The sequence below is a fragment of the Quercus lobata genome, chromosome 7 (genome assembly GCF_001633185.2).
Source record: "Quercus lobata isolate SW786 chromosome 7, ValleyOak3.0 Primary Assembly, whole genome shotgun sequence".
Taxonomy (NCBI): Eukaryota; Viridiplantae; Streptophyta; class Magnoliopsida; order Fagales; family Fagaceae; genus Quercus; species Quercus lobata.
The window spans coordinates 47,604,843-47,676,931 of NC_044910.1; the positions used below are offsets into that span (position 1 = coordinate 47,604,843).

General features: G+C 35.7%; 3 protein-coding genes, 1 long non-coding RNA gene and 1 pseudogene across 4 annotated transcripts; 4 read left to right on the forward strand and 1 right to left on the reverse strand.

The window, feature by feature from the left end:
• Positions 1-3,450: 3,450 nt before the first annotated feature.
• On the reverse strand, positions 3,451-7,266 carry LOC115952211 (heat shock protein 90-5, chloroplastic-like). The gene is made up of 7 exons (XM_031069291.1): positions 7,176-7,266; positions 5,552-5,600; positions 4,881-4,974; positions 4,684-4,767; positions 4,412-4,555; positions 4,007-4,123; positions 3,451-3,465 (listed from the first exon to the last, which is right to left on the reverse strand). The coding sequence occupies exons 2-7, from the start codon at positions 5,587-5,589 to the stop codon at positions 3,451-3,453; spliced, it is 492 nt and encodes a 163-aa protein (XP_030925151.1). The 5' UTR covers positions 5,590-5,600; positions 7,176-7,266.
• A 4,748-nt stretch (positions 7,267-12,014) lies between these two features.
• Positions 12,015-12,336, forward strand: LOC115952212. Its single transcript, XR_004083295.1, has 2 exons — positions 12,015-12,170; positions 12,272-12,336. It is a non-coding gene; the product is annotated as an uncharacterized LOC115952212 (long non-coding RNA).
• A 43-nt stretch (positions 12,337-12,379) lies between these two features.
• Positions 12,380-16,867, forward strand: LOC115952149 (mannose-P-dolichol utilization defect 1 protein homolog 2-like). The gene is made up of 6 exons (XM_031069225.1): positions 12,380-12,398; positions 12,699-12,860; positions 13,919-13,991; positions 14,096-14,162; positions 14,463-14,612; positions 16,844-16,867. The coding sequence occupies exons 1-6, from the start codon at positions 12,380-12,382 to the stop codon at positions 16,865-16,867; spliced, it is 495 nt and encodes a 164-aa protein (XP_030925085.1).
• Positions 16,868-19,351: 2,484 nt separating this feature from the next.
• Positions 19,352-23,329, forward strand: LOC115952150 (ruvB-like protein 1). The gene is made up of 7 exons (XM_031069227.1): positions 19,352-19,357; positions 19,877-19,942; positions 20,034-20,140; positions 22,416-22,515; positions 22,622-22,713; positions 22,795-22,864; positions 22,984-23,329. The coding sequence occupies exons 1-7, from the start codon at positions 19,352-19,354 to the stop codon at positions 23,071-23,073; spliced, it is 531 nt and encodes a 176-aa protein (XP_030925087.1). The 3' UTR covers positions 23,074-23,329.
• A 44,779-nt stretch (positions 23,330-68,108) lies between these two features.
• The window catches only part of LOC115954021, a 4,352-nt pseudogene continuing 371 nt past the window's right edge, over positions 68,109-72,089 (forward strand).

Below are 72,089 nucleotides of genomic sequence, written 5' to 3' on the forward strand. Positions count from 1 at the left end.
ATAACCAATTACATAATCCAATATGTGCGTCTTCTCTTCATTGCATCAGCTTAATGACATTTGTAACAATTGGTGGAGTTTTTGTTTTTTGGTTGCAACACAAGTTTGAACTCACTGTCTTGCACTAAACCAAGACTTCATGCTCAATCTTTTGCGCATGTTGCACATGCTTCAAACATCTTGGAAAAGGGACAATTTATTCTGTGTTTTTTTTTTTTTTTTTCGGTGTAAATCACAAACGTTTCCGTACATAATGAAGAATATAGCCAAATTCTACTTTATATATATATGACTAAATTTATATATAACCCATTGATTTAACCCAACTTAACCTGAGTCATGTGAGTTGGGTTGCATTGGAAAAAACCCTTCAATCCAACCCAATTTGGAAAAAACCCTTTGATTTAACATTCAAGAATTTTTTTCTTTTGTTTTACTTTATGTAAGGATGAGCAAGTATTCACGCAGGTGCTACAAATGGAAGTTCTAATGTGAAGTACTTCACGATGGACATTCCAATTGAGTTAAATGATGGGATGGAAATCCAAGTATCAAACAAAATGATGGGATGGTATTATGAAATCAACTCATTCCTACAACAATCCAAGAATTCAAAATAAAATAAAAATTGAGGGAAACGAAAATAAAAGCATGTGCGGTGCATTTGAGGGAAACGTGCTAGGCCCGTAGTCATAAGAATTGAGGGAAACGTGGTCATAAGAATTCAAACTAAATTAACCGAATACCTGCTCGGCCCGTAGTGTAGCCAGTGACGCCCGGTACGCAGCAAGGACATGTGTGGCATGCTCTGCGGTGCATTTTGGCCTGCTCCACCTACCAAACATGGGGTGTCGACAAATGCTCATTACTGAACCTTACATTTAACAAACTTTGCTTTTATATTTCACATCCATATACTAAGCATTGATAAGTTTCTTTTGTTTGTTAGTTTGGCATATTTTTAATTATATGAAAGAGACAAATAACGAGAACTCAATGAACGTACCTAATGGCAAGGGGCCCTGAGTGCACTGGCGGTAGAGGCGGCCTCACAACAGGGCATAATTGTGGGAACCTTGAATAGGCCCATATCTGCACCAACAAGAGTGCTCCTCCAATCTGCATCGCATCCTTCTTCGATGCACCACAAAGTTGCCTATACAGCCAGGCCAATGCTGCACTACCCCAGCTATACCGTCTCGCATTGCTGACTGGGTTGAGCAACTGCAGAGGCAGCAGTGAGACCCGGTCCGCAGACCTGTCCATGAACAAGAGGGCCCCCATCCGTACAAGTAGGTGGTAGCGGGCATGTTGCTGCACGACTTCGTCAGCAGCGTCCGCAGCTAAGGGATCGGCAAACTGTGCATCAAGCCAGGTGTATCTTATCCTCGCCCCAACAAGGGTAGACTTGTTTGAGTTTGGTATCGGGGGTGGAGGTTTATGGCCCAACAACTATTCGCTCAGCTGACTCCATTGGTAGTCTGTCTTCCCAGTGACAGGCAACCCATCTACCGGAAGCCCCAGCATCACCTCCATATCTTGCAAGGTGATACCCATTTCTCCATGGGATAAGTGGAACGTATGCATCTCCGGACGCCACTGCTCAACCAACGCCGTGATCAAGGCGTGATCGACCTCCATATCAGGAACCTTGAATAAACCAGTCAACCCTGCTGCATCTATGTGTTGCATGATACGTGGATCTAGCCCACCCTGTGGCAATACACATTTACGGCGTCGAACCTTTATCATGCCAGGCACCTCCTGCACACGGACGAGTATTGTGTTAGGAGATTAAACACGAGGTAATTATAAAACAAACATGTATTAATAATACTACTACATACCTCGTCAGCGGCGCACCTCCAAAGCGGACTTAACCGATGATTCGGCTGCTGGGCCAACTGGGTATCCACATCGGGTCCATGCCGCACTCTATCTAGTGCCTGCATATCTGACATGGCAGCAAATACATTGTTAGCAATTTTCTAACAAGTAAACCACAATTAATATAAAATAAAAGCATAGATTCAGTAAGACATTATATTTTGAGCACAAGATTTTCAACATCACTTCTTAAATAAATAAGAACTTGCCATAAAAAAAATTATTTCAAAACTATTTAAATCACTTCTTAAAGCTTAGGATAATTATTAATTAACTATTTATGAAAATATAAGTTATAACACCACTCGATTTGCCAAAACCCCTCATCAAAACCCTAAGCACATTTAAACTCATTAATGAGAAAATCATCATTGCAGCATATAAAAGACAACAAAATTCTCATCTTCATTAGTAACTTTACTACTTTCTTAAGTTTCAACAAAATAATCAAAATCCCACACAAAACGCAACCTAACATTAACCAACATCAGAAAATATTTCAGAGGGAGAGGACCGTACCTGTAATCAGCGGCGGCGGGAACCAACGACGACTGATGGAGACTCGAGGAAGAGTGGGGAAGCCTGATCGCAGAGCGAGAGAGACAGAGTGTGGAGAGAGAGTGATGGTAGAGAGCGAGGGAAAGAGAGTGTACAGGGAGACCGAGTGACTGAATAGCGTTGTGAGACGTTAGGGTCCTATTGATTCAAACCGCTGAAAAAAACTCGATTTCCAGTTTCCCGAGTTATGAACATCTACACAAACATTTTTTTATTGGGAAAAATTCGAAGGGTCAGACTAACTCGATCATACAAATATCGAGTTATTCATTAAAACTCGATTTCTCTATTGTCGAGTTACAAAAGAGGGGCAATTCCCTATTTAGTTTCAGAAAGAGGGCAAACGAATGTTTAATTTCCCAAAAAAGGATATTTGCCCATTTTCTCCCTGAAAGAGTCACAAATTGTTTTACAATATTTTTACAAACTATTGATGTGACAAATTTTTATTAGTTATAATATGGATCTACTACTAATATTACATTTATGTTTAACAATAATTATTTGAAAATTACTAAAGTCACATCCGTAATTTGTAAAAATATTGTAAAATAGTTTGCGTCTATAGCATTATTTGGAAATATCAAAGTTTGAACAATAACTTACTTTCCTAAAGGGTACGCTAATTGTCTAATTGATTAACCGTATAACATAAATTCTACAAACAACTTTTCTTCTTTCTAATTTTTTAGAATACAACAGATAACAAACTAAATCTTTGTTAAAATGTGTGGTTTACATATTTACATGCAAAGCCTTTCTTGTTAATAAATCACAGACCATAAGTTTAGCAAACCCAAAAGAAGGGAATCATAAAGAACCATGCCAAAATTTCATTTCCACTTGGCATAAAATTTTTGGTCACTCCATAACAACATTCTATTCAATGGAATCTGAACATTCCTCTCCTTCAAATGCAAATGCCTCGGCACTATCCGCTTCTCCAAACTAAACCCAAAATACTGCAGAAACTTCTTCAATTCGTCCACACTCCTTTCCATCTCACTACAAGAAACTTGACTGTTTTTAAAAACTGTCGAAAAAAATATTTTCAATGGTTGGAATGACCGTAGAGAACCATTATTAAAAACCGTGTCGAGAACATTTTTCTACAACCTATGCAACCGTTGAAAAAAGTATTACACATTTATCAACGGTTAATAACCATCAAAATATATACACATAAATGTAGATTAAAGTATGCTTATTACTTTTATCCACAAGCACCCAACCGTTGAAATAAGTATTTTCTTGTTAAAAAAAAAAAAAAAATTGGATGCACTCTTTCACATTAATCAAAATTTAATAACTTGAAATAAACTGTAAAAATCAATACTACTCAACTACTCAGCCTACTGCCCTTTACACTCTTGAATTTACATTGTTCATCTACCTTTCAAAATAGAAGATTCTTATAACCTTTAACTTCCATCTTGGGTGTTGTTTAAAAAACAAGTAGCTAATTGTTTTACAATTAGACAGACAAAAGTATGCAAAGATCTGAAATTTTCAATCTCCCAAATAACCTTCCTAACAGAGAGAATAATTTAAGGCGTCTCACCTCAATAGTCCTTGATTTTTCTTGCCATGTATAAATGGGGAAGGAAACAAATTGAGAGTAATTCTTTACCAAACCCTGAATTCTTGCTAGGTCTAAGAATTCATACTTGTCATGTCCCTGCAAGAAAAACAACAGATTAGGATGTTTTTAAACTTTTAGTCCCATATCCATAACAAGATAAGCTGCTAGCCTTCCAGCAACAGCCAAGATACCCTCCTCAATTCACTCCATAAAATCATGAATCATATGGAATAATAGCAACACAATCATTATGATAAAGACCAGAGAAGAAGCAATATCTTAAGAAGCTCCACTCAATTATTTTGTTTTCCATTGAAACAAGCAGAGTGTGACAGGAACATGCACAGTCTATCTCATTAAAAGAATAAAAGAAGAGTGGCATACCCTTAAATAGAGTGTGATCTGTGTTCCACGACATAGGAACTTTTCAGGGTCAGTTTCTTCCTCAATCATATACGAGCTACTGTTACCAACAGATTCCCAAACATATTGCTTATCTGATCTAGGGCTCTTTGTAGATACGACAACCTAATTAATGGTGTATGATGTACACAAATTAAGCACAATCAGTGGCCACCCAGGAAAAGCATTCACATTTAAAGCTTCAAAAGGAATTTAAAATTGCAACAAGACTTGAGTTTAATTATAAAAGTTACCTTCTCAGCAACAAGAAAGGCAGAATAGAACCCCACACCAAATTGACCAATCAAACCATTGTCTGCTCCAAGATCCATATATTCCTAGCAAATTTTAAGGCTGGAAATGTAAGCTTCAAAGCAGCATGGAACTTGAAAATAGCCACACAGGAAGAAATAAAATAATGCACCCTATGGATAAAAGAGTTTAAAAGTACCTTCAGAGCCTTTAAGAACTTTGAAGTACCATTCTGAGCAATAGTTCCAAGACAGTCAATGAGCTCTTCTTTGATCATTCCAATACTAGTATCTCTACAAATTCATAGGATCCCATCTCAAAAACACCAAAGATTATACTGTGACCCACAAGTGTGAGGGGACGCTCTAAGCCCATTTCATAATTAGTAAATGCAATCTCATATTAGAACCGTTACATTGAATGGTCGAAATAGCGTGAATGTGGGGGAAAATATGGTAAACTTCCTTTGACAAAATTTACCAAATGTAATTAGGTAGAATAATGGGCACAAACAACCGGTTACTTTTTAATATTCATCGTTCCTAATTATTTGGTCTATGTTCTTTAATACATACATACATACATACATATATATATCTATATACACACATACAGGGCACAAATAACTGGTTACTTTTAGTATTGATCGTTCCTAACTATTCGGTCTATGTGTATATATTTGTAGCACACTTTGTGAGAGACAGAGAGAGAGGGGGGGGGGGGGGGGGGGTATTGTAGCTCAAAAAGCTCTAAACCACTAACCCTTCCCTTCCCACAGGCCCACACCACCATGCCATTAAGAGTTTGACCACTTCTTTAATTCAGTATCATTTCAAAAGTTGAAGAAAAAACTATAATTTATTGACTTACAATTTCACCCAAAAGAAATCTGTGGGCAAGGAACACATCTACATCATACCTGCAAAGCCAGAAGTCTGATTAAAAAGCTCAAAAAGTTTTAACTAAGTTACAAGCACTTTAAAAGGTAATTAGTGAATTTTTATATATATCTCTACTGTTAGACCATGATTAATACCAATTATAGTCAGACCAAAGCAAGAAAACTATTGTGATTGTACCTACAAAAAACTAAGCCCTTCTAAATTTTATTGTCATTTTTTTCTCATTTATTTTAAAATCCTTTTTTTTTATATATTTATTTAGGGGTGGGTGAGAGGAGGTTAAAATGCAATCTAGAGGGATCAAACTTGCAAATTAAACATTTTCTAAATTATTTTAGTAGATATACATTCCCGCTTCTGGTAAACTCAATGCTGAAAGCCAACTATTTTGGGTTGCAACTGAAGTCAATGGGGTGGATTGTTGAACACACTCCAAAGGAAGAATCTTATGAAGTGAAATTTAAGCAACTGTCCAAAATAACTGTTGTACTGTTTTTGACAATTAATAAAAAGAATTTTTACTTATAATAAATAAAAAAAGGCCCTGATTTTGGATAATAACAGAAAGGCCTTGAGGCCTAAAAGTAGGTAATACTTTTTGGCATTTTTAGTTCACAGGTTGAAAGTTAATTTTTGATATTTATAAAGTAAGATAAATATCAATTGTAAGAAGGGACCTATGAAAAAGTAAGATCCCATTTTAAAAAACGAGATGAGTACCAAAATTTAAAATAGAACTAATAAGTAAAAGCCACAGTCATATGCACTGTCTTGACAGACTGCACATCAATCAAAACATCCACAATTTAAATACATTTATTTAATGAGCATGTTTTATTATAGTATCACATACCATAAAGCAAATTTGACAACTAATTACTAAATTGTGTTGATGGCAACGTCACAAAAGACATAAATTGAATATCCCCTACAACATGGTAGAGAATTCCAAAAGCATAAAATTCTTCAACAATAGCTTGGGGCAGTTTACCATGCCATTGACAATTGACTCTATGTTTTTATTTGATAAGTATAGCATTGATTATATATTACTTGGAAATGTAACAACTGAAATTGCAAGTTGAGGAGTTAATGCCAATGGTAAACTTTCTAATCACGTTAAATTTAATAGTACATTTTTTCAGCCATATTCTATATATTAAGCCATTCATGCTTTCTTTTTTTCTTTTTACAACATTAAAGTCATTCATCTTGTTCATTAGCTTCAATCCATCCATTATCATCTCCAGTTCTTTCAACCATTTAAAAAAAAAAAAAGAAGGATAAGAAGAAACAGAATTTGAGTAATAAGGTGCTAAGTGGCAAACTGACAGAGAACTGTTAAGGCTTTTCTCCTTGTTCTTGTTTTCTTATCCAAATTCTTTGGTTTTGGTATTGGTAAGACCATTTATAGAACTACCTATGCTAGAGTTGTTGATTGTGTTTAAATATATTGACAGCTACAACGCACATTCAAGAAATGAAAACTAAAACAAGCTAATACCCACTTAAATTCAACCACAACATCAAAACCCATTTCATGTGATGATGACAAAGAGACATAACACAAATTAAAAGGCAAATGAACTTACCAAGCACTTGTAATTTGAACTCACAAACGTTCTAGCTTTCAATCCCACAAATAGTGAAAAAACTGCTGGAACAATTACATTAATAAATTCAATCTCACCCGCTAAAAAACAATCAAAGTAGCATCATTACGTCAATGATGCAAGTGAGTACCATATATTGCACTGAGTGATTCAGCCAACAAAAAACAGAGTATCTAACATAAAAAATGCAAGTCAGTTTCATTCTCAATTCTCAGTACCATATATTGCACTTATGCACATATTCAATCTCAAGAACTATTTCATAAAAATTAACAAAATTCATTATTAAAGCACATTTGATGGGAACAAAAACAAGCCATAAAGCCCACCCCAATATCAACCAATCACTATAAATTAACAACAACAAAAAACTACTATGATCAGTAATTTGGCAGAAAATAAGTGAACGCTATAGAATTCCAATTAATAATAATAAGAATAATTGAAACTTAGTACTAGTTATGGAACAAAGAACAAAAATTAGAAGAAACTTACTTTATTAGCTTGACCATCCTTTGTAGCAGACTCTGAAACAAAACACAAAGCCATCTAAGAAAGATGCAAAAACCTATATATAGGCATATACATAGGAAGAGGGAGAGAGAAAGAGAGGGAACCTTGTGGGTTTGGGGAGAGAGAGGAGGTGAGAGAGAATTTAAATATTCACCCTCAAATTTTCCCAGGAACCAAACATTACAATTTATAAACAAAACATGAAAACGCACCGAATTTTCGTCCATTGAAGAATCGAGACAAATCAGGCAAATTAAATGATCTTCGTGTCACAATGGTGATTGAGCTTGAAACCCTAGAAAATTGGGGGAGATTAGATTAAATGATCTTCGTGTCACAGATTAGGTTCTAGAAGAACAAACTAGTGGGCCATAAATCATAAACTGGTGTAAACTCATCAGAATAATTAACTACAGTCACACACACAATTTTAGTTCTATTATGGAGCTTGGATGTCATTAGGAAATTTCATGACTACTCAATAGAACTTGAGTATGGTATTTGAATCAGTCCAATCTATGCACTCAAAATCTAATAAAATGCAGAATGGACTGATTCAAAATCATGTCACAACATCAATACGATTTTACAAGACAAAATTCACACTGTGATATTAATAAAAGATCCTGCCTGAAATCAATCATTTGAGAAAAATAATACAAAGAAACACAATTAAAACGCAACCTATTCCAGAAAAATCTTTGAGAGCCGCAATGCTTTCTCCTTTTCAGCAATCCTTTTCTCCTCGAGCTTATGACTCCAACTGACCCATGACAAAACTTCAGAAACACTTTCAGAATTTTTGTTCAATCTTTCTTCTCTTTTCCTGAACAAAAAGGTTAAAAAGAGGTGTAAAGAAACAAATTCACATGACATCAAACATGTTTTGGAAAAATGGCTTTTTAAAGTTCTGGAAGAATTGTCACACTGCCAACATAGAATGCAAAAAAAAGTAGAAGAGATAAATACGATGTAAATCACTATACCAAATAATCACCATTCAGCTAAACTAATTTAGACACAAAAATCCAAGGGAATGCTGGAAAAACAAGTAACTTAAATAATAACTAATACAGTGCAAAGTACAACGCAGCTACTGGCAAAACACAAGCACAACCAAGATAGTAGGAAAGTATGGTCAACATGTATTATGTAGGAAAGTATCATTTGTAATGCATGATTGTTTGGTGGCAACCAGTGTAAAGACTGAAAGGAGTTAGGAGTTAGGAAATGCACAAAAGAAAGAATAATGTTAAAAAATATAATCTTATTTACTTACGAAAATAAGTTTAGAATAGGAATGTAGAAAGCCTACAAATTTTATGTTAAGGGCCATCCTCTTGCATGGTCAGTTGGTCACATTTTGCTGATGCTCTTGAAGCTTGAATGTTTCTATAACTCTTTCTTTTTCACTTCAAATATATGGTTCCAACAAGTGTAAACTTTTATTTACCTACATGTTCTTACCTAGTTTGTATGCACTTGTAATGTTTAACTGTCATTTGAATCTTCTATATATATATATATATATAATTTTGAAGGTGATGGAATGAAAATATATGAACTCTTATCAGACATTGGCACAGAGAAATTGGGGTTTTCATAACCTTTTTAATTGTCTATACTCTTTGCAGTATGGAGTCTCGGATCGATGAGGTGCTAGAGATCTTGGACCCCAGTCCGCTTTAGAGGTCAGTGTTGACGTGACAACTATATCATCGATCAGAGGCCATTTGGAATAGCGAGGTGAAATTTCTAGTTCTAACAACTGCTTTAATTTTTATGTTGGCTTTGACTTTTTGTTAGCAAGTTCTTTCAAAGTTGTATTTCTAGTTCTAACAACCGCTATAATTTTTATTGATTTTATAGGACCCGGGCCCACTTATGTGCCGTGGTTGCACTAAGGAGATGGCAAACGTTCAAATGCAAGATAATCAGATAATTGACATTATCAAATTGCTAAGGCTGGAAGTATTGTTTAGAGCCCTTTCCAGAGAGATAGATCATTGCCTAATATCGACCCTAGTTAAGTGATGGCGGCCGAAGACTCATACGTTCCATCTTCCACGTGGTGAGATGTCAATCACCCTACAAGATGTGGAGGTGATTTTCGGACTTCCTATAGACGGTGAGGTCTTGGTTGGGCCTACTGCTATGGAGGATAGGGACTGGAGTCAAGTGTGTGGAGAGTTGCTTGGTTTTACTCTGCCAAATGACAATAAAACTTTGGTGGGGCAAAGAATTCTCATCAGCTGACTTGTTGAGGCCATTGCAGTGCCACTACCTTATGATACAACGGAGATTCAGATACACCAGTATGTCCGATGCTATATGTTAGCGCTAGTAGGGGATAAACTTTTCATGGACAAGTCAGGAGATAGGGTGCATCTGATGTTCCTGAACTTCATGTGCAACCTTCGTGATACGCGACAGTGTAGTTGGGGTAATGGTTGCCTAACCTGGTTGTACAGAGAGTTGTATCGGGCAAGCGAGAAAGGGGCATCGCAGATTGGTGGGGCATGCACCTTGGTCCAATATTGGGCATGGGCAAGCTTACCATTCTGTGCTCGAGGATAGAGCCCCTACCTAGATGTGATTATGGCCCATGGTCATATGCTCCACTTGCATTTAAGTAGGTTTTTTCCTAATATTTAGTGTGTTATGCAATGTACTCTTCTTAATAACTAAATTGTATTTTTCTTATGTTATTCGCTCGTAATTGTAGGTGGGTGCAGGTGCCAAGCCCGAAGAGTAGGCCATCCAGCATGGCCTTGGTCCACTATCGCGAGCAATTAGTGACAATTTTGTAGCCAGTCCAAGTAATAATATTCAAAAATTTTGTTTGGTTATAATAATTTTCCTAAAGAATATGATTGCTTCATCCTTTTACATATCTTTTGTTAAAATTTTTGTTTTTCCCTTTATCTATGTATTCTCCCTTGTTTCACATTTTAAGATGCTACGATAATTGTTGTTTATTTCTATTGTAGATTGTGTGGTAGCCATACGAGGCAGACTTCGGCCACCTTCCTGAGTTCTGCGTTGCAGGGAGAGATACATGGACAGTAAGGGTGCTGCTTGTGTGTTTTTGCATAGTAGAGAGACACCACCCGGACTGTGTCCTTCGACAGTTTGGGTTGGTACAGAAGCGGCCTGACGATGTTGTCTACGATGACAGACTGCATAAAATAGACTTACATGGGAAGGTGGAAAAGAATTGGAGGGAGGAGCATGGACCGTATATCATTTCATGGGAAATGAGATGACTACAAGTTTGTCATGCACCTCCTCAGATTGGTGAGATGCCCCGCGATCATGCCTCTTACCTCTGGTACTGTTCGAACACTCGAAAGTATGTCGACCGCAACAGCATTAAATTAGATATAATGGTAATGTGTTCTAATTAAATTTTATTGCGTATTTCATTTTACTTGAGTACATATATGAACGTAGAATCAATTTCTATGAATTTTTCAGCAAATCTAGTTTGAGTTAACTGACATCCAATTAAAGAGTTTCTGTTACATATAGTATTCTAATAAAACTATTAGTTTTTAGTTGAGTATTTAAGTAGATTAATGAGTACTATATTATCCATTCATTAATTGATACATAACTGTCTCAAATATGATTGTACTGGTTCTTTCTCTGTTTCAAATTCAAAGCCATTTAGCGCTGTTGGAGATGCTTCTTGAAGGCAGCCAAGCTCACAACCATGTCTGGCGTGTCCTAAATAATGTGGCTGGCCTTGGTGGTGGTCCTACAGCAAATGGGCAGGGAAACAATGGGCATGAGACTGAACCAACAGCTACTGCAACCCCAAGCACAAGCGCAGCACTCGTAAGTACATGGACCCGTGGTCAGCGTGCTATTACAAGCCCAAGCACAAGCACAACTAGGGGCCGTGGTCGGCCTGCTCCAGCAAGCCCAAGCACAAGTGCAGCCAGGGGCCGTGGTATGCCTGCTACAGTAAGCCCGAGCACAAGTGCAACCAGGGGCCGTGGTCGGCGTGCAACAACCCCTCGGGTTGTAACTAGTCCTCAGATGCCTACACCCGTCCAGCACTCATCTCCTCAGCCTGAGGTCCCTCCACCCATCCCAGATGCATCTCATCAGCCCGAGGTCCCTTCACCCAGCCCACTTTCACAGCCCAATTTTGATCTTAGTATTGATCAAAATTTGACCCCTCCTATACTCCCCGAGACACCCTTTTACCCACCCACTAGCTCTACTACACCCACTCCTAGCCTCTACATAGAGCATCATTACCCACCTACTGCATCCTCATCTGATCCTCTAGGACCTCTGGTTGGGATTGACACTCTACAGCCACATACTGATATACCAGACGAGCATCCCCCTCATCAGCCCTCACCCCCACGAGGTAGACCGCAGCGCACTAGAAGAGCACCTACTTGTGGGACAGGTGGACACAAAATAGGACACCGAGGTAGCTCTATGGTATAATAACATTAATTAGAATGTAATGATATATTTTGTAGTTCACTTTATTCTTATCATTATACTGAATATTGATTGCATGCATCTAATGGAATTTGCAGCATGATGATGAGCCTAAGGATGATGCCCCACAGCCTCCTCCCCCGCCCAAACATTACACGAGGGTTAAAAAATGCAAAATTAGTGAACCTTGAGTAAGTGCTAAAGTCATGGAATTGGACCATCATTGTATGATATCAATTTTCATCAATTGAATGACCAACAACTCATTTTATGGTTTAAAGTTAGCTCAACTGCTTAAGTCTCTTGTCATCAAATCCTAAGTCCCATGTTTTGAGACAATAGGTTCAAATCCTACTGAATTGATAATTTTTAATAATGAAAAGCAATTTGGAGAACTTATCAAAATTTTTTTTTTCAATTATTGCGGCATAGGAATTTAATGGATTGCTGATGTAACATGTTATAAGAAACGATTTTGGTTGATTGATTTGATGTCGGTAGTGATATGGTGGTTTTTGTTTTGAGATTTGCAGATATTGAAAATTTTGAAGAATGGAAGTGTGAGAGGCCTTAGTGTTGTGGCCTTTGAGCTTGAAGTAGTCGGCTACACCATTGCACTAGCGTATTGTCTCCACCAAGGGCTTCCCTTTTCAGCTTTTGGGGAGTTGGCGTTTCTTTTGGTCCAAGGTATGTCGGCGATTCCATGTTTGCTTTCTATCTAAAGCATTGTAGTAATGCAGGTGTTGAAAACAAAGTACAAAGTCATGCTTGTGAGTTGGGTGGGTGTAATGGGCTGTGCTTGCATCATGAGTGTGTGTAGAACTGTATGTGTTCTTGTCTGGCCCATAGACTTGATCCTGCATAGCTAATGACTTTGGCGCAAATGACGCTTCTTCCTCCTGCAAGAATGGTTGGAGGGTGAGGGCTTGCGTTTAATACCCGTTGTGAGTGTGTAACTTACCAATAAAAGGTTGAATTGACACCCTAGGAGTTATAACAAGTCACGCGTGATCAGTGGCTGCTGAATTTGGGTTTCTGTGGAGTCATGGTTATGGTGGGGGCCAACAATGGCTTACGTGTTTTGAACTGGGAACAATGTCACCCCGAGTCAGGTGACTCAATTTGTTGGTTGCCAGGGTTACGTAATGTTGGAATTGCATGTGATGTTGGTAAAATATGATTGCCAATGATTGGAGATGAGGCAGTTTAGGTGTGGTGGCAGACAGAATATTAGAGGGCTTGAATGCTTGATGCATGGTGGTTGAGGGTGGTCAATTATGATGGGCGGCAGTTTAAGGAATACGTTGGCTATGATACCATACTTGCTATTTCATCCTTTTAATGAAGTAGTCTCTTTCAATAAACTTCTCTTACCTATCATAAAAAAAAATGTTAATTCTATTACATTATTAGTATTAATAGTTTGTCCCTAATATATTACTCATAAAATATATTTTACCTTTTTGTGTCTTTAGTATCTTGTAGTTACATGCTATATCTTGCTGCCTTACGTTCTCTCCCAAAATTGTTTTATGCTAGTTCTATTGTCTTGTGGTGTGGAGTGGATGCATTAGAAACTGACCTAAGTTGACAAATTTAAGAAGTTATTTTGTTTGAATTCGGCAAAAACCTGGCTTCTGGTTTGCTCTATTGGACCCCTTCAATGAGATTACTATCGCAATAAGAAAAGCTGATATCAATTTTTAAAGGATCTAACAGCTTCCTCTTCTGCTTGTCTGTTGCAGCCATAATTTTAGTTGCCATAATCTACTATTATTCTCAACCTTTGGGTGCCTCAACATGGATCAGGGCATTAATGTATCCTTCTTGCTTTCAGTATAGTATTTTGGATTTGTCTTGAATTTGCATTCTGGAATACCAAAAATATGGTCAACCTCTTCCTTAATATGGTGGCTTTTCAGATATTGTGCCGTAGCACCTACCATCTTGGCTGGTCAAATTGATCCCATTCTCTTTGAAGCACTATATGTGAGTAGCATTCCCCCCCCCCCCCCCCCCCCTCCTACTCTGTACTTGAACATACAATGTCAGAGTTTCTTTCTGTTCTTTCTTTTCCCTTGCATTTTTCTGTCATTGTCTTTATAGGGTTATTGAGTTACATTAAAACATGCATTTCAATCTTCAGGCTTGTTTACACCTTTTTCTATCTATGAAGGAGAGGCAAGTTACTAATGCTTCTTTCATATTAGTCTGATGTGACCATAATCTCTTTGTGTTATTTTTATCTTTACTTCATAATTTCTTGATATGTTGCTGTTCTTGTCATAGGTTACTGAACTTTCCCCGGAAGAAGCTGAGAGTGTGACAGGTGGCTATGGTAAAAGTATTAGACATGTGATCATTGGATTAAAAACTGTGAAAGGAACCAAGCAAGTGGAGTTGGACCCAACCATTTATGATGCCTTGATCAAGGAGAAGGTAGGCTCCTTTTATTTATTTGCTGTTATTTTTACAATGATAGAAATATATTTGCTTTTTTGATATATTCATTTACTTTGTATAATCTCTTTGTGAAGTATTTTAAATTTACTCATCCTTCTTATCCATGGAGTGTGTGTGAGGCTGTTGTATGCAAAATTTTCAATGACTATGTTCATTTATTATTGCCACCTTGCAAAATGTTCTTCCATCAAAAGGAATACGATCCTTGTGGATTGGTGTTGTATTTAGCTAGTGGCAAATTAGTTGAATATCTAAGGCTTTATTGTTTTGTTGCTAGAGATTTGTGGTCTTTTACCTTTTCTTTATTTTGAGTGGGTGATACCTTCAAAGGTTAATGATTTGTTCCTTATGTTTGGAGGGCAAAGTAACGGATCAATATGGAATGCTACTCTACATATAACATGGGTGATTTGTAGAGAACAAAATGAAAGCAGTATGGGTGAATGTTTGCTTGCTTGCTTTTGGCTGCATCCTCATTTTTTGGTTTTATAAATAGATTTTCTAGAGAAGATGAATCTTAAAAGTGGTCTTTAGGTGAACCTTTGTACACATCTTCTGTATACTTTACGTCCCTTTTTTTCCTAATAAAAAATTCAGTATTACTAGTGTTGCAACATGTGCTTGAGTATGCCAGGTTGTTTGTTTTTGGGGCTAACTAGTCGCTAACCCGTGCGATGCACAGGAAAGCTATTGTGAACGAAGATTTAAACAATTCTTTGTTTTCTCATTTTTGATTTCACATTAGGATTCCTATCCTTGATATGAAACATTAAATTACGAAATGGAAAATATAAACCAAACTTAAATATTAAAATTAGGATTTCAATCCTTTACATCCTCAAATATCCAATAAATGCTAAAATATCAATTTCCAATAAATTGAAAGACAACTTTAAAGTACTTTTGTATCTTATTCCTTTGTTGTTCTTACATCATTTGAAGTACCACTAATATAAGCTTATCAATAAAACACATTGAGAAATGTATTACGACATTCAGAAGTTAGATATCAAATTTGTAATTTTGCTATATTAAAAAAATATGCACTTCTCAAGCTAAATTTTTTTGTCAGTTTCTATAACAGAGTCAAAAAGATTGTTGTCATGATACCCATTAATAAAGCATAAAACAGAGCAAAAACAAAAACCCCTTTTCACAATCATCAATCAATAATATTTTAAACTAATACAAATAATAATTCATAAAACATTCATTAAAAAACACATTTTATATTATTTACAATCCATATAAAATAATAGAATTTGTTAATGCAACTGGAATTGAATCTGATTCTTTTTTTTTTTTTTAAGATCAAAGATAGAAAGAATCAATTTCTCAATATGCAGCTCTTGATCCTTTATATATATATATATATATATATAAAACTTGATAAGTGCAACTCTTGATCTAGTTTATTGTTTAATGGGCAAAGACAAAGCAAATAGTTAAAAAAAATAATGCCTTTAGAAATATCTTAGAAATGTGAATCCTTCTACACACTACAGCTCTTAATCAAATTATTAGCAAGTAACCTTTTTTTTTTTTTTTTTTTAACAAAACTAAAGCATTCATAGATCCAAGATGGTATTTAACATCAAGAAAACTTCAAATTAAAAACTTCCCAAACTGAAATATAAGAATTGCTACACCCCATAACATAGCCAACAAAAAATAAACTCCAATCAACATTGAGATCAGATTTTTGATACAGTTTGTTAAGATATATGTATTGTGACATGTTGCTATTTTTGCTAATGATTATATAATAATCATGTAGTTAGACTTCAACATTTTTATATTGTTAGAATTTTATTTTTGCTATCTAAGTCTGATTATATAATAATTATTTTCAGGTAATGTTTTAGAATTCAATGCAGTGTAATATTGTATGAACATTATCAAGAACTTTAGCTTTCAGGAATAAAATAAGTGTATGACATGGTAAATGCTAGATGTTTGTCACATGACTCAAACATGAAGTCAATACTTTAACATGGCTATGATGTATTCAACATAGTGACCTTCAATGAACGGATATGTGATATATAACAGTGAACACAAACATGGGCATTGGATTGCAGCAAAATAGTGTTGTCCTTTTCAAGTGGGTTAAAGTGAAAGGTAGTTTAAGTTATGATCACAAAATATAGGAAGTCTTTTGATGGTCTTAAGGGTTACTGTTAATTATATGTTACTGCCTATTGCAGATACATGGACATCTTTGTTATTGAGGTTCTCTCTTTTTTTTTTGTTGGGGGGGGGGGGGGGGGGCGGTGGGGGGAGAGGGAGGAGGTGGATTTGGCAGAGGTGATTAAAGAACTGAAATATGTTTGATATTAATAATCAATTAATTGTTCTTTATATATAGGCTAACATATCTTCCTTTATCAGTGGTTACTTCTATATTCATCAAGGTATACAATAAGTTTTGACTGTTCAGCAATTAGCTCCTCTCATCTCATTTAGTTTCTACTTTTTTGGGCTTAAGAAACTTCAAGGTTAAAATGAGTCACAAGAGTCATAGCCATAAGAGTTCTTAAAATTTATTTTGGGGCGATAGTCTTCTTAATCTGAATTCTGAAATAGGAAAGTTTGTGAATATCTTAATATCTGACTTTTGTTCTATTTAAAAATATTTTGTTTTATTATCTTTCACAGTACAAGGTTTCATAACTTTTTGGGGGATGTGGCGTTTCTTTTTCTAATGGGTATTCTCTTTCTCTATCTTAGCTAAAAACTACCAAATTCTTGTATGGGTGTGCAGTGAATACCTTAATACTGAGAGTTGATTGGCTTACTGATTCAATTGCAGTAGGTTTTATTATACCACCTGAGAACTGCAACTCTTAATTAACTTATCACCAAGTAACCTTCTTTTTTTTTTTAACAAAACTAAAGCATTCATAGATCTAAGATGGTATTTAACATCAAGAAAACTTCAAATTAAAAAACTTCCCAAACTGAAATATAAGAATTGCTACATCCCATAACACAGCCAGCAAAAAATAAACTCCAATCAACATTGAGATCAGATTCATACACAGAGGAGATCTGCTACAATATTTGGCATTGTAATAAATACACAGAAAATTGTTTCAGCTGCAACAATATTGCCTTATTTTGCACAGACTACACGAACTAATTTGAGTCATATCACAACACTCAAGAGGCAGTAGGCAGTAACAAAATTTAAGAAGGGAATAAAAAACATCAAGCAATCAAGCAAAATGAATAGAGCAGAAAATAGATTGGGATTTAGAAATACCTGAACTGAAGCATTCAACTTTTGTCAGTATTTATATACTGTGAGGAAAGGAGTAAGGAAAATAGAGAGGCTGCCGTTAGAAGGTGGGGAAGGGGAAGGAACACATGAGAAACCAAAGGAGCATGAGGATTCTGCCGTTAGAAGGTGGGAAGGGGAACCAACACGTGAGAATATCAAGAGGTAGTAACTGTGGGTTTCTAAGGGTTTTCAATTTGGAAGGCTTGGGTTTGAGCTTTTAAGTTATAATTAAATTTAGAAGAAGTGGGCTGGTGGAATTAAATTTAAAAGAAATGAGCTTTATGGTGGAGATGGGTTGGAAATAATTTTAGTTTTATTAGTATTTTAAAATTGAAAAAATCTATTTTAAAATTGTAGGATAAATTTAGGAAATAGGATGAGAATGACATGGATGCTGACGTGGCTCAATGTGAGCATAGCTACATTAAATGCCACGCTTCAACTTTTAGTAATATATAGATTTCTATTTTATTTTTAATTTTAATTTTCTTTTAAACGTAGGACAGGCAACTCAATCTGATGTCATGTCACTTTGATTCCTGTTCTTCATTTTCCTGCTGTTTTTATTTATTTATTTTAAAACTTTTAACCTGGGGTTTGGTGTGCTCAAAAGGAGCATCTAATTAAAAAATTGATTATAGTTTGATCCTTTTTTGGTTTACCTGATACAATGTTGCAGGTGGCTGTTTGTGATGTTATATATATTGAAGCAAATAGTGGAGCAGTAAAGAGGGTGGGCAGAAGTGACGCTTTCGCTACAGAATTTGACCTTGAAGTAGAAGAGTATGTTCCACTTCCTAAAGGAGAGGTTCACAAAAAGAAGGAGATAGTTCAGGTCTGTTTTCATTTAGCTACTAGTTTTTTTGTGTATGTTGCATATTCTTAAATTCATAAGTGACATACTGATTTATAATAATAGTGTTGGACATTTCCTGACTATGTGTGTTCCATATGAGATCAGGATTCCAGATAGTTGCGCATTTCAATTTTTTGACTGTTAGTGTAGTTAGTAATTGCAGCATTTCTTTCATAAATGCCATATCGACATTGTGTGAAGCATATGCCATCAAAATATAAAGAATTTAAGCTGCATATTTGTTTGACCTATGAGGGAAATGCGTTACAGAAATTATCTGACGAGACGTAACTGACTCTTGAAGTTGCTTGAATTTCTCTTATGACTGCAGCCGACCCAAGGATGATATAGCTAGAATTTAATGCCTCTTAAATTGGTTGAACTTATCAGCTTGTGACTCTTGCTGGCTTAGTAAGTTGTTGAGCTTCTTATAGGATTTGTAACCATTAGGCCTGTTCTAAGTGGTAAAGTGGGGGGCGGAGTTGGGTGGTTCATACAATCATATTTTGCTCAGCCAAAGAAAAAAAGGGAAAGAGAAGAGAACTAGGAGAGAGAGAAAGAGTGAGACTGAGCTTAATGTATGTAAGCATTGCTTTTGGTTCATATATATATATTGTTGTGCTTCTGATAGAATTTTCTTTTTGTTTTCTTAGATTATGTTGATGTTGACTATTGGTACTGGAAGTTTATACTAATCAGAAGACTCATAAACTGATCTTTTTTGCGATGTAATGGGCTTCCTATTTTGATGTTCAGTTTTCTGTTTGCTTATCCAATCTCTAACAGGATGTAACACTACCTGATCTGGTCATGGTCAGCAAGTCATACGAAGTTTCTTAAAAATTTCTGCAATTATTTTGGGAAATCCTTTTCTTAAGTTGTTATTATTTTTCTTAACAGTTCTCTGATTAAGTTGAAAATTCCAAGACATTGACACAGTCCATTCTTCTTTTCACCAATAATACATAAAAAAAAATCATTCTATACTTTGTCTTTATCCCACTATGATGCATTAAAGATGAGATGGTGTATATTTGTTCCCAAATTTATGTTTTTGTCTAGCTTTAGAGGTAACTTTTTTTTAAAATTTTTTCATGACAGGTTGTTAACCGGTACATTGATGAAGGTGTAGCAGAACTTGTCCCTGGAGTTCTATTCATTGATGAGGTTCTTTTCTCTATTATGTCTGTCCATGTTTTAAATGTTTCATGGTTGCTCTTTATTATTTATTTATTTGTGTATCTATCATTTTTTGCAGGTACATATGCTGGATATGGAATGCTTTTTATACTTGAATCGTGTTTTAGAGAGCTCACTGTCTCCAATAGTAATCTTTGCCACAAACAGAGGGTTTTGCAATGTGAGGTATGAAATTCTTGTGCACCTTAAAAATTTTGGAGTGCTTCTTCCTTGACCATCTTTTTAACCTTGATAAGCAACTTGTTACATATGAAGGTCACTGTTGCCAGTTGACAAGTCATAAATCTTAAAGTGGAAATTGAATGCTTTTGTAATTGATTAATAGATATGCATGATATACTTCTCTTAATGTGTTATTATTATGGTCGGTCTTATCATCATTCAGGCCTTAACCAATAAATTTGCCATCTGTATTGCATTGTTAAGGCATCAGCCTTGATTCTTAAGCCGTACAAATGAGTGCATCACAAACTTCTTTTGAGCACTATTTTTCCTTTTTGGCTTATAACTGGAGCAACTTGGAGATGTTTTCTTTGGCTTGCAAGGTGGTCAGGGGATAAGAAAGTGAAGCTGTGCTAATGCCAAAGTAACAAAGAGTTTAACAACTAGGTATTGTATGTGTTTTGTGGGACATGGGTTTGTGAAATATTTTAAACCATGCTGCCCACTGCTAGAGGATCCATACCTAGGAACTTTGTCAATCTGATATGTAGAGCTTTTATATTGTTTATTCATTTCATTTGATCTGCTAATGTAAACACAAAGTTAAAAAAAAATATGGTCTTCATGGCTTCTGTAGTCTGTCCATGATTAACTAGGCCTTTTCCTGGGATGATGCCATGGTGGTTCCACATTTCTTAATGTAGTAAAATGTCAAATATTTGGATTGATCGGTGATCTTAAAGCTGCATTTGGTGGGGTAGGATATGGTTTGCACCTCAATTGCTAATGGTGGATTAGTTGAAAAAACGTAAGTGACCTTTAACGAGAACATTTTGGTAAATGGTTATGGCATTTTAGGTTGAAGGAAATGCTTCTATGGAGATGTGGTAGCCATGGAATATGGAGAGGAGTGGGGAGGTTGGTGCACAAAGTCTGTTCGAGGAACTCATGGTTGTGGCTTATGGAAAAGCATAAGCATGGGTGGGAAGGGTTTCTACAGTATATATACCTGCTTTGATATAGGGGAGGGTAGCTGTGTTTGGTTTTGACATTACAAGTGGTTTGGTGACCAACAATTGAGGATGATTTTTCCGGATTTATATGATTGTTCATTAGTTAGAGATGCCTTTATTGGCTCCTTGCCGGGGAGACAGAAGGGAACATAGGGGTGTCATATTTGAGCGTGACTATTGATTGGGAGATAGAGGCAGTAACCTCCTTCTTGAATCTCCTTTATTCCAATATCCCTCATCGAGAGAGTAGAGATAGATTGATTTGGCAATTGAAAGGGAATGTAGATTTTGATGTGCGTTCTGTTTGTGATGCCTTAAGGGGTCCCTGTTCTAAGAGTTTTCCTGGGAAAAGTATTTCATGTGTCAAGGCCCCAGGAAAATTTCCTTCTTTTTTTGGACGGTAGCATAGGGGAGGATCCTTGCGATAATCTCATTAAGAGAGTATTCATGCTATTAGGGTGGTGTTGTAAGCACCATAGTGGGGAGATTGTGGAGCATCTTTTGTTACACTGTAATGTTGCATTCAAGCTGTGGATTTTGTTTGGATGGTGGAATTGAATAGGTGAGCGTTTTTCACATATTTGTAATCTGACTCTATTATGTTTGATGTGGACTCTATCGTAGGAGTGTAACCTTGAGTATTTGGGAATTTCAAGGACACATTTGATAGAATTGTTTTTTTTAGTTTATTTTATTGGTTTGATTGGTATCGTGCAAGGGGTTTTACTAATTGTAACTCCATTCTTAAGTTTTTAGAATCATTATACTTATGTACATAACATCTTGTAATTCTTTAGACTCCTTTGTGTACTTTTCCATGTGCATGAAGTAGTCTCATTAAATAGAATTCTAATTTACTTATCAAAAATATTATTGGGTTTTTTTAGCAATCTTATTGAGCAATTGTGTGTTGGGCTAAGTGGACAAGTTCTATTGTAGATGGGCTCGGTGGTGGGGGTTTACCTACTTCGATGAAAATGGTGGTTAAATTGATTTTGTGCAAGTGGTGGAGGTTGGTGGCATGTGTGACAGCGGTTGCTTTTATATATATATATATATATATATATATATATATTAATTCTTGTATGTGATGCTTTAATTACTTTGATCTTTTGTGTTTTTAGTGGTCTACAAACAATAATGTTTTTGTCATCTGGGCCTTACCTCATAGTTGTCTAGGAACCTTGACTTAAGTTACTTTGATGTTTTAAATTCTGAACATGAATCTTATAAAAATTTCTGAATATGAATCTGTTTTCATGCAGAGGGACTGATATGAACCGTCCTCATGGCATACCTGTCGACTTGTTGGACCGGTTGGTTATTATCCGAACACAAACTTATGATGTTGCTGACATGATAAAGGTTCAACCCAAATTTTGTGTTCTCTCACTGCCTACAATTTCTCTTCAAATCCTAACCATATTACCATTGTCCACATACTGATATTTGTGGTCTTTGTTACTGTCAGATTTTGGCTCTCCGTGCAAATGTGGAGGACCTAGTAATAGATGACGAAAGTTTGGCTTACCTGGGTGACATTGGTCTACAAGCATCCTCAAGGTTTGGCTTAATCTTTAGATTTGCTGTTTCTGAGTCCCATCCCTCAAAATATATTTAGTGACGCTTCTGTCATCTTTTCAGGCATGCAGTTCAGCTGTTATCGCCCTCCAGTATTATGGCAAAAATGAATGGCCGTGACAATATCTGCAAGGTAATAATATGATTTGGATTAATCTGTAATCAATGTGATTGAAGATGATTTAAAATATTGCAGAATTCTTCTTCCATCAACTACATTAGTAATTTTGTTTCAATTTATATGATTTATAGGCGGATATTGAGGAAGTGAAAGCTCTCTCTATGGATGCAAAGTCTTCAGCAAGACTTCTTCAAGCGCAGCAGGAAAAATACATTTCATGAAAATTCTAAACAATTTTCCCTGAATGTCAAAGATAGTCTGAATTTGGAAGTAGCATTATTTAGGTTCGGTTAGCTTCTCTGTCGTGAGTTTTGAAAGAGCAGGAGGTTTTGGTCAAAGACTTTGGCTTCGTTGATAATTAATGTGTGTAAAGGCGAAATGTTTCAGAAGTGTTCCAAGCTACGGGAAATTTGTATTTGTCACATGAGTAGTGTCATGGTTATGCTGTCAGCAGCGATGCAAGTGGTGAAACTCTAGTTGTTGGACCATTCTGTTAATGAATGCATTGGTGTATGGAACTAAGCTTTCAAATACACTTCATATTTACCCTAGAAAATTACTAACCAAGTTATGTGATGATCACTAATTCTTTACTTTATTTAACAATTTTTATGCGAATTTGTCTGAGCTTTATTTACAGCAAGGAAGTAGCCATTACTTTATATTTTCTTCCTGACTCCTGTGCTTCTGGCCATTATATTTCGTCTCTATCATAGATTTGAGATGCTTAACTGGGGTAGTATGATCCTCACATAATTTTTTATGGATGTCTAATGCAATAAAATTACAACTCATCATTCTACCATCATTTCGCACCCCAGTTGGTATACACGTGTGAGGACCCACATACATGGTAACCATCCATAGTCAATGGAGATCGGGCTTCATAACTGCGCAGACATACCACTTGCATGACTCATGCACGCATTTCGCACAAAGTTTTTTCATCGTCGACCTAATAACGGTAAAATGTTTGTTTTCCTTGAGGGAACTAATTGTTAATATGCGCTTCACCTCCTCTTTATTGGCAAAAGTTAATCCTTTGCACAAATTCATCCCCTTTCTCCAAGGAGACACAAATGGCATATCAATATGTGAAAGATCAACCATATTTTCCCAAGTATTTGCAAAAAATGACAATGCAAGAGGTGCGTAGGCAGGGATTGTATTCGTAATATTTTGGACACTAATAACATTGTCTGCATAAGGTTCACTACCATCCAATGTCTCATCATCATCAATGTCCTTCTCAAAGTCCCCAATGTCTCTACCAATCGTGTCTTCATACTCATCTCTATCCACAAAATCTTCACTGCTAATGGTAATATTCTCATCAACATAGTCGCCATCATCATTGTTAATGGCAGTAGTCTCATCAACATAGTTGTCGTCGTCATCATCATTATCATCATTAGCAGCATGAACATCACCATCGGCATGAACATCATCATTCTCTACATGTGTAGAATACTCATATTGAGCATCCGGAACCGTAACCTGTAAGCTTGTGGTTGTTTGTTGGATATCCTCTTCCCAAACTGCACGTGGCTCCAACTATATGTACAACTCAATGTTAGTTACTTCAGCTATTCTCTCCAACTTGTCAAACATGATCTTTACATGTTTGTTTGTTTCTGTCACCATATACTTGTAATTAATTCGGTGTTTCAAGATTTCGTTTGGTATACGATAAGTAATTTGTATGTTGTGTATAGCAAGATTCTCACACAACTCTTCCATGACAATCTTCTTCAATTCGTCAAGGGTCTTCTACCTACGATCAATTTGGATATAATAGGTCTTTATACCCGGCCCTTCAAATGGCAATCCCTTGTTCGCATTGACATTCTTAAGCGGACCACCGTGGTATAAGATTATATCAATTTCAGGCATTGTGAACTTGTTCAAGTCAAGTTACTATGTTAGTTAGTTAAATCACATAGTCGTAAAGTGGGGGAAAAAAAGTAATGCGATCTTAAGGCTGAACATATTCAAGCCAGAATTTTCATAGGTAATTACTAGTTTTATAGCCATTATGTAACTTGTGGTACCCATGGTCCTAAGTTTGGCTTCAGAAGCAAATTTGAAACATATCCAGTGGAGCAACCCTGAAAAATAAAAGGTAAGGAAAATATATATATTTAGAGAATAGATAGAACGAGAGGAGACTTTATGAAGATGATGTAGCATTAACAAACCATATAAATTAACAAGACCAAAGTATTCCATATCCTTAAGGCTTAAATGTCATTACCAAATTCCAAATTGTTTCCAAAATGACCAATTCTTATACTTTTTTTTTATTTTAATAATGATCAATTCCTTATACAGTCATGTATTGTAGGTCACTACATTTTAAGAATTACTTTCAGGAGTATGATTATGATACCCATTCATTCCATTCAATCACTACCCATTTCATACCCAAAATAATGATGAATAAAGTCAAAAAAACTTGTAAGATCATGATAAAAATAAAAGCCTAGAAATGATGAATAAAATTTTCATAACAAAATGGGCAAATAAATGCTCAAAAAATTAACACTAACAAAACATACTTCTATAACTCACATAAATTAACTAAGTTATGTCAACTATGTACAAAATAATTAGTCAAACTCTTTAACCCACACCCATAGACAACTAATACCCAACTACAATGACAATCAAATTATGCAAACCCTTACTGAGATATCAATTTGTTGAGAGGGAAGAACAGTGAGAGAGACAGTGTGATGAGTGAGAGTGAGAGTGAGAGGCAATGTGGTGTAGGAGTTATGGGTGAGTGAGAGTTAGTGAGGGTAAGAGTTAGTGAGGCTGAGAGACTTAGTGAGGATGCTTTGTTTTTGGGTGAGAAGGCTATGTAGAGCGTTAGCACTTGTGTTATACGGGCTAAGTGTTAAGAGTGTTATGTTTTTATAATTTTCCCCAGTGGAACTCGAGTGTATAAGACTCGAGTTACTTGTATTTTTAACCAAATTTATTTTGTGCACGTGAAGTCCTGTATCTTTATTTTGTTGATCTTATTTTGAGGATCTCAAGTCTTTAAGACTCGAGATCCTTGTATTTTTAACCAAATTTATTTTGTGCACGTGAAGTTGTCTATTTTTATTTTGTGGATCTCAAGACTTTAAGACTTGAGATCCATAAAATAAATATAACTGACTTCATGTGCACAAAATAAATTTGGTTAAAAATACAAGGATCTCGAGTCTTAAATACTCGAGATCCAGGTGGCAATTTTGTCCACCTCACCCAATAGAAAATAATGGAAAGCAAGTGTTTTATGGTCAAGTTTTAAAGTGGATCTCGATTTTCTAAAACTCGAGATGCTATTTTCCTTTATTCTTTCAAACGTTGCCTAACTTACTACATAGAAAAGCTGAACAATGTTAGTCTGCCCATTCCCTCGAAAGGAAAGGACTTTGTGTTTTGTGGTTGTCCTTCTATTTTGAGGAGGATAAGGAAGATGATTGGTGGGGCCATACTCAAAACAATGGTCAGTGCAAATTTGAATACGTTATTTATTTATTTATTTATTTTATTTATTATTTTTTAATGGAGATAAGAGTTATCATATTCTCATACAACAGAAACTTTTTTTAAGTCAAATTTTCATGTTCTAAAAGAATGTAAAAAGTTGTAGATACAACTCATTAAAAAAAAAAAAAAAAAATTGTAGATACAAATACAATTCTTAGAAGTTATATGTTGTAACTTAACTTAACTGGTTAAGCATGATAGTTAAAATACGCTACAATATTGATTTGGGGGTCGAAATCAGCAATTTAATAGAATACTAATTTGAATAAAATAGAATACTGATTTGGATAAAATAGAATACTGCTTTGGAGTGAAAGTGAACAATGTACAAAAATACTAATTTGATTAACATAAGATACTGATTTGGATAAAATAGTAGACTGATTTGGAGTGGGAGTCAACACACTACTACAATACTAATTTGATTAAAATACTTGGCTGCTATAAATTATGGAATTCCTTGACTAATTTAAACCGAAGACAGCATTTTTATAAAGAGAGCAAAAGAAGTATCGCGCGTTCAACCCCACCAAGTGATTGATCAAAAGGTTTGTCAACTCCCTCCTCTCTGTGTTTTTGTAATCAACTAGCTGATATTCCGTGCACATTATCAACTAGCCGATATTCCGCGCAATGTGCAGTGCATTTTGATAAATTTGTAAGAAATTATTTATGATCTATTGATTTCATGAATGCTATTATTGTTAGTCACACTTAATTTATGAGGTTTTTTACTAAAACTAAATTCAAACTAAATACATTAGGAGGAAAATTCTTCTAATTTATGCAACCAAGAAACGTTACCAAATCATAGTTCATAATGTCACCTATAAACTTGTTGGATCCTAGGTGTCTTTCTTGTATTATTTATATTTTATATATCAATTAGTTATTAAAACTTCTAGAATTTCATGATACAACAACAGAAAAAATAATGTCATAGTGATACAATAATATCACAATTTAACCTCCAAATTTTAATTGAACTAAAAGTAGCCAAAAATAGATCCTTATCAAGTATACTCATCATACAGAAAACCAAAAAAATAAATTGGCACATAATATGAAAAAACAAGACTAAATAAATTACAATGCTACATAAATAAAAACGTGTACATAAAATCTAAACAAAATATTTAAGACGAATGTAATATTTTGAAAATTAACATACCTCATAGAAGGAAAAACAAAGATATTGTGAGAATATTATGGAAGTTTAATTTTTAAGTCCAATGGAAATGAGGATTTATATTGGACAAATGTGGAGACAAATAGTATTTATCCAATTCATTGAATCCGACTCTTGCAATTCTATATTGAAGTTAGTCTTATATAGAAAATTGAAAAGTTTTTTTTTTTTTTTTTTTTACTTTTCTCATGACTTTTTAGATCCATCCTATCAATTCAAAGCATGTAAAGTTATAAATGTATACTAATTCTTTGAATTTTATTAATACATTTGTAAGGTTGAATTTAATCAACCATGTGTTGGCTTTATTCCGTGACATATTTACTTGTAATACAGCACTTAGAAACCTTGTATTTAGGTGGGAATCATGTAAAGGTAGTGAGTGAGATAGAGTGAAGTTTGCTCAAGAGTGTGCAAGAAAATAGAGACTCGCGGCTTGGCCTCGCGGGTGACTCGCGGCTGCAAGCCGCCAAACGCAGCACACGTGCCAAGCATGCTAGAAGGTGAACAGTCATGCTAGTTGGAGCACTACAAGACAAAACAAGACAACTGGCCATACGGTTATCTCGCGACTTAGTCAAACCGCGAGGTCAAGCTGCGAGCCACTCCTGTTTTGTAAAACCTGACGTTTCACATTCCTCTCCCACTCCAGTATAAATACCCCTTTTACCCACGATTGTAAGAGAGCTTCCAGAGAGAATTTTGAGAGAGAAACCCTAGAGAAAAACAAGATTGATTCACCCACAATCTATACATTAGAGTCTCTTCAAATTCCTCAACTCTCTTCCTCTCCATTATCAAATCCTTGAGAGGCATTATACCAAACCTGGTTCTCACCATTTTCATTATTGTGAGAGAGCTGTTTGGATTTCTGGGAAGCAGTTAGGAAGGAACCAATCTTCATTGGTTGATGCTACGGTCTAGTAGCGGAATCCGGGAAGCTAGAAAAGAAAAAGGTTCGGCGCAACCTCGTTGAAGCAAGAAGCTTGGAGGGCTTAGGTGCACTGGGTAGATTAGGCTTGGAGGGTCTATTGCTGTCCATGTATCCCAACTATATTTTCTAGTGGATTGTTTATCGCTTGAAGGGCGGCGGAGAGGTTTTACGCTGAGGGCTTCGGTTTCCTCTTCGATAACACTTCGCGTGTTGTCTTTGTGTTTGCATCTTCCTTCCTCTCTATCTTTGCCTTTTTATTATCTGCTGTAGATTGTGTTTTAATTTGGCTTAGATAGTTTTTACCAATTCCGTATTATAGCTTATGTTAAGTTTCCGCACACTAGTTGTTTGAGATAATGCTTGAATTGGTTAAGTTGTAATTTGGGGGTCTAAACATTCAAGGGTGTTTATACACGTTTTTGAACTTTTATTTGGTATCAGAGCGGGTACACTTGTTGTACTTTAAATACCTAAGTGTGATCCTTGACCCCTTGTGTTTTTTTGCCATGGATTGTGCTTTGTATGACTCTTTGCATGATTTGGTTGGTGATAAATGTAACATGCCACATGTTTGTTAAAATGCCTCTATGAGTGTTAATCCTCATAAGTGTGATGACATGTTATTTGAATCTATGGGTGTTGTTGACAAACTCTTGAAGAAAAATGCTAAGAAGTTTCAAAAGAATTTGAGCAAGTTATTTTATGAAAATGATGATTTGATTGCTAAGCTCAATGAATCCAACAAATTGGTTGAGAAATATAAAAAACTTGCTGAAATTTCTCTTGAAAAGCTGAAAGAGTTTGAACGTTTGAATATAGACTTGGATGCTAAACTCGTTTTGTCTAACAAACTTGTTGATGATCTTAAATGTGAAAATGAATCTCTTAAGATGCATGCCAAGTGTTTGATTGCTGAACCTATTGTTTAAAAGGATGAAAATATTTGTTGCAATCATGTTGTGGTACCCAATTTTGTGCCTAGTGTGTGTTCTACCTTAAAGGACAAATCGATGTACATTCCTCCACATAAAAGAAATCAAAAGGTGGAGAGAAAGGCTGTTAAGTCAAAGCCTTTGTTTAGGTCTCAACCTAAGGTTTTGAATGGATCTAAGTTTGTTCCAACTTGCCACCATTGCGGTGTGATTGGTCATATAAGACCTCAATGTCATAAGTTGAAGAGGGAACAAAACCATGTTGCTAGATCTCTTCCCAAAAAGCCTGGTGGACCTAAACACATTGTCTGTCACCATTGTGGTGCCTTTGGTCATCTAAGACCTCAATGCTCTAAGTTTCATGCTTTTAAAAGAATCAAAAGAAAAGAAAAACTTGAGCTTTTTGGAAGTTGTGATAAAAAGAGTAAACCGGTTTTGAGTGAAAATAGCATGTTGTTAAAGAAAATGTTTAATGCTCTTAACTCCTTGGCTATGTGCATCTCCGGTTCTCATTCTTCCAACCCTTGTCTCACTTCTCTTAAGACACTCATTCCAAACAATCATTCTGTTTGGATGAGGAAGGGTTCCTATGGTTGAGCTTTTGCTCTTTTGGTCCTTGATCTAATTCTTTCGATTTTTGTAGGACCCTCCATGCATTAAATGTCATATCTTCATGCATTTTGTGCATCTTGCATTTATTTGTATGCATTGTTTCATTTTTTATCTTACTTTTATGTTTCTGTTTTGTGTGAGTAAAAATCCAAAACCACATAAAAAGTGAAAAATTCAAAAATTTTGATCATATATGTTTGAGCACATATCACATGTGAGTTTGGCCTTGTCCCTTTGTACAAATGGCTTTGTGCATTTACGAGCTTAGCTTGTTATTTTTGCACTTATATCTTTGTGGGAAAAATCTTGACATCTTTGTGTGATTGTTGTAAATCAATTTTCAAGCTTGTCATGAATGATTTGTCCGTAGTCATGTTGGTTTTAATACATGCGTAGACTTGTGTTTATATCTCTTCCCATTCTTTTATTTTTATTGCTTAAAGAGCTCAATAAATGTAAATCTCAAAATGAAAAGAGATAATGAGCTGTAAAAGCCGTCGCATATACTAGTATTTGATTAGGAAAAAGGGAAAGCGACTTATATGAAATTGTATGATGCCCAAAAAGCCATAGGCTTGTTCATCAAATTGAAATATCACAAATTTCAAGCATCGATCTCAAAATGAGATGTTTTGATTCAAAATGATCAAATGTTAAGAATTGTAAAGAAGCCAAATGAAAAGCTTTATTGTATGTAATCATTTTCTTGTGGGAAGTCATATATGTTCATTTCTATAATTGAGATAGACCACTTGACTTAGTGCTAGTTGTGTATGACTTGATTGAATTGATCATTGAAACTTCATTCTAGACTAAGGACTATTCCACATTTGATACACACACACAACACATATGTCTAATATTCAATGAATGTCTTATTCATTTGTTAGATTGTACTTGTCTAAATTTGATGTGTGTGTGCTCAATCATATATGATTCAATCCAAAAAGATTTTTGATTATTTTATATGTTTTTGGAAGTGATTTTTATCACTCTTTGTGTTCATGTTTAGGGTTAACTTTGTTTTTCATTGTTTAAACATGTTCTATATTGAAAAACAGGTGTCAGAGTTTTTCGCGGCTCAACTGGCGACTCGCCAGTCACGAGTTCATCCAGAAGCTTTTGGCGACTCACTCGCGGCTTGCTCGCGACTCACTTGCAACTCGCAAAAATTTTCGCGACCGAAACTCGCGACTTGCGAAAATTTTCGCGACTGAACCTCGCGACTCGCCCAATCGCGAATTACCCTGAAACAGCTTTTTAAAGGGCTTCTTGTGGGAAACTTGTTTCAAACCTCTCCCATCCTCTCTAAAACCCCTCTTTCAATATTTTTACATCAAAACCCAACCAATTTGAATAATTTTTCATTCCATTAACATTTCTAAGGTATTTATAAACTCTTTTCGTTAATTTTGATCCTTAGATTATGTTTTGGAGAGTTTTATGATCTTGGTTGAGATTTTTATCATAGGGGTTGGGAAAACTTAATTTTTGTCAAATTTCTTCATGGGTTTGGTTTCTTTTGCTGATTTGCATTGGATGTTGGCCCCTTGTGGCAGATAGAACATGTATTTAGGGTGGATTTCATGATGTTCATGCATTGTTTCACATTATTGTTCATAGTGTGCATGCTAGGTGTTTGATAAAATGCCTCTTAAACATTTTCTCGCCTGTTTGGACTCCGATAAGTACCAAACTTTGGGGTTTCTCATGTTTCCTCATTAGGAACATGTTTGATTCGTTGGTTGTGTATTTTGCACACTTTGCCCCACATGTGCATTTTTCATACATTGGTCATGCATTGCACTTAGCCACCTCTTGCACACACCCTTGCTATCCTTGTCATGCATTGATCTAGACCTTACTTCTTTATCCTAGCATGTCATGTCTACCTTATGCTCTGTAGCATTCTATTTTGTCTTAGGTTTGAGCTTCATTTTCTCATTCACCTCGCTCCCTTCATGCATCATTATCATTGCTCGTTCCTTCATCTCTTGCCCTCGTTTCTCCTTGGCCCTTTGTCTATTCCTGACAAAAAGGGGGGAGAGTATACTCTAGAGAGTATATCGGAGTGGTTTGTCATTTTTATATGACTCTTATGCATATCCTTAGGAGGAGAAATTCTATTTCTCATGCACATTTGTAGGGGGAGAGATTTTTCCATTGTAAAGATGCATATACCAAGGGGGAGAAGACATTGTGTTAACTTGAAAACTTTGTTCTGTTTGTTTTCTTGTTGGCTTTATGGTGCTTTGAGTTATGCTTTGTTGTTCTCATTGCATCATGTTTGTGCTTTGGACTTGCATATATCCCTATGCTATTGTGCTTCTTTGAATGCATGTTCGTATAATCATTTACTTTGCTATGTGATCATTATAGTCATTTCTATATGACTGTTTTGGTGTATGATCAAGTTGCTTACATGTTTCACATCATGTTTACTTGATCACGATTTACTTGTTACATTATACTTGTCCTTTTATTACTTGCTTTACCTTGAGGGTCTAATGTGTTTTATGCAAGTGTTTCAGGTTACAAGTATATATGTTCCTAGTGCATCACAGCTTCTCATCATTTTGAAGAGGAGAAACTTTAAGCACTTTTAGTTTATATTATTTAAGTTTTTATTCAATATAATGTGTTTTGTACCCATGTTACTTTTGTAAGCTTTTAGGGTTTGATATCATTTGTAGGCTTTATGGTTTGTACCATGCTTTATGCAGCCTTTTATGCTTTGTTCAAATCAGTACTTCTATCTAAATGTCTTGCATTTTCTTTTAAGTACTGTCACTCTTGTGCCCTTGTAGGATTGTTCCTAGATGCATATACTTAGTGTATTGTGCATTGGTTAAGTGTAGAACATGCAAGTGACTTGCATTGAGCTTGTTTACTTTTGTAAGGTTGAATTTATTCAACCATCTAATTGGCTTTATTCCGTGCCAAATTTGCTTGTAATTCAGCATTTAGTAACCATGTATTTAGGTGGGTTTGATGTAAGGGTAGTGAGTGAGATAGAGTGAAGATTGCTCAAGAGTGTGCAAGAAAACAGAGACTCGCGGGTGACTCGCGGCTTCAAGCCGCCAGACACAGCACACGTGCCAAGCATGCTGGAAGGTGAACAGTCATGCAAGCTAGAGTACTACAGGACAAAACAGGACAACTGGCCATACGGTTATCTCGCGACTGGATCTCGCGACTTAGTCAAGCCGCGAGGTCAAGCCGCGAGCCACCCCTGTTTTGTAAAACCTGACGTTTCACATTCCTTTCCCACTCCAGTATAAATACCCCTTTTACCCTCGATTGTAAGAGAGTTTCTAGAGAGAATTTTGAGAGAGAAACCCTAAAGAAAAATAAGATTGATTCACCCACAATCTATACATTAGAGTCTCTTCAAATTCCTCAACTCTCTTCCTCTCCATTGTCAAATCCTTGAGAGGCATTATACCAAACCTGGTTCTCACCATCATCATCACTGTGAGACAGCTGTTTGGATTTCTGGGAAGCAGTTAGGAAGGAACCAATCTTCATTGGTTGATGCTACGGTCTAGTAGCGGAATCCGGGAAGCTAGAAAAGAAAAAGGTTCGGCGCAACCTCGTTGGAGCAAAAAGCTTGAAGTGCTTAGGTGCACTGGGTAGATTAGGCTTGGAGGGTCTATTGCTGTCCATGTATCACAACTGTATTTTCTAGTGGATTGTTTACCGCTTGGAGGGCGGTGGAGAGATTTTACACCGAGAGCTTCGGTTTCCTCTTCGATAACACATCGCGTGTTGTCTTTGTGTTTGCATCTTCCTTCCTCTCTATCTTTGCCTTTTTATTATCTGCTGTGGATTGTGTTTTGTTTCGGCTTAGATAGTTTTTACCAATTTCATATTATAGCATATGTTAAGTTTCCGCACACTAGTTATTTGACATATTGCTTGAATTGGTTAAGTTGTAATTTGAGGGTCTAAACGTTCAAAGGTGTTTATACACGTTTTTGAACTGTCATTTGGTATCAGAGTGGGTACACTGTTATTGGTTTCATTACCATTGTGTGATCCTTGACTCCTTTTTGAGATGGATCGGTCTCAATCCCTAAATGCACCTCCATATTTTGATGGTAGTAATTATGCTTTTTGGAAGGTTCGCATGAGAGTTTTTCTGTGTTCTATTGATGAATCTGTTTGGGATGCTGTTGAGATTGGTTGGACCAGACCTGAGGCAGCCAAATCCACATGGGATAAGGCAACACTTGCTGCATCTAATGCTAACAGTAAAGCACTCAATGCTATTTTCTGTGGTGTGTCTCCAGATGAATTTCACAGGATTTCTCATATTACCATTGCCAAAGAAGCATGGGAGATTTTGGAAACCACCTATGAAGGCACGAAGAAAGTGAAAGACACCAAGTTGCAAATGCTGACCACTCGGTTTGAGGAGATCAAAATGAGTGAGGATGAGTCTTTTGACTCTTTCTATGGGAAGCTAAATGAGGTGATTGTCAGTAAGTTCAACTTGGGGGAGAAAACGGAGGATTCAAAAATTGTAAGGAAGATCCTTCGATCATTGCCGGAAAGTTTTCGTGCTAAAGTGACAGCGATTGAAGAGAGCAAGGACCTTGATAACATCAAAGTACAGGAGCTGGTTGGGTCTCTGCAGACTTATGAGATGTCGCTGCCCAATCAATGGAAGAGTAAATCTCTTGCTCTAAAGACCATTAATGAGAAGGTGGAAGATCAAGACTCATCGGGAGAAGATATGATTGACAAAGATGCTGCATACCTTGTCAAAAATTTCAGAAAGTTCTTGAAATTCAAAAATAATGGCAAATTTGATGATAAAAGAAAATTCCAAAGTTCTGGAAGGGAGAAAAGGGAATTCAAAAAGAAAGATGGAAAAGAATCCCAACCCACACAAGGTGTCACTTGCTTCGAATGTAACGGGCATGGACACTTTAAGAAGGAATGTCCGAATTATTTGAAATCGAAAGGTAAAGTGTATGCTACGACTTTGAGTGACTCAGATTCGTCTGACTCAGAATCTGAAGAGAGCTGTGATGGAGAGGGGAACTATTCGGCTTTTATGACTATTGCTCATGTTGAGTCTTCAGATGAGTTGAATCTGCTTGTACGAGACCTTGGAGAACATAGTGATGATGAATCACTAGGAATTGTTGAAGAATCAGATGCTGAAGAAGATGAAAGCACAACAAATCTTCAAGAGAATTATAACTCACTCTTGGAGAAGTCGGGTGAGTACACAAGGGTGGCCAAGGCTGCTATGAGAAAAATGAAGAAGACTGAGGAGGACTACAAAAGTCTCCTAATCCGATATAGGGAGGCCAAATGTGAGATAGAAACACTGAATGGTGAGCTGTCCGAAACTTACACAAAAGTGAGATTTCTTGAGAATGAGGTTGTGCAAGCAAATGCTAAAATAGAGAGGGTCACCACCAAGAAGCTAGATGATGTTATCTCATCTCAAAAGAGCTTTTCAGACAAATCCGGATTGGGATATACCGGAGGAAGTAGTTCATCTGGAAATGTCACTAAAGAAGTGAAGTTTGTAAAGGCCAAAGATCCAGTTGTAGCTGACCTTACTGATGAGAAGCTCAAGATGGAGGAGAAGAAGAATGTGGTGAATCAACGGATGCTGAATCCCCGTAATCAATCTGTGGGCAGGTCTGAATCTCGTGCCAAGTCACGCCCACGACCACAAAGAGGTCCTAGAGCAACTTATGTGTGTCATTATTGCGGACTTCAAGGGCATACTCGACCAAATTGCCAAAAGCTGAGAGCAAAGAATAGTGCAACTCCTCAAAGGTCAGGAGGACCTAGAAATGATAGAAGAAATTGGGCAGGTGATCAATCTAGAGATCAGAATGGTGATCCCGGAATGGTGAACGTAATGAAGATGATTAGAGCATTCACCAACTGCTTGAAAAGCTTCTCACGAAGGTTTGAAAGCCTTAACTCCCGTACCCAATCCTATAAGGAAATCACCCCAAACGCAAGTGACGTGTGGGTGAAAAAGGGTACTCACGCATAAGCATTACAACATGTCCATGCATTAATACTTCCTATGCTTTGTGACAATGTTTGTTTGTTTTGCTTGCTGTTTTTGCTGTTGGTTGTTTGCATGTCTACTTGTGCATTTTTTTATTTTGTTTTATCAATCTTTTTGTTTTTAGTGTCAAAAATCCAAAAATCACATAAAAATTAGAAAATCAAAAAGCTTGATTGACTTTGTTGAGCTTTTGTCTCAAAACTTGTTTTGCCTTGTACCTTTGTGCTAATGGCTTTGTGCATTTTCGAGCATTGCTTGTTTCTTTGCACTCATATCTCTGTGGGAGAAATCTTGAAATCTATGTGATTGTTGTAAATAGATCTTCAAACTTGTCATGAATGATTAGTGAATGGTTTTGTTGATCTTGAGACTTGCATAGACTTGTGTCTATATATCTTCCCACTCTTTATTTTTGTTTCGCTAAAAAGAGCTCACCAAATGTAAATCTCAAAATGAAAAGAGATATTGAGCTGCAAAAGTCTGTCGCACATTCTAGTATTCGACTAGGAAAAAGGGTAAGCGACTTTATATTAAAGAAAATGTTTATTTAAAAAGCCAAAGGCGTGTTCATTAAAGTGAAATGTCAAATATCACTCTCACAATGAGAGATGATCGCCTCAAAAGATCAAAAAGATCAAATGTTATGATTAAAAGTGGAGTCAAATGTAAAGCTTCAAGTTATGTTATTAAGTTTTGTGGGAGGTCATATATACATATTTCTATAATTGAGATGGGTCACATGATCTAGTGCTAATTGTGTATGTCTTGGTTGAATTGATCATTGAAACTTCACATTAGACTAAGGACTATCTCATTATTGATATCCACACACAACACACAAGTTTATGTTCAATAAATATCATATTCATTTGTATGATTGTACTTGATGAAATGTGTTTTCACATGCTCAATCTTTGTTAATTCAAGCACAAAAAGATTTTTTGAGTATTTTAGGTGTTTTTGGAAAGTATTTTGTTTGAAAAATCTGAAAATTTCAAAAATCCAGTTTTGCCCTGTTTTAGCAGCTCAATCGCGGGTATGTCAAGTCGCGAGCCTCAGTCGCGTCTTCGCGGGTCATTTTTGGTGACTTGTTCGTGAGTGAAAGGTCCAGTCGTGAGGGTTACTCAGAGATTTTCGCGGCTCAGCTCGCGACTCACTTGCGGGTAGACCTTCCAGTCGCGAAAAACACTTAGAAAAATTTTTCAAATTTTTGTCCTTGAGTGTTTTGGCGGCTTGAACTGGCGACTATGTGGCGACTTAATCAAGTCGCAAAAAACGCGTGTTTGGTAGATATAGGAGCAATTTTTAAATCTTTTTCAATTTTCCCTCGAACATTTGTGACTGTTCATCTTCTCTCTAAACTATCTCCTTCCCAAACACTCCGTGAATCCATTTTCAAATCTCATTGGTGCTTCATTTCTTATCCAAATTATCAAGAAAAGGTATGGGTTTTGTTTTCTCAATCTCATTTTCCCTATTTTATGAATATTTCTATTACCATTTGGATTGTTATTGTGTTTGAAACATTTCTCTCTTTGTGTGATGGGTATGGCCTGTTATGTTTTCTATTGTTCTCATCTATTTTCATGTTGAGTGATCACAATGTGCTTTTTCATTGTTTAGTTATTTGCCTGTTGTTGAGTCTGAAAATTTTTTATTAAATGGGTTTGGTGTTTATTTGACTTGCTCATTTCACTTGCTTGAGTGTTGATGTTGGATTTCGGTTTTGGGTTACTGAGTTTTTATGATAACATAATGTGTGTCTCTCGACCATGTGCTCTAGTTTGGATGCTTTGTGACTCCATTTTGAAATATTTTCCCATGTTTATATCTCTTGTGGAATGTTTTATGATATCTGGTCTTAATGTTTGAATGTTATATCTGTTTGCATCTCATGGTCATGGTAACCTGTCTCATTGACAGTTTTGTTAGTTGTTTTGTCTCTCTATGCCTTTGTGCACTATCACCATTTTGCTGCACCTGTCATTTTGTACTCCTTTACATTGTTGGAAGTTTGGTTGAGTCTGCACTATCTTCAGTTTGTATTTATGTATTGAAATTTTTTATTAGCACTGAATCTTGTTGACATTTATCTTGTGTGGTACTGTTGTTTGGTTCTTTGCTGTGGGCCCGTTCTCTTGCAGATGTCTCGTCGATCTTCCAGGGTTAAAGACATTGTTGCTAACGATCCAGCAATACCAGTTGCTAAAAGGACTCGACTATCATCTCAGGCATCTCAAGACCCCAATGAGGATAGGTTCAGAACTCCGCTTACCTCACACGTCTACTCAAACATTTTTGACAAGTCAACTACTATAGTGGAACGGGTGGTAGAGTTTAACACCTTAGGGACCACTTTTATCCCTCGAATCTTTGAGAAACGAGATTGGGCAAACTTGTTCGGGAACTTTGATGATCCAATGGATGAGTTGGTCAAAGAATACTTCTCCAATGCAACTGATCTTGGAGTTCAACTCATCTTCTGGGTCAGAGGAACAAAGTTTGGCATTTCTCCAGACTCCATCGCAGATCTTCTCGGCATCACCAGACCTCAGAATGTGGATCTAACTCCTTATGATGAACGAACTCCAGAGGTTGAAGAAATTCTACAAATCCTAGGATCCGATCATGAAGTATCCAGTGTAGGAACATCCATCAGTACCGCAAAGTTTGCACCAGAGCTGACCACACTAAAGTTGATCATGTTCACCAATCCCTACCCACTGTCTAACACTACATTCATCAATCTTAGGAGAGCTCTATTCCTTTGTGATCTTATTACAGGAGCCCCCATTAATATATGTGCTCACATCTACTACACCTTGAGGAAGACCGCGTGTCGAATTGCAGCTCGAGGAATTATTCCATTTTGCAGTCTCATCATGAAGCTTATTCTTCGTGAAGGCATTATTCCTCCTGCAGATAGAAAAATGTTGACCCGTCAGCGTCCTATTTCCATGTTCACTCTTCAAGCTAGCAGAAGTCACTCCTCTAAAACACCAAGGAGTGCTCACATCTCTCCGGTTACTCCATCTGCCCCTGAATCAGAGACACCTACACATACCACATCTACATCGCGTGCTGTTCCTGAAGTTTCACAAGCTAGTATTCCACAAGCACAGACTGCTCCTCATACTGATAGAGTGGGTAGTTTACTTGAGCATATTCAGAAACGCATTGATGAGCTTGTGGCACTTCTCTACTCCACAAACAACCATGTCCAAATGCATCTCAAGACTATGGAGAATCAGCTAGATGCTATTCAACAAAAGTTGGACGAGAGCCTTTAGCTATTCGTGACAAAAAGGGGGAGAGCATTCAGTAAGGGGGAGAGCATTCAGTAAGGGGGAGAAAGTTCAAAGGGAAGTGTGCATAGTGATAGGGGGAGTACACACATACTTTTGTCATACTTTTGTTTTAAGTCTTATCCTCTAAACTTATAGGTTTAGGTTTATGTTTGTTGGATTTTTAGTGTTTTTATGGGTTTGATACACTGTGGTTTTGGTGTATAGTTGTTTTTAACTCTTAACCTATACTCTTGATTTAAATTTTAATATATTTTGATGATGTTATTCAGGATGTTTTGTGTTTATACCCATGTGCTTTTTTAAGCTTTTAGGGTTAATGTTTTATGCATAGTTTGTAGGCTTTATGGTATGTACCTTGCTTAATGCAGCCTTTATGCTATGTTGAAATTAGTACTTTAATCTAAATGTCTTGCATTTTGATTTATGTACTATCACTCTTGTGCCCTTGTAGGATTGTTCCTAGATGCATATACCTTGTGTAGCTTGTTCCTAGATGCATATACCTTGTGTATTATGCATTGGTTGAGTGTTGAGCATACAAGTATCTTGCCTTGTGCTTGTTAACTTGTATGTCCTTGTGTTCATTCCAAGTGTGAATGAGCACTGTGATCACTACCTTGTGGTGTTCACTTGGTTGATCAAGCCATGGTTTGTTTCTTAACTCCATCTTTGCATGATCACATATTGCCTGTCTCATATGCATTTCACGATTTTCTGCTTAACAATGATCAATGTGTATTGTTGTGTTTCAAGAGTCTTATGTTCATATGATTCAAGTGCTTCACAGCTTCTAGAGTTAGGTGTGAGTGAGTTTTGTTCAACTGTTCCCAACTCACATGTTAAGTCTAGAGTCTGTTTTAGGGTTTTGTCACGGAATAGCTAAAGGGGGAGATTGTAAGGTTGAATTTATTCAACCATCTAATTAGCTTTATTCCGTGCCAAATTTGCTTGTAATTCAGCATTTAGTAACCCTGTATTTAGGTGGGTTTGATGTAAGGGTAGTGAGTGAGATAGAGTGAAGATTGCTCAAGAGTGTGCAAGAAAACAGAGACTCGTGGCTGGGTCTCACGGGTGACTCGCGGCTTCAAGCCGCCAGACACAGCACACGTGCCAAGCATGCTGGAAGGTGAACAGTCATGCAAGCTAGAGCACTACAGGACAAAACAGGACAACTAGCCATACGGTTATCTCGTGACTGGATCTCGCGACTTAGTCAAGCCGCGAGCCACCCCTATTTTGTAAAACCTGACGTTTCACATTCCTCTCCCACTCCAGTATAAATACCCCTTTTACCCTCGATTGTAAGAGAGCTTCTAGAAAGAATTTTGAGAGAGAAACCCTAAAGAAAAACAAGATTGATTCACCCATAATCTATACATTAGAGTCTCTTCAAATTCCTCAACTCTCTTCCTCTCCATTGTCAAATCCTTGAGAGGCATTATACCAAACCTGGTTCTCACCATCATCATCACTGTGAGACAGCTGTTTGGATTTCTGGGAAGCAATTAGGAAGGAACCAATCTTCATTGGTTGATGCTACGGTCTAGTAGCGGAATCCGAGAAGCTAGAAAAGAAAAAGGTTCGGCGCAACCTCGTTGGAGCAAGAAGTTTGGAGGGCTTAGATGCACTGGGTAGATTAGGCTTGGAGGGTCTATTGCTGTCCATGTATCACAACTGTATTTTCTAGTGGATTGTTTACCGCTTAGAGGGCGGCGGAGAGGTTTTACGCCGAAGGCTTCAGTTTCCTCTTCGATAACACATCGCGTGTTGTCTTTGTGTTTGCATCTTCCTTCCTCTCTATCTTTGCCTTTTTATTATCTGCTGTGGATTGTGTTTTGTTTCGGCTTAGATAGTTTTTACCAATTTCATATTATAGCATATGTTAAGTTTCTGCACACTAGTTGTTTGACATATTGCTTGAATTGGTTAAGTTGTAATTTGGGGGTCTAAACGTTCAAAGGTGTTTATACACGTTTTTGAACTGTCAACTTGTTTGTTCAAGTGTTCATTCCAAGTGTGAATGACCATTATGGTCACTACCTTGTAGTGATTGTTTTGTTGATCTAGCCATGGTTTGTTTCTTAACTCCATCTTTGCTTGATCACATATTGCCTGTTTCATATGCATTTCATACTTTTCTGCATACAATGATCATGGTGTATTATTGTGTTTCAGGAGATTTATGGTCATATGATTCAAGAGTTTCACAGTTTCTAGATTTAGGTGTGAGTGAGTTTTGCCGTTGTTCCCAAACTCGCGTTTAAGTCTAGAGTCTATTTTAGGGTGTTTTGTCACGGAATAGCCAAAGGGGGAGATTGTAAGGTTGAATTTAATCAATCATGTGTTGGCTTTATTCCGTGACATATTTGCTTGTAATACAGCACTTAGAAACCTTGTATTTAGGTGGGAATCATGTAATGGTAGTGAGTGAGATAGAGTGAAGTTTGCTCAAAAGTGTGCAAGAAAACAGAGACTCGCGGCTTGGCCACGGGGGTGACTCGCGGCTGCAAGCCACCAAACGCAGCACACGTGCCAAGCATGCTAGAAGGTGAACAGTCATACTAGTTGGAGCACTACAGGACAAAACAGGACAACTGGCCATACGGTTGTCTCGCGACTGAATCTCGCGACTTAGTCAAGCCGCGAGGTTAAGCCGCAAGCCACCCCTGTTTTGTAAAACCTGACATTTCACATTCCTCTCCCATTCCAGTATAAATACCCCTTTTACCCACGATTGTAAGAGAGTTTCCAAAGAGAATTTTAAGAGAGAAACCCTAAAGAAAAACAAGATTAATTCACCCATAATCTATACATTAGAGTCTCTTCAAATTCCTCAACTCTCTTCCTCTCCATTGTCAAATCCTTGAGAGGCATTATACCAAACCTGGTTCTCACCATTTTCATTACTGTGAGAGAGCTATTTGTATTTCTGGGAAGCAGTTAGGAAGGAACCAATCTTCATTGGTTGATGCTACGGTCTAGTAGCGGAATCCGGGAAACTAGAAAAGAAAAAGGTTTGGCGCAACCTCGTTAGAGCAAGAAACTTAGAGGGCTTAGGTGCACTGGGTAGATTAGGCTTGGAGGGTTTATTGTTGTCCATGTATCCCAACTATATTTTCTAGTGGATTGTTTACCACTTGGAGGGCGACGGAGAGGTTTTATGTCGAGGGCTTCGGTTTCCTCTTCGATAACACATCGCGTGTTGTCTTTGTGTTTGCATATTCCTTCCTCTCTATCTTTGCCTTTTTATTATCTGCTATGGATTGTGTTTTAATTTGGCTTAGATAGTTTTTACCAATTCCATATTATAGCTTATGTTAAGTTTCCGCACACTAGTTATTTGACATAATGCTTGAATTGGTTAAGTTGTAATTTGGGGGTCTAAACGTTCAAGGGTGTTTATACACGTTTTTGAACTTTCAACATTGAAATAAATGCATTTGTCATTATTTAATAGTTTGACATAAATGCTAAATTTAGATAAGATGGAAACCAAAATAAAAAAAATGTCACACAATATGCCACTTGACAGAACTTCATGCTTTTCCACATGAGGTCTCTTCTTGTATATAGATATTGATAGATTGATTGATTGATTTCAAAAGCCAAGTCTATCAGATTATGTTCTTAGACGCCCTTAGATCCCCCCCCCCCCTTTTTTGGCTGACCCTATCTAACTCGCTGTGTGGACTTACAAGCGGGGGTACTGGTTCTAGCCCCACAAATATATTATACATACATAAATATAATTTGTATGCACAATCATGTATTTTTTTTTTAATTTTTAATTTTTAATTTTTAATTTCGTGTTTTTGTATTTTTAGAATTTTTTCTTGACTTTTCCGTTCAATGTATAGAATAATAATAATATAGGGTCCTGGGTACCCTTAAGGCAATTATTAAAATAAATTTTTTAAAAATTTGATATCACTTTTATGTGAAAAATGAAAAACTATCAAAACAATTAATTGTTTTTTTCTTTTTTCATAAAAAACTTCTAAGTCCTAAATTTATAAACAACTATAAAGAATCTTAATTGTGATGAATAGATTAGTGGCTATAGTGCAAACATGATTAACACTTCTCCTTAGACCATCACAAATGGTCATCCAAGCTTCAATTTTTTCCTAAAGATGAGTTATTGCTCTCTCTCTCTCTCTCTCTCCCTCTCTCTCTCTCTCTCTCTATTTTTTTTTTCGTATTCTTCAATTCAATTAAATTCAACAGTGTTTCTTTTTGGCTGAATAGACCCTAGTGTTTCATTTGAAAATGCACTTAATTATATACATATATATATATATATATAGTACACTATAGTACTGTATGCACATTCGTGAATCGTATTTCTGGCTTGATTTTGAGTTTTTTTCTTCAATATATTCATATATCCTGCCTTTCATATATTCCTGATCTTTATGTTTACATTGTGGAGCCTATAGCTCGGTTATATAATTTTGCATTAGCCATATTGGATCGATATTGTTATGTTTGAGAATTGGTAATTTGATATTAACATGATATGCAGGAACTTGGTGGTATTCCTAATTGGATATGGATATTGAGAGTGAGTCCAGCTCTTGTTCAAAAAACAGCACTGAAAGAGAAAGAGCTAGCAATTTGTTTAATTGCAACATTTGCTGGCAATTAGCTAAAGACCCCATTGTCACACAGTGTGGCCTCCTATATTGCTGGCCTTGTCTATACAGATGGCTACATTTTCACACGAAATTCCGGGGATGCCCAGTTTGTGAGGCTATCATTGAGGAATACAAGTTAGTTCCTCTATATGGAATTGGATCAGAGGGAAAAGAAGCAAAAGATTTGGACCCAAATTCTCAAAAGTCCATTCCCAAACGCCCAGCTGGCCCAAGACCCGAGACTGCCACGTCTCCTCCTGCACCCAGGCGTAGGCCCAGGCCCATGCTCAGAGCAGCTTTTGCAGTTACTGCGCAATTAGTTCTTATATTGTGTTTTCTCATTTTAGTTTTTCCTATTCTGCAAAGGTGGTAGAGATGTAGTGAAATTTTAAACTCGTACCATAGGACAGGGTTGGGATGAGTTTATACTTTTTAGACCCACTCACCCCACATTGATAGGATTATAATTGTAATTTTTTCATAACTTAAATTCTATTATTTAAACAAATATATCAATTTTAACTTACTTTATCTGTGGAAATTATTTTTGAAGAACTAGATAATTTTTATTTTGTTATGTATTAGGAGTTTGAATTATTTTCTTATGTGTTATACTATGAGATTTTTGTTTTTATTGTGATATTGTTTTGTTAAACACTTAGATAATATTATTTAGTTTTTGGTGAAATTAGTCTGATTTGATAAGATAAATTTAATTGTGATTTCAAATAAATTTTTATAATGAAAAACAGATTTTTATTAAAAAAATTTGTAATAATTGTGGGGTAAATTAATAAGAAACAGAGTTTTAAGGGGTGGGGTGGGGCTTTGTAGGGCCTTAAGGGGCAAAGATGGGGCAAGAAAAAACCATGCGAGAAAGATGTGAAGACCCCATCCTTCGATCCCGCCTTGCCCCATTGTCGTCTTTAATTTGGATTGCTTTGAATGTAGACACTAGTATCTTTAAATTGTGGGCTAGTTCCATGACAAATTTCTATGTAATTTTTAATCAATTGATTTGTATTTTAATTCTTGAATGAGTTGTATTTTTGTATTGGGTTCAAGTTGTAGTTAAAAAGAGAATGCTTTTCAACTTTGTCAAGTGAAAGTGTTAGAACCTATGGGAAATTTGTTACCTGCTATGCCAGCCTTTTACCCATCTATTCGAGTTTCATTTTATTCAAAATTTGACTCCCAAAAATTCTGAATTGAAGTGTTAAATAGTCAAGAAAAACCCTAGCGTATATACCCATTTTTTTTCTGCTTTCTCCCTCTTTTTAAGCCTTACACTTTGAGCGATTGAATCCTTCACACACAAAACATACTTCAAAGATTTTGTGTTGTTTAAGACAAGGGAACCATTGGAGCCACAACAATTCAGCCAAGGAGACTTGGAAATTGTAATTGGATAATTGGAGCTCAATTGTAGATTTGACAACTAGATTGAAGAAAGGACTCGGTGAAATTGGTTGATAGCGATAGCTTGGAGGGCTTAAGTATATAGATAGCACTAGACTTGGATGGTTTGCTGTAGAGAGATCCGTTTTTCAACTCGTTCTTGGATTTTCTCTTTGATGACACATTCGATATTATCCTCATTATTGTGTTTTTAATTTCTTGGAGTAGTCCTTCAACTTACTAATAACTTATACTTTGGTGCAAATTGTTAGATAAGTCTAAAATTGAATAAGTTGTAACTTACAATTTGGGGTGTAAATCAATATCTAGGCTGGATTAGGTTTATCTCACAATTTGAATTAAAGCATGGTGGACTTAGTTTTGTGGATTAAATTCCTTCGTGTGATCCTTAACCTCTTATTTGTCATGGATAAAGTTTTATGTGCTTTTTTGCATATTGTGATTCTATTGACTCTATTTATGATTATTCTCATGCTTGTGATGATGTTTTACATGATTTTATGGGTGATTTTAAAATTTTTGATAACAAGCTCCTTAAGTGTATGTTTGGATGAAGAATTAATTAAATACTAAGAAGTTTAAAATGATGGGATTTACATCCCCATCATTTTTAAAATTCTTTGTTTGGCTATAGAGGAATTCCCCAAAAATCTATCCCAAAACTTAGCCCCAAAAAAAAAAAAAAAAAAAAAAAAAAAAAAAAAAAAAAAATCTGACCATAGTGAATAAAGACCGTTGCAAACCTCTTCTATTTGATCCACCAAAAACTTCAGTATTGGTTTGGATTCCTTTTAGCATTATTATTAAGAAATAAACTAGAACTCTTTAGTCTCTCATCATACTCTTTAAGCCAAAAGAGCAGGTTTGCTTTGTTGGTATCAAATAAAGGGAGTAATTATTTGGTACCCTAGAAGTATAGTGATGTGATGCTCATTCTTTTTATATTTATTGTAGATTCCACTATAAATTTATTCAAAAAACTCTACTATAAATATGAGAAGAAAAAGCATAATGTCACTATATTTTAGGAGTACCTAATAATTTTTTCAATAAAAGTGAAAAACCAGTTGTTTTGTCTTTTAGGCAAAATGTACAAAAGAAACTTTGTCCACCTTAAATCTACTCTTTCTGAAAAATTCTTTCAATTAGATTGATGTAGCTCCAAAAAATATCTCCATTTTTATGAAGATCTTTGCATTAGCACCAGAACTCCTTTTGTTGGAGGTTTGAGAAATGCAAAGGATATAGTTTTTGTCATTATCATTTTTTCTATAATCTATGACAAGTAACAACGTAGAAGAAGTGTTGAGAAGGAACCAATGACCACATCATGGGTCCGTTTGGATATCGTTTATTTTGCTAAAAACTAAAAACTGAAAATATTGTAGCAAAATAATTTTTAAATGTGTAAATAGTACCATGAGACGTTTTTTTTTTTTTTTTTTTTTTGAATAAAGTACTTGTGGGTCCTGTGAACAATGCATGAGACCCACTGAACAATGCATATTGTCTCCGAAAAGGCTGAAATGCGTTCATCCAAAAAAAAAGAAAAAAGAAAAGGAAAACAAAAACGCAAACGCAACAAACGAAACGCAATCCAAATGCACAATATCTTTGTCATTGTGATCTCAATGTCTTCTTTGCTAATGTGGATAATGTCGCTAGGGTTTGCCTGGCTACTGTCCAGGATCTAACATATTTGATGGTGTTATATGTGGTGTGGTTGGAATTGGGATCCTCTCAATGTTGAGTGTCGAATAAAGGCTTAGGGTTTTAAAATTAAGCAAAAATATATACCCTAATATTAGTAAAATGATCAAAATACCTCAAAAATCTTTAAAAAGACTAAAATATGTCTACGACACCAAAAAAAAAATGACCAAAAATGAAAATTTAGGAATTTGAACATTCCTCTCCTTCAAATGCGAGTGTAATAAAATGAAAATTTTGGTCGCTTCACAACATCATTCTATTCAATGGAATTAATCTGAACATTCATTTCCTTCAAATGCAAATGCCTAGGCACTATTTGCTTCTCCAAACTAAACCCAAAATACAGCGGAAAATTCAATTCTTCCACACTCCTATCTTCCTCTTATCCATCAAGTACTTAATCTTTGACCACATGTTATTATCAATGCTAGAACCAAACATCGCAGGCAATCTAAAAAATGACCTTGCAGCCTCCTCATGAGAAAAACCAATACTCTTCAAGAACCCAATCTTCCCCCTCAGCCTCCCAGCTCGCGTGTTCAAAATTTACTCATTAAGATTACTCGGCGAGCTCAAATTCTCCATCCCCGGCTGCCTTAGATAATCCAGAGTTGGCTGGAGACAGAACTCGAGTGATTCTTCAGTGGCCAAGAAAACAAAAACTGGGGTGAAGTCAGTTGGGTTAAAATTCGTAGAGAAGAGTTGTGGGCAAAGGTAAGCAAGTCTTGGGAAGTCAGGCTCTGTAAAGCCCATGGATTAATTTGAAGAAATCAACCATGGGAAGGACGTTGTCAATGGACAATGGTGTTAGAGTCAGTGTTGATGGATGGAAGCTTGTTGTTGGGTTTGTGAATGATTCTAAGGGTTTTGAGGTTGCGAAGGTTGTCACGGTGGGATGTATGGAGCTTGAGGTATAGAGGAGAGGAAGGGGATTTTTATTAGGGTTTGTGAAGCATTGTGTTTTGGCTTTGGGGTTTTAGAGGCAAATAATGTAACGAAAGTATTATGGGGGGGTTTTGGTTCTTTTGTTTGGAAGAGGATAAGGAAGATATATGATTGGTGGGGCATATATATATACATGTATGAATCAGTGCAAATTTGAACTAAAAAAAAATATATTATTATTATGGAGAAAATAACAGGTCTTATATCATGTAATAATAGGATTATTACATCATGCAATATTGTAAAATTTAAAAATTCACTTTTTAAACTTTCAATTCTTTACTTATTTTATTTTATTTTTTATTTTTTTTTACCTTTTTAAATTTTATATCTCACAATTTGATCTAAATTCTAAAATAGTAATCGTACTCTCGCAAAGGTGGTGAAAGAACATTATTTACCGATTTTTAGATGCAAACACGTAATAATTGCATTAACTTCAGGTAGAATTCCTAGATATTCTTAGAAGTCCTGGACATGTTGTAACTTAACTAGTCAAGTAGGCTAGTTAAAATCTACTACAACACCTATTTGGATAAAATAGGTGATTTGGAGTGAGAGTAAACAATGTACTAGAATACTAATTTCATCAAAATACGTACAGATTAATTTAGGGTGGAATTGCCGATATATATAATCCTCCAAAGGCCAATTTTGTTTTTACATTGTAATTAAAGAAAGCAAAATATCTAGTTTCATACGTGCATCCAACTCACCAAGTGATTATCAAGGTTTTTCAAATCTCAAGCAATTATCAAGGTTTGTCAATATTCTCTCTATTATGTACTTAATTAATAGCCCAAAACTCTGAGATTATGTCTTATGTCCTTAGTTGCTCCTAGTATTTTTTTTTTTTTTTACTTAACAAGACCCTAGTCCTTACCATTTAATTTCTAGTAAAACACACAAATAGTATATTTTTTTTATGATAAAAAAAGGTAGAAGGGGGTGACTATATTAGCTTTCCAGCATTACCATAGTAGTACCATATCCACTAATTAGGTCACTCAACCCCATGAACATCTTATACACACATAAATATATGTTTGTATGCCGATTCATGAATTGAATTTCTTTTAGTTTTTTGTTTGTTTGTTAAATATATACTTTTTTAAATTCATAATTATTTTCCTACTTTTTGAGATAGTTGAGGAACATAAATAACATTTAAATACAAAATCTTTACTTTTTATTGAAAGTTCAAAAACGTGTACAAAAACACCTTTGAACGTTTAGACCCCCAAATAACAACTTAATCAATTCAAGCAATATGTCAAACAACTAGTGTGCGGAAACTTAACATATGCTATCAAACGAAATTGATTAAATACTATCTAAGCCATAACAGATTAATATCCACAGCAGATAAATAAAAAGGCAAAGATAGAGAGGAAGGAAGATGCAAACACAAAGACAACACGCGATGTGTTATCGAAGAGGAAACCGAAGCCCTCGGCGAAAAACCTCTCCGCCGCCCTCCAAGGGGTAATCAATCCACTAGAAAATATAGTTGGGATACAAGGACAGCAATAGACCCTCCAAGCCTAATCTACCCAGTGCACCTAAGCCCTCCAAGCTTCTTGCTCCAACGAGATTACGCCGAACCTTTTTCTTTTCTAGCTTCCCGGATTCCGCTACTAGACCGTAGCATCAACCAATGAAGATTGGTTCCTTCCTAACTGCTTCCCAGAAATCCAAACAGCAGTCTCACAATGATGATGATGGTGAGAACCTGGTTTGGTATAAAGCCTCTCAAGGATTTGACAATGGAGAGGAAGAGAGTTGAGGAATTTGAAGAGTCTCTAAGGTATAGATTGTGTGTGAATCAATCTAGTTTTTCTCTAGGGTTTCTCTCTCAAAATTCTCTTTGGAAGCTCTCTTTCAATCGTGGGTAATAGGGGTATTTATACTGGAGTTGAGAGGAATGTGAAACGTCAGGTTTTTACAAAACAGGGGTGGCTTGCGGCTTGACCTCGCGGCTTGACTAAGTCGCGAGATCCAGTCGTGAGATAACCGTATGGCCAGTTGTCCTGTAATGCTCCAGCTAGCATGACTGTTCATCTTCCAGCATGCTTGGCACGTGTGCAGCTTCTGGCGGCTTGCAGCCGCGAGTCACCCGCGAGTCCCAGCCGCGACACTCTGTTTTCTTGCACACTCTTGAGCAAACTTCACTCTATCTCACTCACTACCCTTACATCAAACCCACCTAAATACAGGGTTACTAAATGCTGAATTACAAGCAAATTTGGCACGGAATAAAGCCAATAAGATGGTTGAATAAATTCAACCTTACAATCTCCCCCTTTGGCTATTCCGTGACAAAACCCTAAAACAGACTCTAGACTTAACATGTGAGTTGGGAACAGTTGAACAAAACTCACTCACGCCTAACTCTAGAAGCTGTGAAGCACTTGAATCATATGAACATAATACTCCTGAAACACAACAATACACCATGATCATTGTAAGCAGAGAATTATAAAATGCATATGAAACAGGCAATAAGTGATCAAGCAAAGATGGAGTTATGAAACAAACCATGGCTTGATCAACCAAGTGAACACCACAAGGTAGTGATCACAATGCTCATTCACACTTGGAATGAACACAAGGACATACAAGTTAACAAGCACAAGGCAAGACACTTGTATGCTCAACACTCAACCAATGCATATCACACAAGTCATATGCATCTAGGAACAATCCTACAAGGGCACAAGAGTGACAGTACATAAACCAAAATGCATACCATTTAGATTAAAGTACTGATTTCAACATAGCATAAAGGCTGCATTAAGCAAGGTACATACCATAAAGCCTACAAATATGCATAAAAACATAACCCTAAAAGCTTACATAAGCACATGGGTACAAAACACAAACAACCTTGAATAACATCATCAAAATATATTAAACTTTATACCAAGAGTATAAGTTAAGAGTTTAGAAACAATACACCAAAAACATAGTGTATCAAACCCATAAAAACATTAAATAGTACCCAACAAGCATAAACCTAAAAACCATAAGTTTAGAGGATAAGACTAAAAACAAAAGTATGAAAAAAGTATGTGTGTATGTGTGTACTCCCCCTATCACTATGCACACTTCCCTTTGGACTTTTCTCCCCCTTACTGAAAGCTCTCCCCCTTTTTGTCACGAATAGCTAAAGGCTCTCGTCCAACTTTCATTGAATATCATCTAGCTGATTCTCCATAGTCTCGAGACGCATTTGAACATGGTTGTTTGTGGAGTAGAGAAGTGCCACAAGCTCATCAACGCGTTTCTGAATATGCTCAAGTACACTGCCAGCTCTATCAGTATGAGGAGCAGTCGGTGCTTGCGGAATAGGAGCTGGTGAAGCTTCAGGAACAGCACGTGATGTAGATGTGGTATGTGCTGGTGTCTCTGAGTCAGGGGCAGATGGAGTGACCGGAGAGATGTGAGCACTCCTTGGTGATTTAGAGGAGTGACTTCTGCTAGCTTGAAGAGTGAGCAAGGAAATGGGACGTTGACGAGTCAACATTTTTCCATCTGCAGGAGGAGTAATGCCTTCACGAAGAATGAGCTTCATGATGAGACTGCAAAATGGAATAACTCCTCGTGCTGCAGATCGACATGCGGTCTTCCTCAAGATGTAGTAGATGTGAGCACATATGTCAATGGGAGCTCCTGTAATAAGGTCACAAAGAAATAGAGCTCTCCCAAGATTGATGAATGTAGTGTTGGACAATGGGTAGAGATTGGTGAACATGATCAACTTCAGTGTGGTCAGCTCGGGTGCAAACTTTGCGGTGCTGATGGAGGTTCCTGCACTGGATACTTCATGATCGTATCCTAGGATTTGCAAAATTTCTCCAATTTCCGGATTTCGTTCATCGTAAGGAGTAATATTAACATTCCGAGGTCTGGTGATGCTGAGAAGGTCTGCGATGGAGTTTGGGGTAACACTGAACTCTGTTCCTCTGACCCAGAAAACGAGTTCAGGTCCAAGATCAGTTGCATTGGAGAAGCATTCTTTGACCAGCTCATCCATTGGGTCATCAAAGTTCCCGAACAAGTTTGCCCAATCTCGGTTCTCAAAGATTCGAGGGATGAAAGTGGTCCCTAGGGTATTAAACTCTACCACTCGTTCCACTATAGTGGTCGACTTGTCAAACACGTTTGAGTAGACGTGTGAGTTAAGAGGAAGTCTGAATCTATCCTCATTGGGGTCTTGAGAAGCCTGAGATGATAATCGAGTCCTTTGGGCAACTGGTGTTGCTGGTTCGTCAGCAATAATGTCTTTACCCCTGGAAGATCGACGAGACATCTGCAAGATAACATTCCCACAGCAAAGAACCAAACACCAATACCACACAAGACCAATGTCAACATGATTCAGTGTAAACAGAATATCAATATACAAACACAAATTGAAGATAGTGCAGACCCAATCAAACTACCAACAATACACAGGAGCACAAAATGATAGGTGCAGCAATATGGTGATAGTGCACCAAGACATAGAAGGACAAAACAACTAACACTTGTCGCTGAGACAGGTTATCAAGACCATGATATGCAAACAAATACAGCATTCGAACATTTAGAGCAGATAACATAAAATACTCCACCAGAGATATGAGCAAGGAAAAATATTTCAACATGAAGAACCCAATAATCCATACTAGAGAACAAGGTTGAGATACAAACACCCAAAAAGGATTCAGTAACCAATATCATTATCAGAAACAATGCTTAAGCAAGTGAAATGAGTAAGTCAAATAGACACCAAACCCATTTAACAAAAGATTTTCAGACTCAATAATAGGCAAATATCAGAACAATGAACATCACATTTTGACCGTTCAACATGAGAACAGATGAGAACAATATCAAACAAGACCCGCCATACCCATTTCATAAGAGAGAAGTATTTCGTACACAATATCAACCCAAACAGCAGCAAGAAAAACCAGGAAAAGAGAAAATGAGATTGAGAAAGCATAAACCCTTACCTTTTCTTGATGATTTGGATAAGAAATGAAGCACCAATGAGGGTTGAATATGGATTCACAGAGTTTTTGGAAAGGAGGAAGTTTAGAGAGAAGATGAACAGTTACAAATGTTCGAGGGAAAACTGAAACAAGTTTTAAAACTGCTCCTGTTTCTGCCAAACACGCGATTTTCGCGACTGGATTAAGTCGCCACACAGTCGCCAGCTCAAGCCGCCAAAGCACTCAAGAACAAAATTTTGAAAAAAATTTTTCTAAGTGTTTTTCGCGACTGGAAGGTCTACCCGCGAGCGAGTCGCGAGCTGAGCCGCGAAAATCTCTGAGTGAACCTCGCGACTGGACCTTCCACTCGCGAACAAGTCGCCAAAAATTACCAGCGAAGATGCGACTGAGACTCGCGACTTGACATACCCGCGACTGAGCCGCCAAAACAGGGCAAAACTGGTTTTTTGAAATTTTCAGATTTTTCAAACAAAAATACTTTCCAAAAGCACCTAAAACACTCAAAAATCTTTTTGTGCTTGAAATAACAAAGATTGAGCATGTGAAAACACATTTCATCAAGTACAATCACACAAATGAATATGACATTTATTGAACATAAACTTGTGTGTTGTGTGTGGATATCAACAATGAGATAGTCCTTCGTCTAATGTGAAGCTTCAATGATCAATTCAACCAAGGCATACACAATTAGCACTAGATCATGTGACCTATCTCAATTATAGAAGTATGTATATATGACCTCCCACAAAACTTGAAAAACATGATTTGGAGCATTACATTTGACTCCACTTTCAAACATAACAATTGATCTTTTTGATCTTTTGAGTCAATCACCTCTCATTGTGAGATTGATACATGATATTTCACTTTAATGAATAAGCCTTTGGCTTTTTTGAATGAACATTCACTTCAATAGAAGGTTGCTTACCCTTTTTCCTAGTCAAATACTAGAATGTGCGACAGGCTTTTGCAGCTCGATATCTCTTTTCATTTGGAGATTTACATTTGGTGAGCTCTTTTTAGCAAAACAAAAATAAAGAGTGGGAAGATATATAGACACAAGTCTATGCAAGTCTCAAGATCAACAGAACCATTCACTAATCATTCATGACAAGTTTGAAGATCTATTTACAACAATCACAAAGATTTCAAGATTTTTCCCACAGTGATATAAGTGCATAAAGACAAGCAATGCTCGAAAATGCACAAAGCCATTAGCACAAAGGTACAAGGCAAAACAAGTTTTGAGACAAAAGCTCAACAAAGTCAATCAAGCTTTTTGATTTTCTATTTTTGTGTTTTTTGGATTTTTGACACAAGAAACAAAAAGATTGATAAGACAAAATTAAAGAAATGTACAAGAAGACAAACAAACAACCAACAGCAAAAATAGCAAGCAAAACAATCAAACATAGTCACAAAGCATAGGAAGTATTGATGCATGGACATGTTGTAATGCTTATGCATGAGTACCCTTATTCACCCTCACGTCACTTGCATTTGGGGTGATTTCCTTATAGGATTGGGTACGGGAGTTAGGGCTTTCAAACCTTCGTGAGAAGCTTTCCAAGCAGTTGGTGAATGCACCAATCATCTTCATCACGTTCATCATTCCGGGATCACCATTCTGATCTCTAGATTGATCTCCAGCCCAACTTCTTCTCTCATTTCTAGGTCCTCCTGACCTTTGAGGGGTTGCACTATTCTTTGCTCTCAGCTTTTGGCAATTTGGTCGAGTATGCCCTTGAAGTCCGCAGTAGTGGCACACATAAGTTCCTCTAGGACCTCTTTGTGGTCGAGGACGTGACTTGGCACGAGATTCAGACCTGCCTGCTAACTGATTGTGATGATTTAACATCCGTTGGTTCACCAAATTCTTCATCTCCTTCACCTCGAGCTTTTCACCAGTAGAGTCAGCTACAACTGGATCTTTGGCCTTTACAAACTTTACTTCTTTTGTGATATTTCCAGACGAACTACCTCCTCCGGTATATCCCAATCCGGATTTGTCTGAAAAGCTCTTTTGAGATGATATAACATCATCTAGCTTCTTGGTGGTAACCCTCTCTACTTTAGCATTAGCTTGCACAACCTCACTCTCAAGAAACCTTACTTTTGTGTAAGTTTCGGACAACTCTCCATTCAGAGTTTCTATCTCACACTTGGCCTCCCTATATCGGATTAGGAGACTTTTGTAGTCCTCCTCAGCCTTCTTCATTTTTCTCACAGCAGCCTTGGCCACCCTTGTGTATTCCCCGGACTTCTCCAAAAGTAAGTTATAATTCTCCTGAAGATTCGCGTTGCTTCCATCTTCTTCAGCATCCGATTCTTCAACAATTCCTAGTGATTCATCATCACTATGTTCTCCAAGGTCTTGCACAAGCAGATTCAGTTCATCTGACGACTCAACATGAGCAATAGTCATAAAAGCTGAATAGTTCCCCTCTCCATCACAGCTCTCTTCTGACTCTGAGTCAGACGAATCCGAGTCACTCAAGGTCGTGGCATACACTTTACCTTTCGATTTCAAATAATTCGGACATTCCTTTTTGAAGTGTCCATGCTCGTTACATTCGAAACAAGTGACACCTTGTGTAGGTTGGGATTCTTTTCCATCTTTCCTTTTGAATTCACTTTTCTCCCTTCCAGAACTTTGGAATTTTCTTTTATCATCAAATTTGCCATTATTTTTGAATTTCAAAAACTTTTTGAAATTTTTGACAAGGTATGCAACATCTTTGTCAACCACATCTTCTCTCGATGAGTCTTGATCTTCCACCTTCTCATTAATGGTCTTTAGAGCAAGAGATTTACTCTTCCGTTGATTGGGCAGCGACATCTCATAAGTCTGCAGAGAACCCACCAGCTCTTGCACTTTGATGTCATCGAGGTCCTTGCTCTCTTCTATTGCTGTCACTTTAACTCGAAAACTTTTCGGCAATGATCGAAGGATCTTTCTTACAATCTTCGAGTCCTCCGTTTTCTCCCCCAAGTTGAACTTGCTGACAACCACTTCATTTAACTTCCCATAGAAAGAGTCAAAAGACTCATCCTCACTCATTTTGAGCTCCTCAAACCGAGTGGTCAGCATCTGTAACTTGATGTCTTTCACTTTCTTCGTGCCTTCATAGGTAGTTTCCAAAATCTCCCATGCTTCTTTGGCCACGGTAATATGAGAAATCCTGTGAAATTCATCTGGAGACACACCACAGAAAATAGCATTGAGTGCTTTACTGTTAGCATTAGATGCAGCAAGTGCTGCCTTATCCCATGTGGATTTTGCTGCCTCTGGTTTGGTCCAACCAATCTCAACAGCATCCCAAACGGATTCATCAATAGAACACAGAAAAGCTCTCATTCGAACCTTCCAAAATGCATAATTACTACCATCAAAATATGGAGGTGCATTTAGGGATTGAGACCTATCCATCTCAAAAGGGAGTCAAGGATCACACAATGGTAATGAAACCAATATCAGTGTACCCGCTCTGATACCAATTGAAAGTTCAAAAACGTGTACAAAAACACCTTTGAACGTTTAGACCCCCAAATAACAACTTAATCAATTCAAGCAATATGTCAAACATCTAGTGTGCGGAAACTTAACATATGCTATCAAAAGAAATTGATTAAATACTATCTAAGCCATAACAGATAAATATCCACAGCAGATAAATATAAAGGCAAAGATAGAGAGGAAGGAAGATGCAAACACAAAGACAACACGCGATGTGTTATCGAAGAGGAAACCGAAGCCCTCGGCGAAAAACCTCTCCGCCGCCCTCCAAGCGGTAATCAATCCACTAGAAAATATAGTTGGGATACAAGAACAGCAATAGACCCTCCAAGCCTAATCTACCCAGTGCACCTAAGCCCTCCAAGCTTCTTGCTCCAACGAGGTTACGCCGAACCTTTTTCTTTTCTAGCTTCCCGGATTCCGCTACTAGACCGTAACATCAACCAATGAAGATTGGTTCCTTCCTAACTGCTTCCTAGAAATCCAAAACAGTAGTCTCACAATGATGATGATGGTGAGAACCTGGTTTGGTATAAAGCCTCTCAAGGATTTGACAATGGAGAGGAAGAGAGTTGAGGAATTTGAAGAGTCTCTAAGGTATAGATTGTGTGTGAATCAATCTAGTTTTTCTCTAGGGTTTCTCTCTCAAAATTCTCTCTGGAAGCTCTCTTTCAATCGTGGGTAATAGGGGTATTTATACTGGAGTGGAGAGGAATGTGAAACGTCAGGTTTTTACAAAACAGGGGTGGCTCGCGGCTTGACCTCGCGGTTTGACTAAGTCGCGAGATCCAGTCGCGAGATAACCGTATGGCCAGTTGTCCTGTTTTGTCCTGTAGTGCTCCAGCTAGCATGACTGTTCATCTTCCAGCATGCTTGGCACGTGTGCAGCTTCTGGCGGCTTGCAGTCGCGAGTTCCAGCCGCGACACTCTGTTTTCTTGCACACTCTTGAGCAAACTTCAATCTATCTCACTCACTACCCTTACATTAAACCCACCTAAATACAGGGTTACTAAATGCTGAATTACAAGCAAATTTGGCACGGAATAAAGCCAATAAGATGGTTGAATAAATTCAACCTTACATTTATGATTTGTTTTTTGGGTCAATGTTTTGAATAATAGTAATAATAATAATGATGATGATGTTATTTATTGTGCTTTGTTACAAACTATAGAATTTGAACAGAATATTGCATCCACCCATGCTATGATTTCCGTTGGCAATATTAACTAAAAAAGAAAAAGAAAGGACTTCTTTTTGGCAAATTGGTTCTCCTATTCATCTAGGAGTATATTTATTTTGTTATGTTTAAAGTGTTAACTGTTTAGGGTGTAGCTAGCCCTGATATGTATAATTTTTCACAAGCCAGAATTGATATAATTATATATATATATATATATATATATATATTGTTATGGTTGATAATTGACGATATTTGCACTTAATTACATGATGATGATATGCAGGAACTTGGTATTCCTAATTAAAAATGGATACTGAGGCCACTGAATCCAGCTCTTGTTCAAAAAATTGCACTGAAGATGCTAGCAGTTTGTTTAATTGCAAAATTTGCTGGCAATTAGCTGAAGACCCTGTTGTCACTCAGTGTGGACACCTTTTTTGCTGGTTTTGTCTATGCAGTTGGCTAAAATCTTTCAGTAAATACAAGGAATGCCCAGTTTGTCGAGCAATCATTGAGGAAGACAAATTGGTTCCTCTATATGGAACTGAATCAGAGAGAAAAGAAGCAAAAGAATTGGACCCAAATTCTGAAAAGTACATTCCCAATCGCCCAATGGCCCCAAGACCCCAAACTGCCACAGTTCCTAATAATGAAGACTATTTTCCTAAGGATGAGGATGATTTTTCTGAGGATGAAGAGGACCTTAACAGTACGAGTTTTATGTCAGAACTTCTTAATAGTCTAGGCTATATAATATATTTTTTTATAGAATTGCTAGGCCATATAAGATTGGCTACTCTAATTGGTTTTTTCATAATTGGCTTTGTGAAGAACAAGTCTTATGCTAATACAGAAGTGTACCCCGCCATAAGTACTTCTTGTAATCCTCCTCTTTATTACCAAATTCGACCTCCAAGATGGATAGAAACACCTTTCCTCCCACTTGGTGCTATGGTGGTACAAGGTTTAAGGAAAAAAAAAAAGGTTTTTGGGATCCTGCTATGGTGCCAGAAGTAAGGATTTTGGGGCAACGTTTTTGTGAAGATAGGCAATGTATAAAGGAAAGGTACTTCAATATCCTAGGGATCAATAATGGTACAACGGGGTTGGTATCATTGAATGGAAGTCTGCTTACTCAGGTGATGGAGCCATTAATAGATGAGTCTTTAATATTTTTTTGATTTTATTTTTTCATGATATAAGGAGTGGGAATTTAGTTTTTTTTTTTTTTTTTTTTTTTGGGGAGCATGGATTCTCTTTGTTGTTGTTGTCGTCGTTGTCGTCGATGTTTAATATTAAATAGAACTAGTCGCTAACCTGTGCGATGCACGGAAAAACTATTAATAACTTAATATGAAAAAAAAAATATATATATATATTTATATATATATATTTATATATATATCATGGTATAAATTATATACCAAACCAATAAAATCTATCATTTACAAAGTAATAAAATCTATCACATACAATGAGATATCATGAGATCATATTTAGAAAATATATAACTGATATAAGTACACTCCAATACAATTAATTACACGAATATAGTTAATTCCATACTCATTCAATCAAATATCTTTCATAAATTACATTAATCGTTCTTGATGTCCAAGATGTATCTAAATTCTAACATTGCCAGTAAACAAAGATGCTAGACCTCAATGGGATTAAAAAGGCAACATAATGTCAATTTACACAATTTTTGAAATCATTATTTCCACTATTGAGAGAGAGAGAGAGAGAAAGAGGTGACTGTTGTGTTGCATCTCTTAAGAAAATTTATGTACTCCTCCCTGTAAGGCATAAAAATTAATATTTGACCAAATTTACATGTATTTTAAAAACAGATACATGGAAACAAAACACAATTAATGAAAACATAAAATGCTCTAAACCACAAACTATATTTTTGAAACCGGTTTGAATTTCAAATAAGTAATTACAAAAGCATCAGTATGTAGCTTTTCAATTTTACCTTCATGACTCTTTTACAATTTTTTGCTATATATATAACCAAACTTAGTCATTTATAACGTATCATTGATATACGGTTTACTAAATACTCTTCTTAATAGGAACTGTTAGTCATGTCATCTAGCTAAAACTTCCATTTAAATTATCATCCCCAATCACCCTTTGAAATCTCATGGTTGCCTTTGCTTCTTGCCTAGTAGGACAGCACAAATTTATTATCCCACCTGCATCCATATTAAGACACACAGTAAACAAAAGCAAACATACAAAACACATAATCTTTCATGCAGTTGTTTAATTTCTCTAAACAAATGCAAGTTTATGTTAATGTCTCAAATTCAATTAGTAAACACTATGATACACACCTATTCCAAACTTAAACACGCAACTAATTCTACCAATACATGTAACCTTGCATAACTCAAGTTTGTGTCCATAACTCTCAACTTTCTTGGCCCTAAAACCCATCCCAACAATTTGCATTAAACAATCACCGCCCAGAAAAATTATCTATTATTATTAGCAAAATTTTCCCATAATTTCTATTTAAAAAATGCTTCCACCATTACCATGTATTTCCAAATAAGTTCTCACGCAACTTGTAGGCTTATTAATTAGTAATTAGCTATCTGCATATATCATAGAATACTTTCAACCTAGCAATAATGATAACACAAATCGTAAGAAATCCTACCTAATTATGCTACTATTTCAGGGAGTACAAATAAACATAGATCTTGTGTGACTTCCATGGAGAAGTTCTCTGCTAGAGTGCTAGCATTCTTCAAAATGGGCTTCCAAATTCTTAGATGTGTCTGTAACATGAACATTACTCTAAATAGGTGAGTAAACAAAGCATCATAAACAATAAACTATACACAAAGTACATACGATATAGAAAACTAACCATGGCATCGAGATTGACCTCAATCCTAAATTTGAATCTGCCACAAACATCACTACCAGTTATTTTTCACAACAAAAGTTTCAAATTAAAAGCTTTAAAGGTCCTATGGAAGAACAAATTTTTTCAATTTTTTTTATTTATTATAAAAAAGAAGAATGTAGTGCCAATTTAACAGGATATATCACTACTTGTAATTTGGAAAGCAAAAAATAACAAATTATAGTCTAACTCATTTATCCTAAAATTTTCAAACACATGCTAACAAATAGATATTGATATAAAATATTCACCTTGTAACAAAACTTAATAAGTCTCAAACACACATCTTTAATAGCTTTAAATGAATTTGTCATAATTGTATTTAAGTTATGGCTCAAGCAATAAGAGGCAGCAAATATGATTCCATAAAAAACTATTATCTTCTTGTCTAATAATGTTTAGGAGGGTTGTCGCCTTGAATTCAACTAAATTCTCTCAAATCATATTTAACAACCAAGAACGAAACCGTAAATCATATTTAACATTCCAAATTATAGAACAAAATAAAAACTTACAGGTAATGTTTGCGGAGAGAATCTGGTCAGATGGTAAAGTCTCAAAATCAAAAACTTTCTGCCACTAAAGGAGTTGGTGGCTGGTGCCTGTGGACTATAGTTTAGGGGCTTGAAGGTAGAGAAGGGACAAAGATTGGAGGCAAGGGAACGTGTATGTAGAGAGAGGCATGGAGGAAATTGTGCGTTTGAAGATGGAAATGGGACTATGTGAAGAAGAAGAGAGGGAGTTTGATGAGTTTGCGTTACTGTGTTTGGGTTTAAGGGGGAGAGAGTTTTTTTTTTTCATCGGGTTTTGGTTTTGGGGAGAATGAAATTTTTGGTTTTAGCCTCTTTTTACGCTTTGAGCTTTGTTTTTTAAGGGCTGAAAATTTTGGGTTTTGTTTTTTTCCTTTTTGATAATGCCAGTTTTTTTTTTAGTCTTAAAAAGTTTTTTTTTTTTTTTTTCCTTTTTGATAATGCCGGTTTTGAAATTTTTGGGTGTTTTTTTTTTCCTTTTTGATAATGCCAGTTTGAAATTTTTGGGTGTTTTTTTTTTTTTCCTTTTTGATAATGCCGGTTTTTTTTTAGTCTTAAAAAGTTTTTTTTTTTTTAATACTATGCTGACGTGGAAAATTGTGGAAACTTCAAAAGCTTCGGTTTTATATATATATATATAGATTATAGCTGAATAAAGTTTATTCAGGCTCACTTTTTACTTCTCAGATTATGTGTCACAGTTTTATTGATTGACCTGCCAAAAAAAAAAATATATATATATATATATATATATCATTTGCCTATACTAATTCTCAATTTCATATTTCTATTTGATCAATCAATTTTTCTAATTTTCATTTGTCTGGACTAATTCTCAATCTCATTCATTTCAGTCAAATTTTCTAATTTACCGAATAGTGTGTGAGTTTGCTAGTAGTGCTTAGTTGGAATTGTGGCTGACTATTCTCTTAGAATTAGACCCAGCAAAATTGGACTCAAACTTGTTAACCTGTATTCGATTCATAGGAAAAACAATCAATCTATACACAGCCCATTTTTAAAGAAAGGATTTTATAAAAACATGCTTATATATATTTTTATTTGAAAGTAATATGTAAAATTGGTTGGGTTCCAGTTAACTCAACTGGTAAAATCTTTGATGGTTATATAAGAGATCTAGGGTTCAATCTCCATCTACACCAAAACTGATTGGTGTCTTGGTCTGATAATAAAGAATTATTATCAGGAACGGATGACATAGGTTGAAACTCGCTCTTAGAAAAAAAAATATATATATAATTGGATGTTCTCTTGGTAGAAAGAGAATTACAATTGGCCTTTTGAACTCTCTTTAATAGCATGATATCTATTAAGTATTCCAATAGTCGTAGTTATTTATGAATTAGCTTTTAGTATTGGTCTCCTTCTCCAAAAAAAAAAAAAAAAAAAAAAAAAAAGCTTTTAGTATTGGTGATATTTACTATTTATGGTGATGATATCTATTTATGGTCCATGACATATAGTATTTTTTTTATTCTTTTGTTTATAATGATAAATTGATATTATCATTAGTGAATTATAGGGTACATAAACTTAAGAATTTATATATTATCTAAATTTCATGTTTGAATATTTGTTGTTCGTTCTTCCATTGGTATTAAAATGAAGACAAAGATAATATGGTCATATTATTATTATTATTTTTTCCGTGCATGTGATAAAATACGGGTCAACATATAACTTAATTCATTCTCAAAAAACATATAACTTAATTGACTTGACATACCTGCAACCCATTTAAAATTACCTTTTCTTTTTTTATTTTTTTTTTATTTTTTTTATACCTAAACCCAATCTGTCCCATAAACCAACCCAACCGGTTTTCCAAGTCAAACTACTAGAATAAAAAATGTATTCTTTTGTTGGGGTAGTCCGTTTTATTTGCTTTAATTTGGCTATGCATCCTTATGTTGTCAGCCATGCTTAATCACTTATAATTTGTGCTAATTATTAGATTAATCTAAAATTGTATAAGTCGTAATTTAAAACTTGGGGTCTCAATCAATACCTAGATTGGATTAAGCTTATCTCACAATTGGTATTATAGTATGGTGCACTATTTTTGTGGATTAAATTCTTTAGTGTGATCCTTGAGCTCTTATTTGCCATCTTTGTATGCTTCTTTTTAAACTTTATATCTCACAAACATAGGGTATAGTTTCACCGTATAATAATTGCTTGAAATCTAAATCCGAAAATAATAATCATACTCTCACACAATTTATAAACTTTTTACATCAATTGTTCTTTTTAAAAATGCGTACATAATTAAGGGCATCAATTGTAAATATCGGGTAAAAAAGGGTGTGTGAAAGAATATTTACCAATTTTCAAATGCAATCACATAACTGTATTAATGTCACGTAGAAGTCTCGAACATGTTATAACTTAATTAACTGGTTATGTAGGCTTGTTAAAATCTTCTAGAACACCCATTTGGATAAAAGATTGATTTGGAGTGGGAGTCATCAACATTAATTTACTAGAATACTAATTTCATTATAATACTAATTTAGTCAATTACAATGAAATTCCCAATTTTCTTTATTCATCTGTAAAAAGAGCAAAAGAGACTCGTGCATCCAACTCACCAAGCAATTATCAAGGTTTGTCCATTCTTTCTCTCTATTATGTGTTTTGTAATCGATTTCAAAAGCCCTAGTCTTATGAGATTATGGCCTTAGTTGCTCCCTAGTGTGTTTCTTTTTTCTTAGTCAGTCTCTACGGTTTAATTTCTTTCTTTTTTTGGACAAGACCCTAATGTTTAATTTCTAGTAAAATACACTCATGATGTAATTCTTCGATAATAAAATAGGGTAAAAGGGGGGTGAGCATAGTAACTTTCTGGCATTATTATGATATTATCATACTCGTTGGGTCTCTCAACCTTACGAATATATTATGCACACATGAATATATGTTTGTATGTCTTTTTATGAATCAAATTTCTTTCTTCATTTTGAGTTCTTTTTGTTAAATATGTATATTTTTTAAATTCATAAAATTTTTCCTTCTTTTAGAGATAGTTGAGGAACATAAATAACGTTTCTTTAATGTTTAATATTTTTTTTTTCGGTTCCATGTTTTGAATAATAATAATAATAATAAGAAGAAGAAGAAGAAGAAGAAGAAGAAGGATTACTATTAATAATAATAATGATGATGATGATGATTATTAGTGGCGGCGCCACGTTCAGGCCAGGGTGTTCCCAAGAACACCCTGACCTAAAAAAAAAATTATATACAATAATTAAAAAAATATATATTTGTTTACCTTTAAAAAAAAAATTAGGAACACTCTGAACCAAAATTAGGAACACCCTCAACCAAAAAGGGATTCCGGGCCGAAACAAAAAATCTTGATTTCCCATACAAAATAATGAAAATATAAAACTATAATCCAAACAAAGCAGATACAAATCAGTAATGGAGGTTGAGGAGACGTTGTACTGGGTAGAGGCAACTTGAGAGGGGAGCATGGAGGTGCTATTAGGGATGAACGATGCTTGTTGAAAGAAGCAAGGTGGTGGCATAAAACGATGCTTAAAGAGAACATTGAGAGAGAAGAAAAATTGTGACTAAGAAATAAGGATGAAGAAAGAAAAGAAGAAAGAAAAGAGGAAAGTAGATCTGAAGAAAAATCTAGAAGAGATGGGATATGTAAAGCACGTGTGAAGGAGGGTTAAAGCAAAAATGACACATAAGTTAAAATAAAAAATTAAAAAATTAAAAAAAAAAAAAAAAAAAGCCTTGGAGGTTTTTGGATCTATAGGTCCATTGCTTTCTTTGGGCCGTTCTGTGCTTGTAAAGCTCCTGGGCTGGGTTTCTTTTTGTTTTTTCTTTTGTTTGATTTTTTTTTTCCTGATTAATATACTTCTACTATTTCAGTCAAAAAAATAAAGACACGACGGAGAAAACAAAGGAAAAGGGAAAAAAAGTTATTAAAAATTAAATTAAATTAAAGGGCGGGCCTTGGTTTATGGTTTGGGTTTTGACATGGGTATAATTTAGGCTTGGGTTTATCACTTGATTGGCTCACTCGACCCTTAATTACATTATACATATTAATTATACAAATAACAAATTATAGAAGACAATTAATAAACAAATTAAACAACTAAATTATGTTATGCTAAACAATAATAAAACATTACATTATAAAAGACAAACAAATTAAATTATGTTAGGTTAAATAATAATTAATAATTTTATAATTAATGAAACAACAATATAACAAATTATAGTTTATAAAAGATAAACAAATTAATGAAATAACTAAATAACAATAATTAATAATTTTATTAATATTTCAAATGAACTTATAGTTTATTGTTTATTCTTTTGCTAGAATTATGAACAAATATTTAATAAGAAAACTACGTAGAAAGCAATTGTAAACTTTATATATTTGCGTGTTTTTTTATTGTTATTGTTGTCAATATACAAAATTTTCTTTTTATTAGATTGTGTAATTTATACTTATTGAGGAACATCCTAAAAAAAATTCTTGGAGTCGCCACTGATGATGATGATATTTATTGTGTTTTGTTGCAAACTATAGAATTTGAATAGAATATTGAATCCATCCATGCTAAGATTTCTGGTGCCAATATTCATTAAAAAAAGAAAAAGAAAGGATTTCTTTTGGAAAATTGGTCTCCTATTCATCAAGTAGTATATTTATTTTGTTTTGTTTGAACTTTAAAGTGTTGACTGTTAAGGGTGTAGCTAGCCTTGATATATATAATTTTACAAGCCAAAATTGATATATATTGTCATGGTTTTACTCACGCATGTCTTTAGACTATCCATTTATAAATCATTTAAAAAAATTTTAATGAGAAAATGAATCCTGCCCTTGTTCAAAAGATTGCACTGAAGTTGCTAGCAGTTTGTTTTATTGCAAAATTTGTTGGCAATTAGCTGAAGAACCTATTGTCACTCAGTGTGGAGTGTGGACACCTCTATTGCTGGTCTTGTCTATACAGTTGGCTACGATATTACTCTAAATACAGGGAATGCCCAGTTTGTCGTGCAGTCATCAAGGAATACAGATTGGTTCCTCTATATGGAATTGAATCACGGGGAAAAGAAGCAAAAGATTTGGACTACGTACCCAAATTCTGAAAAGTCCATTCCCAATCGCCCAATTGGCCCAAGACCCCCAACTGCCACACCTCCTAATAATCTTGGCTATATGACATTGGTTGCTCTAATTTGCATTTTCTTGATAATCTCAGGTACATATATTTGTAGCTTTGTGAGCGATAAATCTTATAGTAGTGAAAAAGCATATTATGTCACAACTTTTGCTGGTTATCCTGATCAATATTACTTGATTCGACCTCCAAGATTAAATGGTTTAATTTGAACAAGTTAATTATTGTATTAGTTAGCTTGCATTTATTGGTCTAGATACTATTTCAGATATATTTTGCATTCGTTAACAAGACTTTTAATAATCATTTGATTTTTTTTTTTCGTGAAATAAAAAGTGGGATTTTGTTTTTTACAGTGGTGATTTCTCTCTCTTCTTTTTTTTTTTAAAATTTTTTTTTTATTTTTTTTATTGATGTTTGACCTGAACAACTTGACCCAAAGGAAATTAGACCAACTAGTAATTCTCTCATATTTCAAAGAAGGATAATTTAAATTCTATAGACATTAGAAACATTAAGAAGTGTTAGTTACTAGGTTTTTGCCGGTGACATGTAATATAATTGAATTTGATTCTCCATTGGGTTGTTTGGTTTGTATAATGTAAAATTGCGTTGTAATTTTTGCATTCTAATTTCATTTTTGTAGTCATTTTTACATTTGAGCTCTCATTGTGGAACCATTCCTCACACCTCTTTCACCGAAATGCTTTCATGTATTGGTTTCCAAACTTAAGTCGCACTCCGTTCACCCAACATAAATTTGAGAGAGGTTGTTAGAATATAAATCTAATTAACTTAGGCCCATTGCTTTAGGTTTCTTGTATTTTAAAATGCATCTCCCAAAGACACGAACTAGTACCTATATCTAAAGACTTATTGTAAGACTATAAAATTTATCATTCCATTTTTCACAACTATTTATATATCATATTGTAACTAGTTGTCTGTTATTTTCACATGAATCAATAATTTTTTTGTCACTACTTCCAATTTGTTACATTAGAGTCATTTGTATATATTAAGAGGATTCAGAAAATTAGTTATGACTTAAAAAAAGTCAAAAACACCTCTAATCTAATTAGATAATTTTTATTCTTAAAAAATAAAAAATTGGTTTAAAATTGTAATTTAACAAAATTAAAAAAAAAAAAAAAACCACTGGAGAAACTTTTTTCTAATTTTTTTTTCTTAAAAAATAGAGTCTGAATTTAGTAAGGATGTGGTGTAAAACTCATGTTTTACATCATCCAATAAGTAATTGCTACATCAGTATTTTTTACTTAAAATTCAATTCATCCTACCACACTAAATAACATCTTAATAAATTTCTAATTTGGTTCAATTTGTATATGAGTATTAGAATCAATTGGGTATGATTGTACTTATTCTTAAATATGTGATAAGATGATGTGGCGTGTTGAGATTGAAATGGTAAAATATGAGTTTTATACTATATCTTTACAAAATTTAGTTTCTAAATAAATAAATTTAAATTAAAAAATATATTAAACTAAAAAAAAAAAAAAAAAAAAGTCTCAATGAAAAATTAAAGTTGTGTCACAGTAATTGTGTAATTAGATTATCTCATATCTAAAGCCACCTCAACTGATAAAACGAAGCGCCGCCCTTTGCACGAGATATACAAAATATCTGGTTTTGGATAAAGTAACAGACAGCTATGGTTGTTACACTTCGCTTCAAACCTCAGTTCCGAAACTGAGAGACCACAAGTTCCATAATTTCCAACAATGGTGGCTCTAACTCTGAGTCCCACCAAAACCCTTTTCCTCAATTCCCATCTTCTTCACTCCACCTTCAAACCCCACTTCATTAATCCATACGGTACCAAAACTCAAAGTCTCCACAGTTCAAGGTTTCTCTCATTCAACTTAATTACTTGCAAGCTGAAGTCACCTCAAGATATCAAGAACAAGGACAAGGACATATCCAAGAAGATTGTGTTGTCAGAGGCAGCACCGTCACTGGCGGAGAAAGGTGGTGGTGGGGGTGAAGGCAATGGAAATGGGGAGGTTAAAGCAAAGTCAGGAGGTAATTTGATGAGGTTGGTGAAGAGATTCCCCAGAAAGGTTCTGGGGATTTTGTCTAATCTGCCTTTGGCTATTGGAGAAATGTTCGCTGTTGCTGCTCTAATGGCCCTTGGTATGTTGTGTTAGTATTTGTTCTTTTCTCTTTTTGGGAATTGGGTACAGTTGGGGTGTGTGTGTTAGTTAGAAGCTGAGAAATTTGTTTAAATTTCCTTTGGTTTTTGAATACATAGTTTGATATGTAATGCTAGTAGCATGGTTTAGTACTCCAAAAAATTAATTTTCATACTCTTTACTTGTACACAAAATTGCCACTGATAGAGTTCAAATATTATGACACTAGGTCTTAAAAGTGTAGAAATTTATGATGTGAGGAAGAAAAGAGAGGAGAGAAGAGAGAAAACATGATAGTTTACGTGGTTTGGCCTTGTGGCCTACATCCACGGGACAAGAGTCCAAAACACTACATTTTCTATTATACCTTTCTTGATAATACATTGCCATGGAATCCTTATTTATGATGAAGAGTATATGCAAAAGACAATGTCAATTTAAATTTGAATTGCGCATTGATTGCATAAATCCCATGATTTTCTCTAGCAAACAACTTCTTCATTTATTAACCAATCCCATTATATTCTCTGGCAATTAATAACTTGATTTGGTCTTCAATAATTGGACAGTGAATTATAATTTCCAACAAAAAGACCTAGGATATGAGATTTTACGACATAAAGGGATGGCCATATTGTCAAACTGCTTTAGCTTCATAAAGTATTCTGTAATTTTGCCCTGATGTGTTATAATTAGAAATTGGTCTTGTATGTATGTGATGCTTCTACAGGTACTTTCATTGATCAAGGTGAAGCTCCAGACTTCTATTTTCAAAAGTACCCTGAAGACAATCCTGTATTGGGATTCTTCACTTGGAGATGGGTTCTAACCCTTGGGTTTGACCACATGTACTCATCTCCTGTTTTTCTTGGAACAGTAGTTCTCCTGGGTGCATCGCTCATGGCTTGCACTTACACAACACAGATACCCCTGGTTAAGGTCGCAAGATGGTCTAATTGAATGATTCATATTATTATTTATTATTTTGCTTTCTCATATTTAGGTCCTCTTTGGCTAAGAATGAATTGGAGAAACCTTTCAATCACAGAACTTGGTTGATATTTATATATGCAGATGGAATTTCTTAGACTCTTCTGAGGCTATCCGCAAGCAGGAATATTCAGACACTCTACCTAGAGCATCAGTTCAAGATTTAGGTGTTCTTCTGATGAGCAGGATATGAGGTCATACAATCTTATTATTGCTTGCTTTATTTTCTTTCTCATTCTCATTTTGTGTATGTGTGCACACATATGTTTCTTTTTTCCTTTAATTTAAGTGGTGTAAGTTTTTGTTTCCATACATTCATCCCTTTTCTACCCTTAAAACAAAAGCTGATGCATGTTCTTTTGGCTAGACTTGCATTTTACCAGCTCAAGGTATGGAATTCTGATATTAGCTTTTACTAATGATGTCCTACATGCAATCTGTTGTTGGTTGCTGTAGGTATTCCTGAAAGGACAATCTTTATATGCCTTTAAGGGGCTTGCTGGTCGGTTTTCCCCTATTGGAGTACATTTAGCAATGCTACTCATAATGGCCGGTGGAACTCTTAGTGCAGCTGGGAGCTTCAGAGGTTCAGTCACAGTTCCACAGGGACTGAATTTTGTTGTTGGAGATGTATTAGGCCCAACGGGGTTTCTCTCTACTCCCACTGATGCTTTCAATACTGAGGTTCATATCAACAGATTCTACATGGATTACTATGACAGTGGAGAGGTAGATGTTGATTTTGTTTTGGCATCAGTGAAAAACCATAAGGGGAAAAACCTTATTACGAGTTTATTAGTTCTGCATCAAATTCTTAATTTAATCAAAGGCTTCCTGTCAATTTTTTTATAGGAAAAAATTCATTTTTTTTTCTCTGACTGTATTTTTCAATGGGACCCTTCCCTAAGTCGTTAATCCAATGGATGAGAGTGAGTAAGTCTTCATGAGTTCTTCAATAGGGATCCCTATAGCTGATTTGAAATATGTTCCTTTAGTAATCTCTATAGTGATGGCCCCTCTTAGTTTTCTTACTCATTGCTAGACATTTTTTGTGTTCTTTCTTTGGATTTATAGGTGTCCCAGTTTCACACTGATCTTTTGCTCTTTGACCTTGATGGGAAGGAGAAAATGAGGAAAACAATTAGTGTAAATGATCCTTTAAGGTATGGTGGAGTCACTATATACGAGACAGATTGGAGTTTTTCAGCACTGCAAATACTTAAGGATGATGAAGGACCTTGTAATCTGGCAATGGCACCCCTAAAGATCAATGGAGAAAAGAAGCTTTTTGGGACTTTCTTACCAGTTGGAGATGCTGAATCGCCTAATGTAAAAGGAATGTATGTATTTTTCCACCACTATGCACACTTGATATAAGATATATGTATTCCAATTATATTAGCTCACTCTCTTAAGGTTATGGGAAAAATGTATGTTGTCCATATAGCCATGTATTTTCCCTTCATTCTAAATTCCTTTCCCTTTTTCATTTGGATTCAGATCAATGCTTGCTCGTGATCTACAATCAGTTGTCATATATGATCTGGAAGGTAAATTTTCTGGAGTTTGACGGCCTGGCTCTAAGCTCCCGATTGACATAGATGGTTCAAGAATTGTTATTGTAGATGCAATAGGCAGCAGTGGCCTTGACCTGAAGGTGACGACTCAAAATAACTGCTGTACTAAACAATATAGGATTTTCTTTGACAATTTATTTGTATTTGTGTTGGAGCTAAACATGGTTTTTTCTCAGACTGATCCTGGGGTGCCAATTGTTTATGCTGGATTTGGTGCTTTAATGCTCACAACTTGCATCAGTTTTCTATCTCATTCACGGGTAAAACATCTTTTTACATGATAAGGGTTGGCTGTATATGTTTCAAAAATAGTAATTATATACCTGAATTATAAAGGTTCATAATAATGTTGTATTTGGTCATACTGATCTGGCTATAGTTGCAATTTACATATATATAAATTGAGTGGGTTCTAATTAACTCAACCGGTAAAGTCTCTTGTTATCGAATAAGAGATTTGGAGTTCAAACCCTGCCTACATCAAAAATTGATTAGTGTTGTTACTTAAGAATATATATTAAATTGGAATGTGGTTCTGGACTTAAGAATGGTGATAAAAAAAAAATTAATAAATTGAATTTCTTGCATCATTACTTTTACACTGTAAGGGTGCAATGTGTTTAAATTTCTGTTTTTTCTTTTTAATTAATTCTACTTTTGGTTTGATATTGCCATAATTGAAACCATGATTCCAATTTAATCCATACTCATCTGTTCCACTATTTTCTTTCTTGAACATCCAAAAGATTTGGGCCTTACAAGATGGAACTATGGTTATCGTTGGAGGAAAAACTAATCGAGCAAAGGCTGAATTTCCAGAGGAGATGGACCGCTTGCTTGATCGGGTTCCAGAAATAGTTGAATCATCTCGTTCCAAGGAACCTGATAAAGTT

Bases quoted from the DNA above. Each gene is read 5' to 3' on its own strand.
- LOC115952211 (XM_031069291.1), bottom strand. From the start codon at position 5,589: ATGTGTTCCTTGCCCACAGATTTCTTTTGGGTGAAATT. The intron at 4,768-4,880 runs GTACTTTTAAAC...AAAATTTGCTAG, and splicing joins AGTTCTTAAAGGCTCTGAAG to GAATATATGGATCTTGGAGC. The intron at 4,556-4,683 runs GTAACTTTTATA...ACCATTAATTAG, and splicing joins CCTTTCTTGTTGCTGAGAAG to GTTGTCGTATCTACAAAGAG.
- LOC115952149 (XM_031069225.1), top strand. The intron at 13,992-14,095 runs GTATCCTTCTTG...GTGGCTTTTCAG, and splicing joins ACATGGATCAGGGCATTAAT to ATATTGTGCCGTAGCACCTA. The intron at 14,163-14,462 runs GTGAGTAGCATT...TTCTTGTCATAG, and splicing joins TTCTCTTTGAAGCACTATAT to GTTACTGAACTTTCCCCGGA.
- LOC115952150 (XM_031069227.1), top strand. The intron at 22,714-22,794 runs GTTTGGCTTAAT...TCATCTTTTCAG, and splicing joins GGTCTACAAGCATCCTCAAG to GCATGCAGTTCAGCTGTTAT. The intron at 22,865-22,983 runs GTAATAATATGA...TATGATTTATAG, and splicing joins GCCGTGACAATATCTGCAAG to GCGGATATTGAGGAAGTGAA.